Below are 72,089 nucleotides of genomic sequence, written 5' to 3' on the forward strand. Positions count from 1 at the left end.
GCAGAGAACCTGTTGTTAAATTATTTGAATCCCACCACTGATCCAGGCTCAAAGCACCAGTTCATATTCTTCCTTAGTAAGAAGCTAAGCCGGCTTCCATTTTCTGTAAAATTCCTTTTTTCCTTTTCAACTTCTCAAACACTCAGTGCTCACCTCTACAGGTTCCTTAAAATCTAGCCCCTTTTATGTTTTTTTTCCCCTTTTCATGGAGTTTGCTTGTGCTGGTGCTTTCAGTATCTTGTTTTTCAGAATTTTTTCACCCTCTTCATCACAGGTAGTCCTCGACTCAAAGCGGTTCGTTTAGTGATCAAAGTTACCACGGCACTGAAAAAAAGTGACTTATGCCCATTTTCCTACTTATGACCGTTGGAGCATTCCCATGGTCATGTGATCAAGATTCAGACGCTTGGCAACGGATGCTGATGGTTGCAGCATCCCAGGGTCCTGGAATCGCCTTTAGTGAGTTTCTGATGAGCAAGGTCAATGAGGAAGCCAGATTCACTTAACAACCATGTTTAGAACAGAATGGAATGGAGTCGAGTGGAATGGAATAGAACAGAACAGAATGGAACAGAATGAAGTGGAGTGGAATAGAATAGAATAGAATAGAATGGAACGGAGTGGAATGGAATAGAATAGAACGGAACAGAACGGAATGGAGTGGAATGGAACAGAACAGAACGGAATGGAGTGGAATAGAACGGAACAGAACAGAACGGGAGTGGAATGGAATAGAATAGAACAGAATGGAACAGAACAGAACGGAATGAAGTGGAATGGAATAGAATAGAACGGAAGGGAACAGAACGGAACGGAGTGGAATAGAATGGAACGGAACAGAATGGAATGGAGTGGAATAGAATAGAATGGAACGGAGTGGAATGGAATGGAACGGAACAGAATGGAATGGAGTGGAATAGAATAGAATGGAACGGAGTGGAATGGAATAGAACGGAATGGAACAGAACGGAATGGAGTGGAATGGAATAGAACGGAACAGAACGGAAGGGGAGTGGAATGGAATAGAATAGAATAGAATGGAATGGAACAGAACAAAACAGAGTGGAGTGAAATGGAACAGAATAGCATAGCAGGAGAACTGTCCTATTCCATTTCAGATAAGTGACTGTGTAGTCCAGTGATGGCTAAACCTTTTGTTGTTGGGTGCCAATCTTGTGAGCATGTGTGTGTGATAGCACGTGACGGCACCCGTAATGCAAAGCATTCTCCCACATGTGCATGAACACACCACCACCCCACGCTCCCTCCCCCATGCGCACCACACTGCTCACCTCCAAGCTGAGCTTGGTATTTCTTCCGGTGGGGGCAGAGGAGCCTGTTTTCGCCCTCCCCAGGCTCCAGAAAAGCCTCTGGAGTTTGGGGAGGGCAAAAAAGCCTGGTAGGCCCATTTTTTGCCCTCCCGGGGCTCTGGTGGCTTTCCTGGGGAGGGAGAAATTGGCCTCCCCCAGCCCTCTGCAGAGGCCGAAAATCACCTGGCCAGCACACGCATGCGCGTGCTGGAGCTGACACCAGGTAATGGCTTGTGTGCCAGCAGAGATGGTCCATGTGCCACCTGTGGCACATGTGCTATATGTTCACCATCACGGGTCTTGTCTCTTCTTAAAAATCTCCAGGGATGGAGTGCCCATGATTTCTGAAGGAAAGTTTTCCCCCTGCAACGGCAGTGATTCATGTAACTTAACTAGGGCGAGCAAGGCTGTAGAATGGGCCAAAATTCACTTAAGAACGGTCTCATTTAGAAACAGAAATTTTGGGCTCCATTGTGGCTGTAAGTCAAAGAGTACCTGTACTATTTAAAAGATTTATAGCCACAATAGTGGCCCACCTTTTGCTTGAGTTGATTAATATCTACCTTCCTAAAATCCCAAGGATAGAACTGATTACTTCCACCTTTGCTGCCCCCCCTAAATGTTCCTCATTCCCAAACAATGAAAAAAGGATTGAAATGAGGTCAAGGTGTAGAGCTATCAGGCAAGGAAAACCAGACACTAATCCAATCAAGGCATGAGATATTTTAGCATCTTTCAGAGTAAGATGTGAAGGCTGAAACTGCCAAGGCTGTTTCGTCTGGTATCAGAAATATTTATGGTTACAGCTTCTTCACTTCTTCTTTTTTTTATTGGATTTCAAGATAGAACACATGTGCGTTGCCTCTTGTTTTATCCACAAAATGACTCACAATTGTGAATTATTTGGGGCTGAGAGATACTGAAAGGCCTAAAGTCGTCAGCCAGTCAGCTTCATAGACATGCACATATTTGAACTTAGGAAACTTCTCATAGAAAAAGAACTGGAGAAAGAAATTGGAACTTTGGTACTATATATGTTGACAGCAGCAAGAGTATTGTAGGCACAAAAATAGGAGGACACTTAGATTCCTAGTATGGAAGAATGGTTGCAGAAGTTGGTGGGGTTGGCGAAAACGGCAAAACTGATTACCTTGATTAAAGAAAAGAACATAAGTACTTTTGTTTCCATGTGGAAACCACTTCTGAACTTCGTGCTTGATGTGGAAAAGAATGTAACTCTGACATTGGGTTTTACAGATTAGATTGATAGATCAGTGATGGCTAACCTTTTTGTCCTCGCGTGCCAAAACCATGCACGTACGCCTGACAGCGGATGTGAGTGCCCGCACCCACAATGCACTGTGCCTCACCCCACTGCACATGCGTGCACAACCCTCCATGCTCCCTCCACCTCCCAACGCATGCGGGCGACTTCCCCGTGCTCCCCCCGTGCATGCGTGTGACCCCCCCCCACTAGTGCCACGTTTTGGGCCTCCCTGGTCTCTCTGAAGCCTCTTGGAACCAAAAACAGGTTGGGGGGATGCACACGCACCCCCACGGGCTTGTCCCCACACATGCACCGCAGAGATCCAAAAATCAGCTGGCTGGTGGGAGGGGCACGCACATGCACAGTGGAGCTGAGCTGGGCATCAGCTCATGTGCCTGCAGAGAGGGCTCATAGGTTCGCCATCATGGTGATAGATCTTTATAGAAATGACTTGTTCCTATTATTATGGAAAAGCAAAAAGCTGGGATTTTATGTTAATGCCTTATGTAAGAGAGAGTTGGAAGTCAATGCTTCGTTCCCCCCCCCATCTTTCCTCACTTCACTTCTCCCTTCCCCCTCCTCTCCTCCATTGCTCTTTACTTTTGTATTTTATAATACTCTATAATTTAATTAAAAAATTTGTTTAGGCCTGCTTAGTTCCAGTCCAACTGTCTGTTATGCCATGATAGTTTCAATTAAACTGATTTACTACTAAAAGCCTATGCACAGGAATATTCTCAACTAATTGTTGGCACCTGCGTAGAGTTAGATAAGGGTCAATGGCATTCAAGGGGGTAGGGGCAATTGGCTTTGTCCCCTTGTGGCTATGTAGGGATTCTAGGCAGATCCCTCTTTTTACTTCACCCCCAGGTTCTACCATTCCTTCTCCTACACCAACTTCCTAGCCCAGTGATGGCGAACCTATGATACGCGTGTCAGTGTGCGTGTCACCTATGACACGCACAGGATTTCATGCGATTCATCCTCGGCTCCTGCACGGCCACCGAGGATGAAAGAATCTGTGCTGGAGGAACGGGGGGGGGGACGTGTGATCTCCCCCGCCCACACTCACTTACTGTATCGCCGCCGCCCCTTTCTGAGCGCAGGGGCTGCTGGTAAGGCGTGCGTGCCGTGCGCACACACGTCATCAGCGCGGCGAGGGAGGACCCGCAGGAGAGGAGCGCGGGAACAGTGCGCGCCTCTCTCCAGTCAGGCCGGCACAGAGAGTCTACTCCTGGGACTGTCGGTTACAACCGCACCACAGCAGGGAACAGCGGAGTGCCAACGGGAACTGTGAGCGCCATTAGCAGCAACTATTGGGGTGCCATGGACTTGTAATTATACCCGCCCCCGCTATGAATATTCATATTCTTCGCCCTCGCGTCACTAGGAATATTCATAGCAGGGGCGGGCTGGAGCGGCATGTTGATGAGGACGTGGAGCTGGAAGCAGCCGATTCCACAGCCCTGGTTCACGGCACCCCAAACAAGTTCAATAATATCAAGGGCAACATACGAAATCGACTGATGAACAAAGAAGTTACTAAGCAGGTATGTTAAATAATTTGTTTTTGGTTTATTAAATACAATTATATATTGCAATTATACATTTTTGTAGTTTAAACTATAAATTGCGCAAAATTATGTTTTTGTCGAAGTGACACACAACGCGAGTTATGCTCGATTTTTTGCCGATTTTTGACACACCACGCCAAAAAGGTTGCCCATCACTGTCCTAGCCCCTAGGCTACCCTGGCTCTCTCACTACTCTTGGTATTTATTAAATTTATATGCTACCAATCTCACTATCGAAGCAACTCTGGGCAGCTTACAACACAATAAAATAGAATAGCCTGAGGCAAACTATTCAGGTGTTCTCCACATCCAGGGCCAAGACAGAAAGCAGAAGTCTGAATTCTTCTGAATTGGTTTTGGGTCGTCTTTGAGCAGTCTTTTAAAGTTTAGCTTAGTCCAGTGGTTAGTTTATATAGGAAAGGGCAAGGGTAGACTGCTATTGTAAGATAGAATATGCAAAAGTGGCCTAGGAAGAAATAATGCACTTTTCTAAATAAGAAACAAAAGCATAATAATTATATATGCCTAAATACAGCTGCATGGCGACAAGATCAAATGTGCAACTCTAAAGGGAACTCACTGATTCTGGTAAAGATAAGAGATATAAGATTTCCATCCAAGACCTGATGTATTTTAACAAGCCGGGTTGCTGTATCTTATAGCAGCCGATCTTCATTATTAGGACTTTGATTCATCCTTGATTCTTCCGCCATCTCTACAACTGGCTGACAGTTGTAGAGAGAGAGATTTATTGTCTTGCTCTGGGGCAAATCTTTGAATGCAGGCTGGGTCGTCCCCAGAGCTAAAGGTTCTACTTTGATATGCCCCAGCCTTCCTCTTTCAAGGACTAAGGGCACCTGCTTTGTGAGAATAGAATGAATTGAGTTGGACGGGACCTTGGAGGTCTTCCAGTCCAAGCAGGAAAACCTATACTATTTCAGATAATTGACTGTCTAGACTCTTCTTAAAAACATCCAGTGATGGAGTGCCCGATATTTCTGGAGGCAAGCTGTTCCACTCGTTAATTGTCCTTAATGTTAGGAAGTTTCTCCTTAATTTCAGGTTGCTTCTCTCTTTGATTAGTTTCCAATCATTGTTTCATGTCCTGCCCTCCGGGGATTTGGAGAATAATTTGACCCCGTCCTTTGTGGAATAGTGCTATTATGTCACCCCACCCCCAATTCTTCTTTTCTTTAGACTAGCTAAACCCAAATCCCACAACCGTTCTTTCATTCAAACAATCAAATTCAAATCATTCAAAATGATTGCCAAACAAACATTTGGCAAGAATGCAAGACACCCAGTATCCAAGATCTTCAAGCATTCCAGGTGAATTTAAAAATACTTTTTCTGCAGAAGTAATAACAGGACACAAGCTTTTGCTTGCAAGTTTGGTTTCAAAACCAGAATTTTGGTTTTCTAAAGCAAGACAGTAAAAAAAAAAGAGTCTGGCAGCTATGTTTTTAAGTCCTTTTGATATTTATTTATAGATGCTTTTTAATGTTATAATAATGAGATCTTTACCAGCAAAATGCACCACAGGTAAAAAGTAGTGTTCCCTATTTCTAGATATGCACATTAAGAATTGCTCAAGAATTACCTAAAAATTAAGGTTTATGAGTGAAATAGCCTGTTCTGCAGGGCATCACTAATGAAATAAATTATTCTACACAGCATGGATACTGTATCTCAAATTTGGCACACACCCATGGTTTTCAAAGTTTATAATTCAATAGGAAAGGCTTTATATCTGTCATGAATTAATCTTGTGCTCAAATCCATCTTCCATTTTTCTGGGAAGTGTGTTCCTTTGAAGAGAATTTTTTTTAAAGGAAAGAAACCTCTCATTCTCAGGGTTCTCTTGAATCTTTTTGTTTGATTACACTACAAGCTCCATCATCCATAAAAAGGTGTCTGAGGATGTCCCATGCACACAAACCAGGGATATAAATAGAGATAATAAATAAGGAGCACATGTGGAGGGCTTTTAGTGAGAGCAGAATGAACTATAGAGCTATCTGTAAGTATCAAAAATAGACCTCTTATGAAAACATGGAACATAAACAATGCATTATTCTTTAAAAAGGATGGATGAGAACTAAATAATTGATTCCTAGGATAGGCATACACGATTGCACATTCTACATCCTGTTAGTGTCAAAATCCTTGAAGTTGGGTCATTCCAGCTGGAGACTTCATCTGAGTTCATTCGAGTTAAGCAAGACACCATCAGTAGCAAATTGCAAGCATCGCCATGATACCAAGTGCCCAGGATACAGTTATTGGCATCTGATGCTTGTTAGCATTGTTTATTCTTAGATGCAGAAGGGGATCCTAGCTCAGATTGCTAATTATATGCTGTATTTCTTCAAGCATCTCTGCCTCTGACAATGACAAATGTGCAAGCTTTAGCAGGGCCCAGTTTCCCAGGTACATCAGACAGGTTGAGCAGATCACGGTTAAACTTATATTCATGTTATATTTATACCTGCCTGTCCTATCTATCATCTATCTATCTATCTATCTATCTATCTATCTATCTATCTATCTATCTATCTATCTATCTATCTATCTATCTATCTATCTATCATCTATCTATCTATCTATCTATCTATCTATCTATCTCTATCTATCTATCATCTATCTATCATCTATCTATCTATCTATCTATCTATCTATCTATCTATCTATCATCTATCTAAACATGTATCTTCTATTTTCTATAAACTATTTGTCTCTCTGTCTATATATCATCTATGTCTCTTTCAATCATCTATCACTCTATCAGTCTATATTATCTAATCTATCAGTTTATCTCTCTATTTATTTTATTTTAATGATCCCATAATCTGTTGCATCTGGGTAGAGTCAGGGCAACTGAATAGAGCTGAGTGTTTGCTGGCCGGATGCCCTTCCTGTCATCAATGCGGAGTTATACTTGATTAATTATTTATCAGATATATTCTCATTACGCTCAGAGAGAGAAATATCTACTTTTACCTAGGCTCGAACTCACAGCCTCTTGATTGTGAAGTGAAAGCTCCATCTCTAGGCCACCACACCACTCAAGAGTCAGTCAGTCAGTCAGTCTGTCTCTGTCTCTCTCTCTGTCTCTCTCTCTCTCTGTCTCTCTCTCTCCCTCTCCCCCTCTCCCTCTCTCTCTGTCCACCAAAACAATAGTACTGGGGAACAAAGAGAGTCTCTGGAGCACTGCCTGTTTATTGAATATCTAGCCATTGGTCATATATATGCTTCCAAGTATTTCAATCTGGACTTAATTTTAATTGAACTGTGCATGCATGTGCAGTGCGCATCCAATGCACACGAGCGAACCAGCAGTAAAGTCGTGCAGAACCCACCCCTGGAGGCAAACTGTCCTGAACAAATTGAAGAACCACCTGGATCACATCTCTGACTTGGCACATGCCAGATGTATTGAACTTCATCACCACAGGCCAACATCACGTGCATTCAAACAGAGTTTTTAAAAAAGTCATTTCACGATTCCTATTGCGGAACACAATGAATATATTAAACATAATTCCTGTATTCAAGCTTAGAATATAGCACATAGAATAATAGAGCTGTAAGGGACCTCGGAGGTCTCCTAACCCACCCACCCACCTACCCATCCTGCTCGAGCAGGAGACCCTAAATCATTTCATACACATGGTTGTCCAGTCTCTTTTTGAAAGCCTTCAGTAATGGAGCACCCACAACTGCCCGAGGCAAGCTAATCCTTTGATTATTTTGTATTTTGCTTCACAGAAGGCAAGGCAATACTGTATATTCCCCATCTGAACCAACTCAAGGAATATACATTCTTCAAATCATTTTCTTCCCGTCCTGAGTATATTTTTAAAACTATGGTATCTCTTCAACTAAATGGATCCAGTTCACCTCCTATCCAGAAACTTTTCTGCATCTCATTCAGTGTATGGCCATCACTGTCAGGAGTTTGATTCCTTTGAGCCTCATGGGCTCAAGGTTGACTCATATCTTCCAAGGTCAGTAAAATGAGTACCCAGATTGTTGGGGGCAATATGCTGACTCTGAAAACTGCTTATAGAGGGCTGTAAAACACTATGAAGTGGAATATAAGTCTTGAGTTCTATTGCTATTTCTCAAGTCTGCTTTAAGATGGGTGGAGTTCAACTATTTAAATTGGTTTTGTATGTGTTTAATCCATGCATAAGCCAGAAAAAATTGGCATTGAACTTCCCCAAATATCTAACTAGTACTGGGTTAGCAAAGCTGGGTCTTAGCATTATTAACGTAGTAGTATGTTACATAGGAAAAGATCTTTATATACAAAAGCAAATCGAAGATAAGGCTTATTCCCCAAGCTGGTTTGGGAATTCTGGAAGTTGAAGTCCACCCATCTCAAAGCAGCCAAATTTAAGCAGCACTGAATTAAAGGCAACAGAATTAAACCTGCTGAGTCGTCGCCTCCCCCCCCCCCAATTCTTCAGCTTCTAACCCAGCCTCTACAACAAAAAAGCTGCATTTTGCGTACAAGCTATAGAACAAAACTAAAAAAAAAAAATAAACGTATTTTTTCCTCTTGATTTTGCGCTGTTCTTCGCCATGGAGGGAGAACCGGCAGCAAAGGAGAAACGGTGGGGAGTCCCTGTACGGATGGGGGGGGGGGAATGGCCACGCCCTGCCGATGCACAAAAAGCGTCCATCGCCACAAGTCCGTACCGCGTGACGTCATCACGTCCCGCCGTTCGACGTCCGCCGCACGGTTTGCGCGCCGGGAGGAGGGGCGACGCCGGCCACGGGGAGAGTCGACTACATCAAAAGGTGGTTGTTACTCGGACAACGACGGCTAGGTATCCGCGTGTCTATCGTCCTCTTTCCCTCCCGGGGACCTCCGGAGATAGTTGGACTACATCCTTTACCAGTCCAGTGGCTGGGCATGATGGACCCTGTAGTCGAGGGCGAAGGAAGGAAGGAAGGAAGGCTGAGATTATAAATGTTATGAACGTTGTAAAGACCTGTTTCTGTGCCTGAGACTGGGGACGTTTGGCAGGCTGCCCCAGTAGATGGCTGGTTTCATTTCTGGGAGTTTTGGGTTGGTTTGATTTTTGTAAAGGAAAATCTGGACTTGATGGGCAGAGATATTTCAGGGTTCTGTCCCTTTGGAGCTGAGAGCAAATCAAGGGCCCTGGGTGCCTGTCTTAAGTCTTTCTTTATTTGGTTTTTGGGATGCCACATGAAGTTGTGGATGCTCAACCGGGAAAGTTATTTATCCAGAATGGAAGATTCCTGCCCTGTCGGAGGTGGAGTTGGGGGGTGGGGTGGACTAGAAGTCCACTCCAAATCTTTATCCTTAAACTGTCTACCGTGGACCTCACCCCATTCCTAAGAGGTCTGTAAGGGGCTTGCATAAGTGCACCAGCGTGCCTACCGTCCCTGTCCTACTGTCCCCATTTATTTGTACTCATTTCTTAAGTATATACGTATATCTGCTTATACTTACATGTTTTTATGTTATATTCATACTTGTTTTCTCATACATGCTTGACAAACCAAAATAAATAAGTCCTTCAGGATCCCTTTCAACCCTGGCTTTAGGGGAACGTAAAGAAAGCAGATCCAAGAATAGGTTACCAACAAAGCAGAGGTTTTAGGAAGCAAGGATGTTTTGGAAAGTCAGCTCCCAACACCTTCAAGACTAAGGTGTTGGTTCTTCTGAATTGGTCGTGGGTCGTCTTTGAGCAGTCTTTTAAAGTTTGGCTGAGTCCAGTGGTTAGTTTATATAGGAAAGGGCAAGGGTAGACTGCTGTTGTAAGATAGAATATGCAAAAGTGGCCTAGGGAGAAAGAAACAAAAGCATAATAATTATATATGGCTAAATATAGCTGCATGGCGACATGATCAAATGTGCAACTCTAAAGGGAACTCACTATGTTTAAGCAGAAATTGGACATGCTGTCTTTGTTTCTTCAAGGACTTCTGCACTGATCAGTTATATGCCCAAAATGAACTCTTCTGCCTCTGTAGTCTTACAAATCTGTGAAATGTAAGGTTTTGAGCGTGATAATTAATTTGTAGGTGGGGGACCTCAATGTAATTTAACTTTAATATGTCAATAGAAAACCATTAATATATTAAACATCTGTATCCAACAGATTTGTGTCCTCTTTGACACCCATTTTCCTTTTTCTACCTTAATAGTTTCATTCTCTTGCACTTCAGGATGTCTACACCGCCTTTAGCAGGGCCAGGATTGCCTCCTGGTTCATTTTCTGGGCCTCAGGGTCAGGCTGCACGAGAAGTGAACACAGCTTCATTGTGTCGCATTGGCCAAGAGACTGTGCAGGACATTGTATTCCGCACAATGGAAATCTTCCAGCTGTTAAGAAATATGCAGGTAAGTAATCACCTGTCCGAATAATGTTATTCTATTTTCTTCTCTTGTAGAAAACCTGAATTAAATTGAAAAAAAGTGCACAGTGAAAAACATCAGCAAAACAACTTTGGTATTCAGAAAAGGAAGTCTTTGCCTCCTACATATTTTCATTTAAAATATGGGTACTTGAGAGACCGCCTCCTGCCAATTACCTCCTCACGACCGATTAGATCACACAGATTAGGCCTCCTCCGAGTGCCATCTGCCAGCCAGTGCCGACTGGCAACTACGCGGAGGAGAGCCTTTTCAGTAGTAGCTCCGACCCTTTGGAACGACCTCCCCGTGGAGATTCGTACCCTCACCACCCTCCAGACCTTCCGCACAGCCCTTAAGATCTGGCTATCCCGCCAGGCCTGGGGTTAAAGATTAGGATCCGTCCCCACCCGAATGATGAATGAATGTTGCTTCTATTTTTTAATTATGTACTGTCTGTATATGTCATTACGTGTATCCCCTCCCTATAGGTTGTAAGCCGCCCTGAGTCCCCTCAGGGAAAAGGGCGGCCTATAAATAAAAGCAATCTAAATCTAAATTTAAAAAAACGGCTTTTAACGATTTATCTGCCTTTCTCCCCAGATAATTTACTTTTAAAATTGGAGAATCTTAGCTTCACTAAGAATGTAGTAAAGGAGGCAGATAATTCTTTTCTAATTAATCTGCTTTTGGAGAGAATTCATTTTGAGTTCAAGATTTTTTTTAGACAAAATAGGCTGCTGAAAACAGACCAATTACGTATTCTAGTTAAAATATAGGTAAATGATTTATAAATTGATAACAGCAGGTATGTAAGTTTTCTCTGTTTTTTTTTTACTTAATGTAGTATATAACCTTCTTGCTTCTACTTATTTGCATGTACCTTAATTGTAGCTTTACCAGATGGTAAATGTCACTTTATTATTTTATAGAAACATAGAATAACAGAGTTGGAAGGGACCTTGGAGGTCTTCTAGTCCAACCCCCTGCTTAGGCAGGAAACCCTACACCACTTCAGTCAAATGGTTATCCAACATCTTAAAAATTTCCAGTGTTGGACATTCACAACTTCTGGAAGCAAGTTGTTCTATTGATTAATTGTTCTAACTGTCAGGAAATTTCTCCTTAGTTCTAAGTTGCTTCTCTCCTTGATTAGTTTGCACCCATTGCTTCTTGTCCTACCCTCATGTGCTTTGGAGAATAGTTTGACTTCCTCTTCTTTGTGGCAGTATTCCAAGTGCAGTATTCCAAGTGTGGCCTTATCAAGGCATTATAAAGTGTTAATAGCACTTCATGTGATGTTGAGTCTATCCCTTTGTTTATGCAGCTTAGAACAGTGTTGGCTTTTTTGGCAGCTGATGCACACTGCTAGCTATAGTTGGTAGATTTTTAGGATTTTCCCCATATTCACTTTTATTTCTAAGAATAATTCTGCCCCAGTTTTTAATCTTTAAATTCTAAAATAATTATCCTAACTTTTCTTGTTTTGTTTTGATTACCTAGGATTATTTTTAATATAATTCATATTTCCACTGAATTTGTTGAGAATGTCTATGTATTCAGCCAGTATTCTTTTAGCAATCTAGAGATTTTATATGGACTGTTTTAAAAACATAGTTTACAGTTCTCCAGTTGCAGAATAATATTCTTTATTCAAAATTTAAGAAAAAAAATATCAAAGAAAATTGTTTTGATGTGCCCCTTGAATTTAACACACACACACACACACACACACACACATATATGTTCAACTGATCGCTATCAGATTCTCTTAATGCAGAAATTTTGAAGATGAAGTCTATGATCCCCTTCTGCTTTTCAGGACTTTGCGAGCAAACCTAAGGGGAATCACAAATCTGGTGGTGCCTTTGCATAAAAACATAACATTGGTGTCAGAACTTGCTCATAATATGCTTGGACAAGCTAACGACAAGATCAGAATTTTCTTTAACTTCTGTTATAAGGCAGAAATATTGATCCAGAATAAATATGAAAAGTGGCAGTGGTCATTTTAAAAATAGAATCCCAGAGTTTAGGAATAATGCAGAATTTTGCAGTCCCACATATCCCATTAAAATCTGTTTTAAATGTTCTTGTTTTATTATTACACTGTTTCAGTAACAAAACTGCCTTCCTAGGATATTACATAATAACTTTGGCATTACAGCAACCGATCCCTATCGATTTCCAAGGATCAATGGGACTACCCATAATTGTTATTTATTTGTTTGTTTGTTTATTTATTCATTTTCTATGGCTACGCATCTCAGTCAAGAGATGCTACATAATTCTTAATTCTATTAGCTAAAATAGTATTTATTAAATTATTTTCATAAAATAACTTTGGGTGTCAAGGAACACTGAAGTTTCATGAAGGCATCAATGAGCTGAAGAGCTTCAAAAGTTGTATGTTGCCTTCAAAAGTTGTGGGTGCTTCATCACTAGAGGTTTTTAAAAAGAAACTAGAGAGCCACTTGTCTCAAAATGCATAGGATTTCCTTCTTGATGAGGGGGTTAAACTAGAAGACCTCCAAGATCCCTTCCAGCTCTATTCTGACTACGACTAGATTGTGGACCTCTGTATTAGAGGCTTCTGGAACTATTTTTAGAAAATAGGAGTGGGAACATGCTAATAATCAAAGTGCTACTTGCAGACTTACTATCAGCCTATATGATATGATATATAATATGATATATGGTATATTAATTTGATTTGATTTTGATTTTATTGACATTTGTAGGCCGCCCTTTTCCCTGAGGGGACTCAGGGCGGCTCACATAAAATCAGGGAGGGGGAGATGCAAACAATAACATAGACACATGTAATAAAAACAATAGGCAACATGCATTCATCATTCGGGAGGGGCAACTATCTCTGTCCCCAGGCCTGACGGGCTAGCCAGTTCTTCAAGGCTGTGCGGAAGGCCTGGACGGTGGAGAGGGTACGAATCTCCACGGGGAGTTCGTTCCAAAGGGTCGGGGCTACTACTGAGTAGGCCCTCCTCCTTGTGGTTGCCAGCCGACACTGGCTGGCCGATGGAATACGGAGGAGGCCCAATCTGTGTGATCTAATTGGTCGCAGGGAGGTAATTGGCAGAAGGCGGTCTCTCAAGTATCCAGATCCACTACCATGCAGGGCTTTATGGGTGACTAATAGCACCTTGAAGCGCATCCGGAAATCGACAGGTAGCCAGCGCAGCTCGCGGAGGATAGGTGTTATGTGGGTGAACCGCGGTGCACCCACAATCGCTCGCGCGGCCGCATTCTGTACCAGCTGAAGACGCCGTATGCTCTTCAAGGGCAGCCCCATGTAGAGCACATTGCAGTATTCCAGCCTAGAGGTCACAAGGGCCCGAGTGACTGTTGTGAGTGCCTCCCGATTCAGGTAGGGTCGCAACTGGCGCACCAGGCGAACCTGGGCGAATGCCCCCCTAGCCACAGCCGTTAGGTGGTGGTCAAACGATAGCTGTGGATCTAGGAGGACTCCCAAGTTGCGAACCCTCTCTGAGGGGTATAGAATTTGACCCCCCAGCCTGAGAGATGGAATATTGGTGGAATCTTTGGGAGGGAAACACAGCAGCCACTCGGTCTTTTCTGGGTTGAGCACAAGCTTGTTAGCCCGCATCCAGTCCATAACAGCCTCAAGGCCTCGGTTCATCACGTCTGCCGCTTCATTGAGTTGGCACGGGGCGGACAGATACAGTTGAGTATCGTCTGCATATTGATGGTATCTAATCCCGTGCCTGCGGATGATCTCTCCCAGCGGTTTCATGTAGATGTTGAATAGTAGGGGGGATAAGACCGAGCCCTGAGGCACCCCATATGTTAGGGGCCTAGGGGACGATCTCTGCCCCCCCACTAACACCGACTGCGACCTGTCCGAGAGGTAGGAAGAGAACCACCGCAGTACGGTGCCTCCCACTCCCACCTCCCGCAGTCGTCGCAGAAGGATACCATGGTCGATGGTATCGAAAGCCGCTGAGAGGTCAAGGAGAACCAGGATGGAGGAAAATCCTCCATCTCTGGCTCTCCAAAGATCATCGGTCAATGCGACCAAAGCGGTTTCTGTGCTGTAACCGGGTCTGAAGCCTGACTGGAAGGGGTCAAGATAGTTTGCTTCCTCCAAGGACCGCTGGAGCTGAAAGGCCACCACCTTCTCAACAACCTTCCCGAGGAAGGGAAGGTTGGAGACTGGACGATAGTTATTAAGGACAGCTGGATCCAAAGATGGCTTCTTTAGGAGGGGTCTCACCACCGCCGCTTTCAGTGCGGCGGGGAAGTTCCCCTCCCGGAGAGAGGCGGTCACGACCGCCTGGATCCAGCCTCGTGTCACCTCACTGCTGCTGGTAACCAGCCATGAGGGACACGGGTCCAGTACGCAAGTGGAGGCACTCACAGCCCTCATGGCCTTGTCCACATCCCCGGGGGTAACATCCTGAAACTCAACCCAGAGATGTTCCGTCTGATCCTCTTGTGCCTCGGCTGGAACTGCAGGGATGGAGTCCAAGTCCGACCGAAACCGAGCAATTTTGTCCGCTAAGAATTGGGCATAATCCTCAGCTCTGCCCTGCAAGGGTTCCCCCGCTTCCCTTTTATTTAATAGGGAGCGGGTTATCTTAAACAGGGCGGCTGGGCGGGACTCAGCGGACGCAACCAAGGTGGCTATATGGGATCTTTTCGCTGCCCTAAGTGCTCTGGTGTATTCCTTGGTGCAGGTGGTTACCATTGCTCGGTTGGATTCGGACTTATTGGACCTCCATCGGTGCTCTTGGCATCTCCTCCGGCGCTTCATCTCCCGGAGTTCCTCGGTGAACCAAGGAGGTCTCCGGGATCCGCTGCCTCGGAGGGGCCGTAGTGGCGCAATCCGGTCGAGGGCCTCTGATGCTGCCGAATGCCAAGCAGCAACCAAAGTCTCTACCGGATTGTGGGCGAAAGTATCAGGAATGACCCCAAGCTCCGTCTGGAACCTTAATGGTTCCATGAGTCGCCTGGGGCGGAACCACCTGGTCGGTTCCTCCTCCCTACAGTGGGGGTTTGGTCTCTGGAAGTCGAGCCTCAGTAGGCAGTGGTCTGACCACGACAGGGGTATGATGTCATTACCCCTCAGACCAAGATCACAAATCCACTGCTCCGAGAGAAATACGAGGTCGAGCATGTGACCCGCCGAATGGGTTGGGCCCCGAATTACTTGGGTCAAGCCCATGGCTGTCATGGATGCCATGAACTCCTGCGCCCCATCAGAGTTTTCACCAAGCGAAGGCAGATTGAAGTCCCCCAGGACCATCAACCTAGGGAACTCAATTGCCAGCTCGGCTACCGACTCGAGGAGCGAGGGGAGGGCTGCTGCAACGCTGTTGGGAGGCAGGTACGTTAACAGCAAACCCACTTGACCCTTGAGGTCCAACTTTATCAGCAGAGACTCACACCCGACAAGCTCCGGAGCAGGGACCCTACGAGGAACTAACGACTCCCGGATAACAACGGCCACACCCCCACCCCTTCCCTGGGCTCTCGGCTGGTGCAGCACCTGAAATCCTTCTGGGCACAGTTCTACAAGGGGGACTCCTCCCTCTGGGCCCAGCCAGGTTTCAGTAATACATGCCAGGTCTGCCCTCTCGTCTAAAATTAAGTCCCGGACGAGAGGAGCTTTATGTACCACAGACCTGGCATTTAGCGACAGCAGCCTGAGTCCAGGGTCCTGATTACTTGCGCCATCTGGTCTCGGAGTGGGACTCACAGGGCCGGAAGGAGGGATCTCTGTGATGTAGCGAACCCTCCTTCCCCGGTAATGGCCTGCCCTGCAGTCCCCGCCGTATCTGCCCCTCCCTGTTATGACCGTAATACCCCGACCCTCTCCCGTGTCTCTGGTTCCCTCAACCACCCCCATGGCCCCCGCTTCTCCCGTCAGGTCCTCCGAATCAGACATACTCATTCACTCACCCAAGCAGTCCCCACAGAAAGTTAAAACACATAAAAATACAATGATAATGAATAATAAAAGTGGGATCATTCACTCAAGCACATACAATCCCATGCACTCATCATACCAGATAAAAATTGCGCGGTTAAACGGTTGTGCGAATTGGTGAAGGCAGGATCTTAGAATTGGCCTTCTCGTTAATAAAGTCTAGTGGGAGTCCAATAGAAAGCTGTATATGGTCCAGGAAAGTATTATTCTACTTCTAAATTGCCATTGATGATTCAGGCTTCTCTGATCTATCATAATATATGCAAAAATGTTCTTAAAATAAGAGGAAAATGCTTCTAGTAGGATCTTCTCAAAAGTAGCTCTGGCTATGGAATTCTTTTCCAGAAAAAATTCAACCAATATTCAAAAACATATTTTGTAGGCAAGTCAGATAATTTGATGGTGATGTTTTAATTTTTGATTATTATTTTCTATTTTGTTACATGCTTCAATGAAAGGAAGGAAGGAAGTATAGACTCAGGTAGCTTTGGAAACTAACGAAGTTTTTGTCAAAAACTTTTCATGCTTGTGGAAGAAATGAGTGAGGTTTTCTTTTGTCATTGTATATTCTCAAGGATGGCTAAAATTTGATTTCTTGCTATTAAATGTTCAAATATTCCAGCTTCCAAATGGTGTCACCTACCATACGGGCACATATCAAGATAGATTGGGAAAGTTGCAAGAACATCTGCGTCAACTCTCAATACTGTTTCGGAAACTGAGATTGGTGTACGATAAGTGCAATGAGAATTGTGCAGGACTTGAACCCATTCCAATAGAAGTAAGTGAAATGGAGAGGGGAGACAGACACAAATATCTGGTATTCAAATATTTTTACTACTGATTCTGTGGGCGTGGCTTGGTGGGCGTGGTGTGGCTTGGTGGGCGTGGCAGGGGAAGGATACTGTAAAATCTCCATTCCCTATCCCCACTCCAGGGGAAGGTTACTACAAAATCCCTATTTCCTCCCAATCAGGTGGGACTAGGGAGGCAGAGAATAGATGGGGGTGGGGCCAGTCAGAGGTGGCTACCCATCCAAACTACCCAAAATTTTCACTACTGGTTCTCCAGAACTGGTCAGAACCTGCTGAATACCACCTCTCATCCAGAACTGAAGAAGAGGGAAGCTGATTTGTTTCCAAATCTCATTTATTCTAAAATCCCAAAATTCTCCATGTGAAACCTGGATTAAAATGGATACACCCAAATGCTAGTAATAAGGACTGAAAAAATCTTGACTTAATGGCTCATTGGGAAAGGAGGGTTCCATTAAATACAAATGTCTGTAAAGTTCAAATTTATCTTGTTTATATCCATTTATATTGTTTGCATAATTACCTAACTGATGCAAATAGCACCATTAGCACTAAAACTTCAATTTAGTAGACAAATCTTCAATTTAATAGACATTTGTCTGCTAAATGGGATGAAGCCCAAATGAAATCTTTGTCCACTATATCTGAAGTCCACTCAGCTGAGGTCCATTAAACCAAGAGTTTAGAAATAATTCTCTCTGCAAAAATACTCTCCTGCTTTACCTCAATTCTCACAACAAAGAGAGGGGAAATGATTGTATTGCTCTTACTGTAACACTACTGAGAGCTAATGTACTGAAGATAACTGAAGGATCTGCCAGAAGATCCAGATCAGCTTACATACAGTATCCATCATGATTTCCAGATGGTGAAATTTAATGTATTTTCTGCTTATGGCTTTGATCGTGGTTGAAAAAAAGTTTTAAGGCGTTTGCAAGTTGGTAAAAGGCAAAATATATATTTATTGCTTGGAGACATCTTACATCCAAAAAACAGATCGTATAATATAAATACTGTTAGGAAAAAAAACATTTTTGTAATTTCATATTTACCATAATTAACATTGTTATGACATAGCTTCTCACACCAGATTCCTTCAGATAATCTCTGTCTTAATATACGGTTTCCCCCCACATTTATAGCAGCTCATTCCTTACGTGGAAGAGGATGGATTTAAACATGATGACCGAGGAGCCACCAACCAGCTACTCTTTGCTAGTGAAGAAAGACGGGAAATCATGGAAGTTATCAAGGTACACCATATTCTATTTTTGGATACTTTTTTGTGTAATTGTAAGCTAAATATGAAAGGGATGCGGTGGTTCAGTGACACTGAGCTTGTCGATCAGAAAGGTCCTCAGTTCGGCAGTTCGAATCCCTAGCACAAGTGAGCTCCCGTTACTTGTCCCAGCTTCTGCTAACCTAGCAGTTTGAAAGCATGTAAAAATGCAAGTAGAAAAATAGGAACCACCTTTGGTGAGAAGGTAACACTGTTCCATGCACCTTCGGCATTTAGTCATGCCGACCACATGACCACAAAGACATCTTCAGACAGCGCTGGCTCTTTGGCTTTGAAATGGAGATGAGCACCGGCCCCAAGAGTCAGGAACGACTAGCCCATATATGCGAGGGGAACCTTTACCTTAAGCCAAATATATATTTTTGACTCATTGAAAACAGAGATTAGTAAGAAGAGCCCAGGGCACAAATGTTGGTTTATAGTCATGAAAAAGAAATAGAACAGAATATAGAACAGAATATTCTTTATTGGCCAAGTGTGATTGGACACACAAGGGATTTGTCTCTGGTGCATAAGCTCTACGTATACAAATAAGCAACAAAGCGATAAATCATAGTATACAATCATAAATCATAAGATGCAACCAATGAAGTATAGTCATAAAATACCAGTAGGAGTAGGTAATAGGAAAGATGGGAAGTATAATAGTAATACAGTCCTGCTACATAGTTAGATATCCTTAGGCATAGACAGTGCTGTGGGAATTAGGTGTTTAGCAGAGTGATGGCATGGGGAAGGAAACTGTCTTTGTGTCTAATTGTTTTGGCATGCAATGTCCTATAGCGGTATTCTGAGGGGAGAAATTGAAACAGTTTATGTCCAGTTTATGGGAGGGGTCTGTAGATCTCTCTCTCTCTCTCTCTCTCTCTCTCTCTCTCTCTCTCTCTCTCTCTCTCTCTCTCTTTATTTATATCTCTCCATTCCATCCATCCATCCATCCATCCATCCATCCATCTATCTATCTATCTATCTATCTATCTATCTATCTATCTATCTATCATCTATTATCCATCCATCCATCCATCTATCTATCTATCTATCTCTTTTTTGAACAACTGTCATTGAAGGTGCTTATACAGAGATTCTGTAGCAAACATTTCAGAACATTCCAGAACTTTTAATTTTTCATTCAATTGTTTTAATTTGCAAAGTAGCCAAGTTGGCTTATCAAGCATATTGATAAACAAATTAAAACAATTTAAAAATAAATTTAGAATCGTAGAATGGTCTGAAATGTTTGCTACACAGTCTCAGCCAGTTTGGTCTAATGATTAAGGCACCAGGCTAGAAAGCAGGAGACTTTGAGTTCAAGTCACAACACAGCCATGAAATCCAGCTGGATGAGTTTGGACCAGTCACCATCTCTTAGCCCAACCCACCTCACATAATCGTTAATTGTGAGGAAAATAGAAGGAAGAAGTATGTTGGATACATTTGCTGCCTCAAGTTATTTCTAAAAATAATAAAGGCAAGATACAAAGAAATTTCATTTTTCTCTTTCAGTTATATATTAATTATCCAGGATATTACATTACACTTTTATTTATTTAAAGGTTACATTAGAAAAATATATTCCTTCTTCTAGGGCCATATATGGCAATTCTGTATTTTTACATTTTGAGATGATGATATTCTGGATATCCTTAACTGATCATGAATTAATATTTGTTGCCAATTTTTATTAAACGCTAATTCTTGTAGGACACTATCATTTTATGTTTTGAAAATTAATTATGTGGCTGGGGAAATCAATCAAACTTTAGAAATTCTACTTAAGTCCCAAATGCTCCTCTTGTAAGTCTTTCGGGTTCTGTGCCCTCATTGTACATGTTCAGTCCTTGTAGCCATTTCATTCAATCGCCATGGTCTGGATTTGTATTAATTAAAAATATTAAAATTACCCTCTTTTTTCTGTTTAAGTTGATTTGTTGGGACTCCTGGCTTATAATGGTTTGATAAATTTTGTTAGGTGCTTTATTCGTAAATTTACTGTGTGATAACCATTCAGTCATTTGCTTGGTCTTTCTATTTGTATGAGGATGGGGCTGTTTATTCATTCATGGAACACTAATTGAAAAAAAAGAGTGGATTCTTCTAAAAAGACCCATTTTCTTTCTTCAACTGGACTCTTCTATCAAATGTCCTACATTATTCTCCCTTGAATTCCTATTGTCCATTGATAGTTACTTTTTATTAGAGTAAACTATGCAGTTCTTGGTACTCTCCAAGCTTGATTGTTTGCTTGCAGACATTTTATTACCCAACCAGGCAACATCATCAATGCAAGCGGGTGTAGAGTTTTGCTGCCTGTTTACATGCAGTAGCTTATAAGAATTTCTATTTGGAACTTCAAATATCCGTATTTGTTAAGTACATATAATCTGCTAATGAGGTGGCTGGATGGATTCACTGAAGCAGTAGGGGTGAGCTTAAATGGACTCCGGGGGGTGGTAGAGGACAGGAAGGCCTGGAAGAACGTTGTCCATGGGGTTGCAATGGGTCGGACACGATTTCGCAACTAACAACAAATCTGCTAATTTGAAGAAAGATTCATTTTGGGCAGAAAGTCTACAGCTTCCTCCAAAATTAACATCTGACCCTGAGGTTCGACCATCCATAAATACGTCTATTCCTGACATTTAAAGAAGGTCATGGCTGTGCTCAATCATTTAACAACATAGATCAATTTAGAGCATTCTATTTTTTTCCCAGACACTATTTGTTTCCTTCAAAGGATTATCAGTTTTTACTTTTTGGAGAGAAATTGCATGTCATTTTTTTTTAAAAAAAACAGTAACAGTTGATGGGATCAAATATCTGTAGGTAAATATTTGTCCGGGGAGAGCAAGTGATTGTTAGCTTTGCATTGGTGTGTTTTGCTGTAAAAGGAGGCTGTAGAGGAGAGATAAGTAGAAAGATAGGGATAGAGAGAGATATTTTCCACTTGGTATTTAAAAGATGAAAAAGAGCTTGTATGTTTCTTTAAAATAATAAGCCACGCTGAGCTGTATTCAACTGGTACCCTTGAATAAAATTCTTTATCCCCTGAAGGGAAAGCTTTTATCTCAGGAACAATTTTTTTTTATCTCCCTGTCACCTCTCTAACTTACTTAGTTTCCCCCAGTGTTTGTTCTAAAGGACCTGAATAATTGGGTGTTGTTGCATGGAGAAGAGAAGGATAATCATTTAGGCACATCCCAATATTTATTTCCATCTCTGCTACCGTCAGAAGCTGCCATAAGATCAAAAAGCCATTGTCAGCAGAAGGAAGCCAGCTGTTTATAATCCAGTATATATTCAGTTTAACCTACATAGGCCTAAAATTAATTGTCGCAGTGGGCAGAGTTTTCCTTGGCTCACTGATTTAACTCGCAGAACAAAGTTTGTAGGCATAAGCATACATAAATGTTAGGCTTGCAGGGAACAGTCATTTATGGCAGGCTTGTGCAGTGGCATGATGAACCTATAATAGAAGTAAGAAAAGCTTCAGGAACCAAGGATGATAGAAAGCCAGACAGAATAGAGTAAGAGCCCTGTTTCCCTCTTCTTGTCCATCTCTGGATAAGGTTTTGATTTCAGAGACCTTGGGGGTTGGTTGTTGAATGGTGAGGATACAGGAAAGACGATAGGAATGAAAAACTCTGTCTCTGCCCCTGAACTATTTTCTGCAAAGTGACGTGCAGTTTTGCACGGAGGGGGATTGTGTGAGTCTTTGTCATAATTTCTTCATGGCAGGAGGGAGGGGGACACACGCTTTTTATGCTAAAGATGGAATCAAATTTTCAGCTTTGGTGTTAAAATCTACAGTTGCAAATTAACTTCCAAGTTAATGCAGCTGTCAAATTAGCATTTATGATTAAGGTACTTGAAGTGTGATGTCTTTTAGCCATTTGTCTGCAAAACTGATCCTTGAGTTGACAAAGATAAATGCACAAATAAGATGAGGTAAGGTCTTGTGATACAAAAAACATTGAATGAAAAATGGGAAATTGGGGTCCAGAGGATTTTGGCTGCAATCCGTCAAGGCAGAGCAGTAGTTTTCAGCCTTGGCAACTTTTAAGATGTGTGGGCTTCATCTCCCAGAATGCCCATCCAACATCCTAAGGTAGCCAAGGTTGAAAAATATTGGGATAGAGCAGGGTTCGGCAATCTTAAACATTCAAAGAGCCATTTGGACCTGTTTCCCATAGAAAAGAAAACACAGGGAACCACAAAATCCTTCCCATGCCTGACTATTTCCTGAGCAGCCACAAAACTAGCATATGTAGTTGAATTAAAAGTTCTGTCTTCTTCTGAAACTTTTCTTTTGTTGGATTTATCCATGGTTGGCCTTCCGGGGTCAAAGAGCTCAATAAATCATGTTCTGGCGGGTGTCGCACATTGGCAGTTGTGACGCATATTTTGAACGACAAGGAGCCACAGCAGAGGGATGAAAGAGCCACATGCGGCTCCAGAGCCGCAATTTGCTCACCCCAGGATAGAGCAAAGATATGGATCCTTTTATGTGATTCTGTCAGCCATAATCCAGAATGGTTAACATGGATAGGTACCCTGTGGGTGATGGCCAGGGACAAAACATTCATTTACTTGCAGAGAAAAAGGGACAGATTAGCTGTGTCATTTATCTCTGATGCCTTAAATATTCTCACTCAGTGCTCTGGGTAAGCATACATATATAAAAATGAACGGTAAATAGGAAGTCTAAAAAGCTCTGAGCTCCAGCAGTCTTATTTTCAACATCCCTGTGCAAAACTAATTTGAGTGTTCATATGGAAATGCCAGACTACAGCCCTAATTCAAGTTTGATTAGAAATGCATAGAATAAAAGGTGACTGCATTGGCTAGTTCAGCCTTGCTTTCTGCCATTTGGCCTTCCATGTAGTAATATAGACAGACACCCTGCGTGATTAAGAACCCTGATTGCATTGAATTCTAAATTGCATTGGAAACCTTCAAATTTATGGAGAATAATGGGCCAGGCAACCCAGGTATAGCATAGTCAATGAAGCCCAAAGCCACATCCCTATTCTGTACTCATGCATTTCTAACCCTGAGGAAATTTAATGCTTGAATACATCTTGGGCTGTCGGCATTTTTGTTGTTGTTGTTCATTGTTTCCTTTCTTCCAGCATAAAGATATAATTCATGCATTATATATAGTCGTCTTTTGACTGCAGACTTTTTTTTTTTTGGCCACAATAAAGCTACAAATCCCCGTGCTTTTTTTTTAAAAAAAATAATAATATTTCAGTCATTAAAATATCTCGGAAAGGTGAAAAATTGCTTTCAAAAGAACCAGTCTGACATTTCAGTTTCTGTCATTGCCAATTAGTGAGAAAAAGGATGCGAGGAAGCATTGGATTTCAATATAAAGGAGTGTCTAAAAAAAGCAAAAAAAAAAAAAAAAAAAAAAAAAGCCAAATAGCACAGTGTGGATTTGGAAAAGCAAAGTATTAGACTAAACTAATAATCTAACATTACATAGGATTTTACTGTAATATAAATTTATGCGAGTGCTTTGCGTTCCTTAACTGTTAATATATTTTACAATCTCTTTTGGGGAGGTTATACATTTTGCCCTTGTAGACAAATGCTGATTTGTTTATCATCCTCCTTGGAGTGATCTTGTATGAGGAATTTCATAAATGTTTATGATATAATTTAATCGCTTCTTTAAAAAGTACAGTGGTATCACTGCATTATGATTTTTGCCTTGAAACCTTACCAGCAAACCTCTTTTTGCCCTTCAAAAAAAAATTGCAATATATTCTCCTGGTTTTAAAAATATATATTTTGGAAGGGCACTTTTTCAAAATAATGGGATAAATATTTATTAGTTTCTACAGAGCAACCCTGCTTAAAATAAACACCCTAACTGATACCACATGAAAACCACATAAACGAGCAAAACATTTCAGAGCTCATATGTGCACTACTGCTTTGGCTTCGGCTTTACAGTTCTATGGCTCAGTCAGTTGCATTGAGCTTAGCAGAACCTAAAACTGAATAGACATGCAAGGGCCCGTATCATCAAGCCTAAAGCAGCTTCGTATTACCTTAGGGTCCCCAACTGTTGTGGACCCGCGCTGGGCCGCAGCATGCCAGAAACCGGGCCACTCACACAAGTGAAGTATGCAGTGGGATGCAGACCGCTTGAGAAATCACACCCCCTCCACTCCACGGAAAAACCTCTTTTCATGTAACCTGTCCTCGGCATCCAAAATGTGTTATATGTTGCCACTCTTTGTAATATTTTCCAGCATAAAACCAAAGGGAAAGAAGAAAGTTGCTGCCCTGTTCTCAGAGCAGTGCTCTACCATCCTGCTCCCTCAGATAGCAATAGCATTTAGACTTATATACCGCTTCGCACTGCTTTCCAGCTCTCTCTATGCGGTTTACAGAGTCAGCCTATTGCCCCCAACAATCCGGGTCCTCATTTTACCCACCTCAAAAGGATGGAAGGCTGAGTCAACCTTGAGCCTGGTGAGATTCGAACTGCCAAATTGCAGACAGCTGGCAGTCAGCAGAAGTAGCCTGCAGTACTGCACTTTAACCACTGCGCTACCATGGCTCTGACATTGCTGGCCTTGAAGAACCAGCTCAAGGTAGAACTTTTCTGGAACACTTTTTAAAATTAATTGGATAACATCATAGGAATTCCTATAGATTGCTCCGCTTGTAAGTTAATATTGATTTGATTGGTCCTGTTCTTTTCCATTATATTAATTATACCGTGATTATTTGTATAGCGCCAAGAGTCACACGATTGTAGTAACATAAAAATCCAATAAATAAATAGCAACTGTCAGATAAGGAACAGCTTCCCCATTGACTTTGCTGGGAAGACGGCAAATTAGAATCACAGAAATCTGCAACCACAATAAATGCCAGCTGGCTGCCATGTGCCTGAATTGCAATCATGTGACTGTGAGGGTAGTGCGATGGTCATAATTTTGAGGATGGTCCGCAGGTCACTTTTTTCAGTGCTGTTGTAACTTTTCATTGTAACCTGGGAAGATATCAAACAATTTTGGCTCTCTCCAGAGAAAATAGGGCTACTCTGGGGTACCATTCCCTCCTTTGGCACCAATTATTTATTAACTTTCAATAATCCTCAAATTCCAGCCACAATTGGCACCGGAAACATTATCTTTAGGCAGTACTGTCATAAAGTGAAGCATCATGTAACCATACCCAACCTATTTTGCTGCGGTTATTAAGGGAATTACTGCAGTCACTGAGTGAAATATCTGAATTTCAGGACTATTGAAAGCTAATAAATAATTGGTGCCAGAGGAAGGAATGGTACCCCACAGTAGCCATATTTTCTAGGGAGAGAGCCAAGATTGTTTGACATCCTCCCAGGTTACAATGAAAATTAGGAATAGCTTTCTTACGCTTAGTTTATTTTGGATAAGTGTAACGGGCAGATGGATTCAGCACATCACACACATGACTTTTGCATCGCTTTGAAGAAAATGCAGTGCTTAAACTTGTGAATGGCATAAATTCTTAACAGATGTAAATCACCCCCATTGTTCCTTATCTGACAGTCGCTATTTATTTATTGGATTTTTATGCTACCACAATCGTGTGACTCTTGGCGCTATACAAATAATCACGGTATAATTAATATAATGGAAAAGAACAGGGCCAATCAAATCAATATTAACTTACAAGCAGAGCAATCTATAGGAATTCCTATGAAGTTATCCAATTAATTTTAAAAAGTGTTCCAGAAAAGCTCTACTTTGAGCTGGTTCTTCAAGGCCAGCAATGTCAGAGCAAAATTTTATTCCCAGGGAAAGGCTGCTCCATGATGAAGGAGCACATCTTCTTGTGAGTCATCTGAGCACCCTCCATTTCCCAGTTCTGGTCATAAATTGCTGTATTCCAGGATATTAGTATCAGACAGGATGCCGTGATGGCTCACGTGGTAAGAATCGCTGGGCCTACGCACTGCTGAGGTTGGCAGCTCGATTCCTGTGAGCAAATGAACCACGTAGGGATAAGAAAGGAGCCCCCCCCACCCCCCGATTGCCTAACACCATTCAGGCACTGCGTGGGTAAAGATAACACCGCCTGAAAAAATTCCTTCCACAGGCAGCCAGCCACCTCTGTGATCCCTGGCTAACACATGCCATACGCTAAAAAAAATTATATATCAGACAAATGTAATTGAAATAGAAGGTTATGAAAGTCCTATACAGCAGGGGTCACCAACCTCGTGGCATGCCAGAAACTGGGCTGCACAAACAAGCGAAACCCCTTCCGCAGGATGCACGCAGCACAGGAAACTATACCCCCCCCCCCCCGACCATGAAAAAACTTCCCCTGGAACTGGTCTCTGGTGCCCAAAAGGTTGGGTGGGGGGAGCTACTATACAGGTAGTTCTCGTTTGGCATCTGCTCTGTTTAGTGACTTCAAAATCATGTTGGTGCTGAATAAGCAACTTTACAACCAGTCCTCGTGCTTGCAACCATGGTGGCATCCCCAAGTCACATGATAGTTATCTGGACATTTCACAGCCAGCTTCTGACAAGTGAATCTGACTCTGAAATTTCATGTCTTACTTAACAACTGCAAGTGGTTTGCTTGATGACTGCAATGGAAGCAAGGGCATAAGTCTATCACAATCACATGACATCTTGCTTAATACCTTGGCGATGAAATTGCCAATCCCAGTTGTGGTCTTTAAGCAAGGACTACCTGTAAAGGATTTCATTGAGTAAAACCGAAGAGCCAGCGCTGTCTGAAGACATCTGCAAGGTCATGTGGCCGGCATGACTAAACGCTAAAGGCGCACGAAACACTGTTACTATCCCACCAAAGGTGTTTCCTATTTTTTTACTTGCATTTTTACATGCTTTCAAACTGCTAGGTTGGCAGAAGCTGGGACAAGTAACGGGCGCTCCCTCCGTTACGCGACACTAGGGATTTGAACTGCCAACCTTTCTGATCAACAAGCTATTTCCTGAAAAAGATGTCATGGTCCCATTTCTATCAAGTCCAGTCTAAATCCGACATTCTTCTCAAGTTATGCCAGGAAAACTTTGGGGAACAATGAATGAAACCGGGTAACTTTCCCTGATTGTCTTCAAACATTCTTCAAAAAAATGGTTTTTGAACCTGTGAAGTACAACACCTAAGGGATCTGTCACTAGCAATAGTGAACACCTTTTTCCCAGTCACCTGTAACTTGCTCACTGGGATTGAAGTGTTGAATGGATAGAGCGCTTTCCCTTGATTCTTGAATGATAATTAAAACTTCCAAAGCTGCTTTGTTGTTCTCCACAGACAGAATTTCATTTCTTCCTTAGTATTAGCTTGCACTATTATCTCTTTTGACAACCTTTTAAACTGGGATTGCTAACTTGAGCTTTGGTTGAACTAAGGCTCACCTTAGCCACAATCTGAATGGAAACTTTTCTGGGTCAGCATTTGATTCTTTGAAGGGCACTGAGGCTCTCTCTGTTCGTTGCCCTCTATGGAGGGCCAGCCGAAGTAGGCGGCATGAACCGTGTGTACCATTTCTGAATCAATATTTAATTTGCACTTCCCTGTCAATGATGCAGACATATATTGAAGTGAATTAAATTGGCTGGAAGTCAAGGCTGCTTTTCACTGTAACCTACGCAGTCCGAAGCTGACATTTTATCAGCCTTTTAGTATTTGTGCTACATTTCAAGCCAGGTCACCTTAAACCAGCTTCCTCAACCTGTGGCAATCTAGATGGTTGGATCTGAACTCCCATCAAATCTCAGCCAGCTTTTGGGCAGAGGTGGCCGAGTGTGATGCGAATTGAACCTCAGGACATTTGGTAGGTGCCAACCTGGGAAAAGCTGCACAATTAGTTGCATAATCATAGCAAATTTCATACATCAGAATTCTGTGTAAGACTATCTTTTCTTCTCCTTCCCTTTCCTCCTTTTTTGTTCAATGGCTTAGGGAAGGTCACCTTGATTCCAAGAACATTATGCACTTGTGCTAGCACTTTTCACGGGTTGTTACTGATGAGTAGGCTGTTGTTTTTGTTTCGTTGCGGGGGAAAAAAAGCAAACTTACTTCGCAATACCAAATATTCATGAGCAAATCTCTTCCCTCTCCACACCCCATTTATAATCCGAAAAGAAATCTGGAAGCCACTGAGATATTCTTGCCATCTGAATAATTTAAAATGTGTCAAGTTTCTTTTGCCGAAAGGACTTACTATTTAAATTAAAGAGCCAGATTCAGGGGAGCTGAATGGTTTTTTGGTGGTGTTGTTCTTTTTGTACAAATTACATTCTGGATGCATTTCCCTCTTACGCATATGATATTTCTGGAATTCCAATCTATGGCATTTTTAAAAATATGTGTATGTACTTGTGCTTAAGGCGTCTCTTTTATACTACGCTGCTTGCCTTTTGCTGCAGCTCCTAAGATTTATTTTGTCCTTTCCTCCTTTCACTTTTTAGAGAACCAAGGCCAAGTTGTAGAGGTGATCTTTCATTGTATAGAAATGGGTTCGACACAGTATATAATGTTGTCAGTGACCTGGCTTTTCTCTTTGGCTAGCCTGTTGTTGATGACTGAGTAGCACTGATGACAGCCTATATACTTAGCCAGAACTAGCTGCAGGATCTTCCACACTGCTCTTCACCTGTCTTTTTTCCTGACTGCATGGGCCCTGGATTTTAACTTACTTTTACATACCAACTGTATGCAAAAGCATTTTGAATTCAGAGTATCTTGAGTTCTGAATGAGCTGGTCCAATCTTGGGTCCCTTCAAGATTGGACCAGCTCATTCAGAACTGTTTTAAGCTCTAAATGATCCTCAACTTGAAACATGGTTGATCTGAAATCAATATACTTCTGATATTTTGAACATCCTGTACCCATTTCATACCAACTAGGTCTTACACATTTACACAGAAATTTCCTACGGATTATATTTCTTGTGGGTCTAAGCACAATTTTTAATTCTGTGTCATCAAAGTCTGGCTCAGCTGGTGATGACTACATATCACTTAGACTTAGATACTGCTTCACAGTACTTTACAGCTCTCTCTAAGCGGTTTATAGAGTCAGCGTATTGCCCCCAACAATCTGGGTCCTCAGTTGACCGACCTTGGAAGGCTGAGTCAACCTTGAGCCTGGTGAGATTTGAACTGCCAAATTGCAGGCAGCCGATAGGCAGCAGAAGTAGCATGCAGTTCTGCACTCTAACCACTGTGCTATCATGGCTCATGGGGAAGGGATTGTCATCTTGAACTATCTCCAGCAATTAGATTTTTAAGGGTAGTGTTGTAATCTTCTTTGGCTCAGTCACTATCAATTGTGAATCGCTCCACGTTTTGTAATCCAGTTATTACAGTAGGTTCTTGTTAATCAAATGCTTTAATTATATATAATATAATATAATATAATAATCTATTATATATTATATTATATATATAATTATATATATATTATATTATAATATATATATTATATATTATATATTATATATAATCTATTATATATTATATATTATAAATAATATAATAATCTATTATACAGATATTCTTTTAACTTAGCCAAAAGATCTGATATTTCTCTACATAATGCAAAGCTAGATACCTAGAGGTAAGGTAAAAGGTGTGTCTAACTTGCATACTTGCATTCAGTGTCAGAAAGCAGGTACAAAACGGCAGTTGTTTTTTCATGCCACACTTTTGTCATTGTTGTGATTTGTTGTGAATCCCTGTAGTTTAATGTGTTAAAATGCATTATATATTTGGATAGGGTCTAAACCAAAGCTTTGCTGTAGGTAATTATAGGAAGGTAAACTTCTTTCTCATATTCGCTATCCTGTCCATTACACATTTTTATATAATGTTAATTTTCATACTCTTTTTAATTTCATTTCCATTTCTTGGTACAAGTATGTGTATTAATCTTTCCAATCTAGGCTACACATTTTTTTCCATATTTGTGGCAATAGAGCTATTAGTACTTTTACTGATCTCCTATTGTCCAGGTTGCTTTCCTGTTTAATTCTAGATGTTTCTATATGTATTCATTCTCTGCAGTGGTTTCTGTTCTATTTTAAAAACGATCTTCCTACAGTCTTTCCGTCTTTCTTCAGCTTTATTTGCCCCCATTAAGTCTCTTCCACAGTTACTTTTCATTACTTTCATCTAAAAATTGTCTTATTTTTCCTTTCTTGTTGTTTTATTTGTTAGCGTCCTTCATTAGTTTCCTCATGTTTTCTTCTTTGTGTCCATACTCAATCATCAATCCCTTCTTTGTTTTTTAAGGTTTTCATATTCCTTTTTTTTCTTTTTGGTTATCATGTTAACTTGTTTTAAAAACAACTTGGATATTTTTCCCTTTGAAATTTTCCACTTCCCTTCACGGATCTTGTCTCTTCAGTAGCTCTCTCTTTTTTCCACATAAATTAAGCACCCCGAATCTGTTCTCTACTTTGATTTTGTATTCTGGAGAAGTATGCCCTGCAAGTCAAATCTTACTGGTACATTTACTTTTTTATTTTTGTTTTAATTTAACCTGTACATTTCTCTCTCTACAGAATTATACATGGCCTCAAACTTGTTAGCATTTCATAAGCAGACCATTACTCTAATTTGCATTTGACTTCCCATGCCTCTGTTTGGGCCAATTTTATATTACAGTTGCCTATTGTATTGCAATATATTTTCTTGCATTTAACATCTCTTAAATGTTGATAGAATTTTTCAGTTCTTCTACAATGATATCTGCAGCAAGCACGTATTCTTTCTAACATTGATGTTCATTGGGTGTTCGCCAATTCTAATGGATACTATCTCATTGGATTGTAAAGAGCATGGTGGCTCACATGGTTAGGATGCTGGTTTGACAAGCAGCAAGCCTGCGTTTGAGACCCAAGTTCTGCCATGGAGCAGCATGAGCTCTCATCCTTTGCTCCAGCTGCTAATAGGGACATGAAAGGAGGCTGCAACTGGGCATGTCCTGGGCAATGGTGACATCACCGGCTAATCCCTTCCACCCAGAAACACTTTGGTGCTTCTGACACGAGTGCAATGCAGTTGGCTTGTAACCAAGCACATATTCAGCTATTATGGCTTTTCAGATGTTATTTCCCCAAAGGTGCTTTGGAGTTCAGAAGAGTTCAAACATTAGCAATTGTCTATAAAGCAGCTGGGTCTTTTCCTGGGATTGCATGGCTGCCTGCCATAGCTATTCTGAAATGCCAAGAAAAGATGCATCTGCTTCAAAAGATTGCAGACACTTTGCAACTTGTACTCTCTGAAATCAACTCAGAATTACTCGTACAGTCAAATTAGTAACGCCCTTTGGAACATCATTCTTTTGGCAGTGGCCTTAATGCTTTGCACAACCACCTGATTTAAAAGGCTTCCACTTCTCCGAGTTTCCCTTACTTCTAAAACATCCACTGCGCTTTGCATCAGCTATTACAATTTATCTTTGCTTCGGTCTTTTTTACATCCCCTGTTCTCTGTCCTTTTGAGATGTAAAAACTCCTCTGGCATAATCACTACTGGTAGCTATTAAAGTTGGCAATATCGCCTCCAAACCTACTTGTGAAAAATTCAGCATTCCTCTCTGGTAATTAGAGAAGTCCTTTCAGCTTTCGTCACCTACTTGTGTAGATATTTCCGCCATGCCCATAGTGGATATTTCTTTGTCTGCAACCAGTTATTGTCTGGGTTCCAAATAGCATCCAAAAATAAATCAGAGTCCGAGGCAAAGGATTCTTCAAAGTTCCAATTTATTAAGAGAGCCATGTTGGTCATCTGGGAAACTCCAAATCTGAAAGCTTCCAGGTTTTCCCACCCAGTTGAAAGTTCAAGATCCTGCCCCAACATCCGCAAGTCTATCACATGGTCCAATCTTCCACTGCCACGCTGGCACCTTCCACCCATCCAGTTCCGGCCAGGTGCAGAGACAAAGGATGACCTTGGATTTCTAGAAATAATTTTTTTATGGCTACATATCACCCAACTCTGTATAATCCTCCCTCCTATTTTCCCACAATAGAAACTGCATAGTAGAATAATAGAAAGTGTGGCAGGCCTGAAGTCCAAAAAAGAAAAGATGGCTTGCAGGCCTGACAGTTATATGAGTTGCAGTTGCCTTCTCCTAGGTTTGGTTTTGAAGTTTCTGGTGTATTGGTTTCTTTCATCCCTGCAAAGACCTCTTCTCCTCTCCCTTCTTGAACTATACTTCACTTCGACCCTCTCCTTTTTACCTTATTGTCAGTGATGACCTCAGGTTTAAATCTACCTTGCTCTCAAGAAGCTGCTGGAGTTACTGAGCCCTTCCACTATATAAAGTCCTGATCTTCTGGGAGAGCACACGCCCTTCTAAAATGTCTTGAGCTACTAACACTCTTTAAAGTGAGAGAACATTTAATGGTATGTTAATCAACTAGCAAAGTTAGCACTTGAGGTTGAGAAATTATACATTTGATCAGTGGAGCTTTAAAAAACATTCTTTTCAGGTCCCAGCAAGAGGGGAAGGAATGTTTGGGCATCGAAACCTGGTATCGATCCCTCCCTCTTTCTGAATCCAAATCTTTGGATTTTTTTTTTAAAGGCCTGCTATTTGAAACAAGAGGAACACAAGATGGTGTCAGGGTTAGGGTTAAGGTTCCCCCACTTTCCCACTTTGCATTTTCCCACAGTAGAAAGTGTGGCAGGCCTGAAATCCAAAAAGAAAAGATGACAGATGGATGAGTTCCTGTTTATCTGGACTGGACCTTAATGACTGCTTTGCTTATTTTTTTGTTTGTTTATTACTTCTCCCCTCAAAAAGATGCTATAGGGCTGTGATGGCAAACCTATGGCCCGCGTGCCAGGGGTAGCACACAGAGCTCTCTCTGAGGGCACGGGTGCTGCCGCCAGCTGCTCTTTCGGGTTCCGGTGCGCGCATGCTGTCATCTTTCCTATTACCTATCTCCATTTCTACTTATGACTATAACTTTGTTGTTTGTATCTTTACGTTTTATATTGTTTTATTTAGTTTCCTAGTATGATTTGTGTTGATTCTATCACTAAGTGTTGTATCTTATGATTTATGATGAATGTATTTTTATGATGATTATGATCATGATTTATCACTTATAGCTTTTATGCACCAAAGACAAATTCCTTGTGTGTCCAACCACTCTTGGCCAATAAAGAATATTCTATTCTATTTCTATTCTATTCTATTCTGCCATTTGTTTATTATTCATTTATTTTAGGAACTGCCCATCTCCTTCACAAAGAAACACACAGAGGCAGTGTGGAAGTAAAATGTAAAAGTGTGTGTGTGTGTGTGTGTGTGTGTGTGTGTGTGTATGTATGTATGTGTATATGTATGTAGGTATATGTGTGTGTGTGTGTGTGTATGTATGTATATGTGTGTATGTATGTATGTATGTATGTATGTATGTGTATATATATATGTGTATATATATATGTGTATGTATGTATGTATGTATATATATATATATATATATATATATTATAATATATTATATATATATAATATATATATATATATATATATATATATATATATATATATAGATTTTTATTAGATTTTAACAACCCCTGGTAAGCCCCAATTATGGGAGGAAGCTAACTGCTTCCATCATCTGTCAATCGGCTCGTCACAAGAGTCCATCACGACAGAAACCCAATATTTTACTGTTGCCTTTGTATATTGTGTTGTTTTTTTTATTTGTGCTGATAAATCTATACTAGTCTCCCTTTATTTATTTATCAGCCAAATAAACACACACACACACACACACACACACACACACACACATATATATATTATATATATATATATATATATATATATATATATATATATATATATATATATATATATATATATATATAATTTATTAGGAGGCCAAGAGAGTTATAATTCCAAGTTAGAAGGTGAGGGAGGGGGAGATTTCAAGGCGCCTGCATGAACCCCAAGCAAGGCAGCAGATCCAGTTCTTCAGGCATTTCTGAAAGGTTGGGAGAGTGAGGAACCACTTCACTTTAGGGTGTTTGGGTAGAATGTGCCAAAGGCTGAAGGCAACGGCACAGAAGGTCCTCTTCCTGGATCCTGCCAGTCAAAATCCTTTAATTTCAGCATCCTTCCCTTTCTGACCAGTGGGCCGGGATGAGGTAATGAGGCAAGGATGATTATGGAGTTGATCACCTCAGTGAAGACTGATTGTGCTAGTAAAACGTAGAAACGCACTTTTTGCGAAGGAGGAGTTAACAAAGCTGGCAATACAGCAGCTGTAATAAAATGATTGGATTTATGTAGCCAAATGTTGCTTCCAATTTTTCTGTGTGTATGGTCCTAAAACTAGAAGCAGAGGGAAAAGTTTCCATGCCTCTACCAGAAAAAAAGGACATATAAAATCATTAACTTTAAAATTAGTTTATATAGAAACACACCTTTCTTCTCCATTTGAAGTTCTGAAATCCTTCTCTTACTGGGGCTGTGTATTAATGTGTGTTTTCTAGATTACTTCATCGTCTTCTTGATTTTCTGTTCAAGTTTTTACCTGTTATTATTTGACATGTTTAAAAAGCATCTCTCCAGACAGCTGTCCCTGTGACAAATGGCTGGCAAAAGAAGAGCTAGTAAACTTTATAGGATTTCATTCTTTAGAGCGCTTCTAAAATACGAAAGAAAAAGGTTGGCTAGATAATTTGAATTTATTTTCCACCAGCCATAATATGCAATTTTTTTTTCTCTGCTGTAAAAATAAAGTATGTTTCTCATTGTAACTTTATTGCAGAGGTTTTATTACAGCTACAGCAGCTGAAAAGTAATTAAGTTTAGCAGTTGGAAATGGACTTTTCGCCAGATATGAAAGAAATTCAACAATTTCTCACATTTAACTCATTGAAAGGAGTGGGGTGGGGGACGGGACAGGGAGAGAGCCTCTACTAAATATTTTAAGTTTCCTCAACAAAATGTATCTTGAGTTTGATCTATAACAGTGTTTTTAAAACCTGGGAACTTTAAGATGTGTGGGCTTCAGCTCCCAGAATTCCCCAACTAGCTTTGAGCTAAAAAGTTGAAGTTCCATGTTAAAGTTGCCAAGTCAAGATCATGTGACGTATTACCACTATACAAACCATAGTAAGACCACATCTGGAGTACTGCATCCAGTTTTGGTTCCCACATTATAAAAAAGACGTTGAGACTTTGGAAAAAGTGCAGAAAAAAGCAACTAAGGTGATTAAGGGCCTAGAGACTAAAACACATGAAGAACGGTTGGAAGAATTGGGTATAGCTGGTCTAGGGAAAAGAAGGATGGGGGGACATGATAGCAGTGTTCCAATATTTCCAAGAAGAGGGGGTCAACCTATTTTCCAAAGCAGCAGAAGGCAAAACCAGAAACAACGGATGGAAACTACTCAAGGAGAGAAGCAGTTAGATACCTAAGGGGAAACTTCCGAACAGGGAGAAAAATTAACAAGTAGAATGGTTTGCTTTCAGAAGTTGTGAGTGCCCCACCACTGGAGTCTTTTAAGAAGAGACTGGACAACCATTTGTCTGAAATGGTATAGGGTCTTCTGCTTGAAGGCTTGAAGACCTCAAAGGTGTCTTCCAACTCTGTTATTCTGTAACTTTGAAAAGCACTGATCTATAATATGAAATGGGCTTTAGAAAGGTTTAGTACAGCCCTGTTAACTTAATATAGACATGAAATACATTGCAGTATTTGTAGGTATTCAACTATGTCAAGAGTTCCTCAAAGAAACTAAACAACACAAAGCAAAATCCATTGAGCACTATCTAGTTTAAAAGTCACAGCATGGTATGGCATTCCTGTTGCAGTCTGGAGAGAACCCCATGGGGCAGTTGAGAAGGAAAGCCACACAGTGTGTAGCACTAAAATCTAAAGAGCTGAACCCCAGGAAAAACATTCATCCGATAAAATATGCCTGAGTAGGCATGGCTCCTATCTTTAACTGCAAATTCAGATTGAGCTTGCTAACCTAGGAGGCAAAATGCTATGCAGCCGAACCAAATTGAACATTATTACTTTGGGACTGAATGTAAAATGGATTTGGGTGGAGGGGAAAATGAGTATTACATTCTTTATGCAGAGAGATCTAAGTGACATCACACTGTGAGACCGAAATTGCAAATGCCTCAGTTCTCAGTCATAGAGAAAGCACAGACTAAGCTATAATTTTTGGCCTTGGCAAAAATCAAACTGCTTCAATACCACATTTGACAGAACTTTGTAGTAACTTAATTCATCTCTACGCCAGTCATTAATACAACCTATTTGAACAATGCTTTGCGGAGGCAGTCCGGTTTTGTGGCGTTAAACAGATGGTTTTAAATTGGGAAAAGAAGGGGCTGCCTTCAGTTTTTCTAAGCTTTGTCTTCACTTACTATGGTTTTCATTTCCTTTGTTCCTTAAATATTGAGGGTAAAATTCAAGCCCTTGTGGCCTGAGATGAAGTGCTGCTCAACTCTGGGTTTTAATTTCTGAGTAGATATGGCAAACCTACTTAGAGTAATAAATAAATATAAATGCATGCTAGGTTCATAAATTAGTCACCATCTTTTAAAACAACAGGCAAATGTAGGTAAAAGTTGTCTTTGTTACTAAAACCCCTGCTGAGCAGAATGGTGCCTTAGATTTCTATTTCTAGTTCCAACGAGTTATTGGTAGATCTTTCAAACCTAATAGAATTCTGCTTGATTATTCATTTTCATGCAACAGGATTAGTCTCAGCTGGAAATCAAGTTTATATTGGCAAAGTTATCTGCAGAGCTGGTAGGGCCCCCCCCCCCCATGGCTCCATCTACCAGTTGTTAATCCTTCCAAGATGTAAGCGTCATTCTACTGTAAAGTAGAATCTTCCAGTGAGTTTCTCCTTCAAAGAGGCAGCGTGGGTATTGCAAAGCTTTGCTCCCATGTTTAAAACCAGTTCCTGCAGTAGGGATCATTCTGTAATCCCTCTGTACATTCTCTGCGTGGTTTAAGAACCCTGGAAAATGAAGGGCTGAACTTCTGCATGGACCCTTCAGGGGTAAATAAAGAACTTCCCAGGTACTTACCATGTTTCCCCAATAATAAGGCAGGGTCTTATTTTCTTTTGATCCCCGAAATAAGTATTTGGCCTTATTTTGAGGGAGGTCTTTTTATTTTTGAGGTGCAGGAGGCAGTGAGCCTGGCCTCCTCATGGTTGCTGCTGTGTTGCAATATTATCAGGGAAGGCTTATTTTAGCGCATGCGCTCAAAAGCCCAATTGGGCTTATTATCCGGGGAGGTTTTATTTTCGGGAAAACAAGGTATTTATTCCACAATATCGAAAGGTGCCTGCTAGGGGCTAAATCGGTGTGTGGAATTTGTTGCTTTCCAGATACTACTGAATGTCAGTTTTTAGCATGCATGGCTAGCAGCGAGGCAACCTGGTTAAATCAGTAGGATTTAAATGGCAAAGGGTTTTCTATCTCTGACATAAATATAGTCTTATAATATCCTTTTTCTTTTCTTTTTTTTTCCTTTTCCTCTTTTCTATTCTTTTCTGCCATTGTTGACTCCTGGCCTGGACTAATCCCTACAATTTTCTTGGCAAGGCTGCAGAAGTGGTTTGTCATTACCTACTTCCTGGGGTTAAGAGAGCACAACTACTAGATCGTCCAAGGTCACCCAGCTGGCTTCATCTCTTAAGGCGGGACTAGAACTCACAGTCTCCTGGTTTCTTAACCACAATCCCAAACTGCCTCTCCTATCATCTTCATATTGCCTCTTTATCAGAGCCCGTGTTTTCCTTATTTTCAGTGCTCTTATTCCTGTAGCCCCTATATTGACATAAGCTTGCTAATGGGGAAATATCTCTTTAAGAAAGGAGATATGTGCTGTTTTATTTCAAATAGGCATAGAAGTTGCAGCCTACAGTTGGGAAATCAAGATAGGCCAAACGATGCTCTTCTTTGACTGCCTCTTAACTCATTCTCTTTCCAGACAATGGCTATCGGCTATTAATCTTGAGCTTTCTACCTCGATTTGGCACTGAGCAATAGACTTTTTTTTTTTTTTTGCTGTCCTGCATACTGCCATTGCCTCAATTAAAATTCACAGTGTGTAGCCCAAACAAGCCGCGCTGTTGACAATTTATTCCCCCCGCCCCCAATCTCTTTTCACAGAAACTGAAACAGAAGAATCAACAGCTGAAGCAAATCATGGATCAATTGCGGAATCTCATTTGGGACATAAATGCCATGTTGGCAATGAGGAACTGAATACGTTTTCTTTCTACCACATTGTGATATTTGATATTATTTGTTAACAGAAGAGTAACTTTTTAAAGAAGACCACGGGTATTTGATGGTACTGTAAATAATAATGTATATATTTGTTATACTTTAGTTATGCATATTTAAGCCTTGAAATTCAATGTAAGTTTTCATTTTCAGATCCAGGATGGACAACTTTTATTTCTGAGGTTTGGGCAATAGTTTCTTTTATATGAAAACAGTATAAAGGTTTTTTCATGAAGAAATCCAAAGAATACTTTGTCCTAGAGCAGTGTTGGCGATCATTTTTGGCACTGAGTGCCGAAATGGGAGCACGCGCACAGGGGAGCACCAGAAACCGGAAGAGCAGCTTCCCAGCATGCATGTGAAAAACAGTTCCCCAGTGCATGTGCGCGCTGGGAAGCTGAGCTTCCAGTTTCCTGCAAGCGCATTCACTCCAGTCACCTGGTCTTCCGGTTTCTGTTACTCATGCACATGTGAAGACCAGCTAGCCGGCGCACATGTGCACACTGGAAACCTCAGCTGGCACACATGCACGTGCGAAAGCTCAGCTTCCCGGCGCTCCCATGGAGACCAGTTAGCCGGAGCATATGTGTGCGCTGGAACCCGGAAGAGCAACGGGTGATGGCTGGCATGTCCAGAGAAATGGCACTGTGTGCCTTTTCTGGCAGCCGTGTCATAGGTTCACCATCATGGTCCTAGAAAATGCATGCTTGTTCTCAACAAGAAGTGAGCTGGAACAAATAATATAATTCTGATTTCATCTTCGTACACTGCCTGGAATGTACCAATCTGCACGACCAACTTACTGCTGATGATTGGAAGCCTAGCACTCAAACAGGAAAGAGGAAATTGTCAAAGAAAACTTTAGCAGGCTGGAGAATGTTTTGTTTTTAGTAATGGTGGATATGATTTGAATTTTCTTTTCTTTTTTTAAACAAAAATAGATTTTTTTTCTAAATTTAAAATAATTTCCAGTGCTGTTGCCTCCTTTGTTTGTTGCAACTAAAATGGAGAAATGAATGTGAGAGCACAATTTACTTAAAGACTTCAGATTTGTAGAGGCCAACCATGTTGCATCACAAATGGGATCCTAACAGGACAGCAGAGGCTACCCCTCCTCGCTTCCCCCAGATGTTCAGAAATATTTCAAAACAAATTGCTAGCCTCCATTGACCCACCACCTTAACATCGTAAAAATGATTTTTTTGTTGATAGATGACATCCGGCCTGTATTGTATTAATACATGTATTAATAAATACATTCAAGATTGCCTTCTTAATCGGATGCCTTTTAAAGTGCCTAATACTATTTTGATAGGACTTCTTGGAAATGGAATGTTTTTGATATATTTTTAAATGCATTAAGCCCTTTTCACCGAAGGGGAAAAATATTGCTATATATCTTTTACTGTGATTCTGTTGGTTTTTTCTTCTTCTTTTTAGTCCTTTCTGAGATGGTATCAACTTACTTTCAGGAGTTTAAACCAGCTAGAACAGGGGTATCAAACTCGAGGCCCGGGGGCTGGATTTGAACCGCAGGGTGCTTAAATCTGACCCAAGGGGCCACCCTGGAAACAGCAAAGGACCAGCCTGCAGTGCCTCTGCCAGTGAAAACGGAGCTCGGAAGGGCTTCATGGAGCCCTGCTGAGCTCCATTTTCGCTGGCAGAAGGTTGCAAGTGGCCGTCGCAGCCGAAAATGGAGCTCAGGAGCCCGTTTTCATTGGCAGAACACTTGGGCCACCACAGATGCTCCCGACACGAATGACATTGCGCCCCCCCCCAAGGTCAAACATAACCCTGATGCATCCCTCAATGAAAATGAGTTGGACATCCCTGAGCTAGAATGCTTCCTTTTTAAGTATGGTTAGATCAGAAGCTGTTGAGTCTGCCGAAACCTCCTTCTGGCTGGTGAGATACAGAGATTGAAAAATAGTTGGACAGTACAAGTATGGAATGAAGACCATCTTGAAGTTGTCCCATGTTACCCAACCCCAAGTTTATTGATTTATGGAATGTAGGAATTCCAGTCGGGTGTCATCCATTTCTTGGAGCTTCATGGAGATGTGTTCTGCATGTGTTGGGGTCCAATCACTGCCATCCCTAAGTAGCTGTCAAGGGTGGTGGAAAATATAGGCCCGTCCCCTTCGGATGCACCATGTTGAAGCAAACGAGAAAGCCAGCCATTGTTTAGCAGGCACTGTGATTTGTATTGATGTTTTCACAGCCTAAGAAGGCAAACAGTTAATTTGCCAAGACAACCTTTTATCTTCTTTGTGGGGGTGAAACTGGCAGCTGATATATTTCTTGAGTTGTTTAAAAAAAAAAGATGGTGTGATCAGGGAAAAAATTCCCTCTATTTGCAACTAAAGTATATACAAATCAAGCTGTCTCGATGCTATGCCTGGGAGTGCTGTGGGAATTTGCAAACAAACCCTCTGACAACTAATTTTATGGAATCAGAAACAGCTAAGGAAGTAATGAAACAGCAGACAAAAATAAATGATTCTTTTAAAATTGCCATTAGGTAACTTGCTATTTAAACCAACAATTATTTACTCAGAACTAAGCCTCCCTGACTCCGGTGGGATTGCACCTAGAGAAGGTGTGCTGGATTGGGACGCCTTTCATATTTATTCACTCTAATAGGATGTAGAAAGAAAGAATCACCCAGGGCAGAACTCAAAATGTTAATAAAGCAGTAGCTCCATTGCACTCAATTGCAAGGTTTTGGATTTATAGCCGCATAACTGGGAGCAGATTTTGACTTCATTTGTTTATTCATAAGGCACAGATCTTACTAGACAAAGAGCTATGCATTTCCACCTAGTCATTTTATGTTTCAAATGCTAACGGGATAAGCTTGCACAAAGAGCATAATATATCTGGAACAAGTGCACCCATTTATTTGTTTGTTTCATTTATACTCTTCCTTTCCCTCTGGGAGCTCCACGCAACGTGTTGTTGTGGTCCTCTAGCGGAGCTGGCAGCAGATTCAGACAGTGAGGAGATTGGGGAGGAACATGGCCCAGTCCTGGAGTCTGGGGAAGGCTCTGAAGAGGGCTCTGTGTCGGAGGCAGAGAGGGGGCCAGGGTCATCTGACAGTTATCAGCTGCCTTCTGAGTCAGACATCAGTGAGGCAGACGAACAGCTGGAGCCTGTTCCCAATGTGCTCATGTGTAGAGTAGCCAGCCGAAGGGAACCGCTAAAGAACAGGTTGATGAGAGTAAGTCCACAGGTGGATGATGAATGGCCCCTCCCAGAGGAAATAAAACGGAGTGGAGTTTTCAGGGTTCTCCAAGTCAGACAAGGTCTGTGATTATAAATCCTCCCTTGAAAGACTTTGCTGGGTGTGAATGAGCAGAATTCACAGTAAAGTAATAAAAGGGGTTTTTGCCGGGACCAAGAGTTTGCTTCACGCTCTTGGGAAGCCTCGGTCAGAACATCTGTATTCATTTTCTCGTAGTTTTCCCTATGACACCGATTCTATGAGTTCTGCTAGCCAAGACTGAGTGACTAGTTCATTTCACCCAGGGAACTTTCATAGCCCAAAGTGGATTTGATTCTGGTTTCTTTCAGACTATGTACAACACCTCCATCCCTATCTCACACTGACTCTCAACACCCCTTCCTATACATCGAAAGAGTTCATTACTGCAGAATTTTAGGCCTTGTGATTTGAATCAAGGCAATGATTACGAATAATGAAATGTTTCATTGGGATGTGAAATCAAGATTTTTATAGCTCTGTGAGCTTGATTGTTTGCTTTCCGATGTATCATTGCCCATCTAGGTAACTTCTTCAGCACTTATGATGTTGCCTACCTTGTTTCCCCAAAAATAAGACATCCCCGGATAATAAGCCCAATTGGGCTTTTGAGTGCATGCGCTAAAATAAGCCCTCCCTGAAAATATTGCAACACAGCAGCAGCCGTGAGGTGACCACGCTCACCGCCTCCTTCACCTCAAAAATGATAAGACCACCCCAAAAATAAGGCCAAGTGCTTATTCGGGGATCAAAAGAAAGTAAGGCCCTGTCTTATTTTGGGGAAAACACGGTAGTCCTGGTAATGACCTGTCTGTAAGTAAACACCCAAACTCAGAGAGCACCAAGGACTCCACAATTCAACCCCGAGCAACAGATCATCTCTTCTATTTTTGTAGTTTGCTGATAGGGCTTAATGAATTCAGCGTTTCACTACTTGCCTTGAAAAGTCTGGCCTCAAACATTTTTTTCAGCCTGCTTCTACTCAACAAATCAAACTAAAGATACAAGTGTCCTGTATTTTGTATTAATTTTACCTATGGATACCTAAAAACAATACTCTGAACCAGTTGTAAACAACTGCAAAGGAATGGATCATTTATGCACTCATGACCTTTATTAAATCCGTCTTTTATGCCAAATGTGCAATAATGAAATCTGAGGAATGCCTCTTTAGTTATTAAACTCCGTGAGTCTTGCTTTCAGGTAAGTCTTATAAGTCTACATCCTTAAGCTGTGGTTTCGTAGTAAGATGAGAGGTGTGCTATGGTCAGAATGCCCCAGCTGGAGACGCCTGGCTTTAGATTTCCACTGACCCTTAATGTGCACTGATCCATTGGATCAATCACTGCCTCAGAAAAATGGAATGGATTGCTTTGAAGTTGCTTGCTTGAAGGGCAAAATCTAAATGGAATAAAGAGAGCTAGAGCCAGTTATTCTGGTTTTTGAGAGGTGGCTTTTAAGAGATTCCATCATAATAGCAGAGAATTGCCCTCATGCTGTGGTGATAAGTTAGGTTACTTTCTATAGGAGGAATGTTCAACCTTGGCAATTTTTGAGACTTGTGGACTTCAACTCCCAGAATTCCCAGGCCAGCCATGAGAAATTCTGTAAGTGGGGGTTCACAAGTCTTTAAAATGTTGCCAAGGTTGGATGCCTCCATTCTATAGAGAGGCTTTAGTTGCATTCCCGTGAAAAGGTTGGTATGTGGCAACCATCTGCATGTAATGCGGCTAATGGAATGTTGACTTACTGTATGTTCCTCCTCTGGACATTTTTCTCTCCAGAAACTTTTTCTGCTTAATGTATGAGGTATGAGCTGTGGTGGTGCAGTGGTAGAGTGCAGTACTGCAGGCTACTTCTGCTGATCACCGGCTGCCAGCAGTTTGGCAGATCGAATCTTCCCAGGCTCAAGGTTGACTCAGCCTTCCATCCTTCCAAGGTGGGTAAAATGAGGACCCAGATTGTTTGGGGGGCAATAGGCTGACTCTGTAAACCACTTAGAGAGGGCTGTAAAGCAGTATATAAGTCTACAAGTGCTACTGCTAGTTTTGTTGCAATAGGGATACAACATCTCACTGATAGCACTAGCCTCTATTCCTCTTCATAGAACTTGAAACCTATTGGAAATTCCTCTTGATTGGTTCTAAGCCCTTTTGGTGCTGCCATCAAATCAATCTCCCCTAGCCTTTCACACAGTGGCAGTCTGCTTTAAGGAGAAGAAATATAATTTCTGAAGACAATTACTCACACCGCCAAGCTACTTATGCACTAGCAGCTGCAACTGATGCTGCAGAGTTTCATACTCATGTTGAAGTAGCCAATGCAGGGCCATTGTCTTCTTCAGAACTAACAGAGCACTGTTGTCAAAACCCAAATGTAGCAAAGTGAATCTATTTCCAAACTCAGAATATTAGAGATCACAAAGGGCATGGTATATAGGGGCAGTATAGCTAACCTTTTTTGTCATGTGCCAAAAGCCATAATGCAATAGGCACACGCCCCCGCACATGCACGCATGACCCCCTGTACATGCATGTGTGACACCCCCATGCTCCCTCACCCCATGCATATGCATCCCCCGTCACCCATTTTGACTTCCAGGTTGGTGCAGGAGGTCTTCCAGGCTCAAAACTGGGCGCAGGGGGGGTGGGGTGGCGCACCCCACACCCCATTTTGGGCCTAAAAGGCACAAATGGGTGCTGTGCGCAGTCCGAAAATGCAATGTGTGTGCCCACACATACAACCACCCTCTCCCCCCCAAACACATTTGCAGCACAGAACTGCAGACTAGCTGGCTGGTGGGAGGCACGTGTACATGCGCGGTGGAGCTGGGCTGGGGCGACAGGTGGTGTGCCCGCAGAAAGGGCAGTGGGACCTTGGAGGTCTTCTAGTCCAACCCCTGCCTAAGCAGGAACCCTATACCATTTCAGACAGATGGCTATCCAATGTCTTCTTAAAGACTTCCAGTGTTGGGGCATTCACAACTTCTGGAGGCAAGCTGCTCCACTGATAATTGTTCTAACTGTCTGGAAATTTCTCCATGTGCTATAGGTTCACCATTACAGGTATAGGGTTTCCTGCTTAAGCAGGGCTTGGGTTAGAAGACCTCCAAAGTCTCTTCCAACTCTGTTATTCTGTATTCGGGCATAAGAAAACCCTGGACAATCCATACTAAGGACATTCTTGTCTAGGCTTTGTTTCCACCATGGCCAATTAACTGCTTATGGAAAGCCCAAGAGCAGGATCTGACAGAAAGCTCTGTGTTCCCTAGCAACTGGTTATCAAGGGCCTTCCCTCTTTGATGCTGGACGTAACATATAGCCATTTTGAGAAGCAGTTATTGAAAGTTTTTCTTCCTTCCAAGAAATATATAAAGCTGCTTCGCACAGAGCCGCTTCATGATTTTCCACGGAATGGCCCAGTTTTCTACGATTTTAGACTAGTTAGATCTGAAACTCACATGAAGCTCCCTTCTGTACCTTGAGCTATATCTAGAAAAGGATAGGGGGGGGGGGACCAAGAGGAATCATGTAATTCAGAAGCTACAGAGCAGAGTAGAATCAGAAATGTTCCTAGATCTGAAAAGGTTGGAAATGACTGTCTATACCAGGGATGTCAAACTCAAGGGCTGGGGACCGGATCCGGCCTGCGGGGTGCTTAGAACTGGCCCACAGGGTTGCCCTGGAAACAGTGAAGGACCAGCCCGCAGTGCATCTGCCATCAAAAATGGAGCTCAGAAGGGCCATGTTTTCAACTACGACGGCCTCCTGCAAGCCTCTGCCAGCGAAAACCGAGCTTGGGAGGGCCGCGAGCACTCGGGTCACCACAAGGGCCCCTGACACGAGTGATGTTGAGTTGGTCAAGCCCACCATGGCCATGTCCTCCCCCTCAAGGTCAAACATAACCCTGATGCGGCCTTCAATGAAATCGAGTTTGACACCCCTGGTCTATTCTGTTGAAAAGGAAGAGATGAAAATTCAAAATAATTAACAGCACTTCCAGAGGATTTTGCAATGCGCATCATTGTCTAGTCAGATCTACAAAGTCATTACAAGACTTACAAGGTACAAATTAGCTCCTGTGCTGGTCACTAGGATGCTGTCAGAACCATTCAGTTTAATTTAAAGCCTAAAATAGATTTTGCTGCTTGTCTCTTAGCCTATTAACTGTCATCGCAACAAAGCTGTCCATCTCTCGCTATGTCCCAATGCATTTCTTCCGCAGAAATGGACGTTCTCTCTTGATGCATCTAGATTTAGATGCTCCAGTCCCTTTGGACTAGAGAGCGGGAAGGTGACAGGCTCAACTGATGACAATTTCAAAAAGCAATGTTGTCTTTTCCTCCAGCGGATGCTTTTTTGTTGTATCACACGAACTCCCCACGTACTGGGTTAATGGGATATGACAGAAATGACAGAAAGCTGTTAGGAATTATTAGGAAAAAGAGCCTAGCCCTGTATCTTCATTTTTTATCTTTGGCGCCTCTATCTCTTTTCCCATTATATAAAATATAAAAATAATATAAAAATATAAAAATAAATATAAAAATATAATAATCTAAAATATAATAATATAAAAATATAATGATATAATAATATAAAAATATAAAAATACAAAAATAATATAAAATAATATAAAAATATAAAAATATAAAAATAATATAAAAATATAAAAATAATATAAAATATATAATATAAATAATATAAAATAATAAAAATAATATAAATAATATAAATAATATAAAATAATATACAAATAATATACAAATAATCATAATAAAATAATATAACAATAATATATAAAATAATATAAAATAATAATATAAATAAGATAAAAATATAAAAATATATAAAATATAAAAATTAGATATGACCTAGTTCGGTCTAGATATTTAAAGGATCCTGGTGCCATATACATCACTTATCGTCACCCCTTCATGCCCTGACACAACCCTATAGTGTGCTAGGCTGAAAAGATACCTACCTGCCTGATGGATACCTACCTGCCACAGGTGGCATGCAGAGCTCTCCCTATGGGCACACAAGCTGTCGGCCAGCTCAGTTCCACCGCGCATTGCAGGCGTGCCTCCCACCAGTCAGCTGATTTTCTGGTTTCTGCCACGCATGCAAGAGACATGTGCATGTGTGGGTGAGGTTGCTCACACATGTGCAGGGTGCGGTGCACACCCACGCCCCATTTTTGGTCCCAGGAGGAGCTTCAGGGAGGCCTGCTAGGCCCAAACGGGGCATGGGGGGTGTGGCGCGCTTCCCACCTCCATTTTTGGTCCCAGGAGGCTTCAGAAAGGCCTGCTAGGCCCAAAATGAGGCACATATGGGGCTGCGCCCACCCCCACCACCCATGATCCATTTTTAGTTCCAGGAGGATTTAGGGAGGTCTGCTAGGCCCAAAATGGGGTTGGGGGGGGCCACCCAGGCATGCGCAGGGCGGCACACAGATGTCACACGCACATTGCATTATGGGTTTGGGCACATGCACTGTTGCACATGCGCGCATGCTTTTGGCATGCGAGGACAAAAAGATTAGCCATCAGTGCCTACATGGCTTTCTTGTCTGATCTTCCTTCAATGCCCTGGTTGGACTTTACACTCCTTGTAAATGTTTGAGGGAAAAAATACTGCCAAGGAGAGGAGGTTCTCTCCAGAAGCCAAAAATAACAAGAGCCTCAGTGAGAACGATGGCACAACTCTACCTTTTGTTGACACACCTGGGGTGCTTGGGGCTTTGCCTTGAAAATCCAGAGTCTGCATTGCCAGTTTGTCTACAAAGCCTTCATTCACTTGATGTGTCTTCATTCTACTCTGTCAGGAACTTGGAGGAAAAAAATAGAAATGAAAGCAATGGATAATATGACCTGGATAGGCAGTCTGAGCACAGCCTCAGCTGGATGCTTCTCTGTTTAGCATTTTGCAAGCCATGCTACGATGAGATTTTACAAACACACGTTTCAGAACTGAAACGATTCTGGTTGGCTTCAGACTTTGGACCATGTGGATGCCCAGCAGGAGAGCACAAGCTGCCCAGTTCATCATAGAAATCAAAGAAGGCTTTTGACTTGAAAACAATGGCCATGTGAACAGAATTCTTTGTTTAGAGGGGCATTGGACTTTTGACCTTAGCTTAAGAATTCATACCTAGCTGAATACTCTGAAGGGTCCTTCATGTCTGGGCTAGATAATTATTTGACCTAGCTTAAGTTGGTAACGATGGGGGAAACTCTACTGCTGAACCCATTGACTCAGCTACTGAATGCCACGTCCAGCAACAAAACAAGATTTTGCCAGTAATTGATACAAAAGTTAAGGACTGATATCTTCACCTCTGATTCTTTCAGTACAAGATATTCTGGGTGGATTCTTTCCAATATATATCCTGACCATGCCCATTTAAATGTAAAGGAAAGGGATGTATTCATTTCAACATTAAAACTTATCTAAGATTCTTCTAAGAAACTCATATAAAGTCTCTGTATGTGAAGTATTGGAGCATGGAGTTCACATCCACTTAACTAATCCTAAGCTATTGTTTGCTGAATAACATGTTCATTCATAATTCATACATCATGATATAACTAGGGGTGACATCCAGCAGGTTCTGACAGGTTCTGGAGAACTGGTAGTGGAAATTTTGAGTAGTTCAGAGAACTGGCAAATACCACCTCTGCCTGGCCCCAAAGTGAGGTGGGAATGGAGACTTTGCAGTATCCTTCCTCTGCCATGCCATCATGCCATGGCTGCCACGCCATACCCACAGAACTGGTAGTAAAAAAAATGAATTTCATCCCTGGATATAACCATTAGTATAAACTTGAACTACTAGAAATTGTCAGAGTTTGTTGCAAAATCAATCCAGAAAGCACACATACAGAGATAACTGATTCAGCAGGATTCATTAACTTCTTTGCATACATAATAAAACATGAATAAATGTACAATACCAACAGCAGATTCTTCCAATGTGGTAGAGAGTTACAAGCAAAACACAGGCAAAGGAGAGATTGGTTTCCAGTTTCAATTCAGAGAGCTGATAGATTAGTTCTCTTGCACAGACTCAGAGCTACATAGGTAAGCCACGCCCAGGCTCCAAGCCGTTGACATGGCTCTCAGTCACCAAATAGTCTCATTGGCTGACCCAGTTGCCATGCTATACATGCCCTATTCCAGCCAGTCCCAATGGCTGACCTGTTGCTATGTTCTATTCCGGTTTCATCAATATTCCTGACAGAAATGAGTTGGTTAATATGCTAAAACAAAAGTTTTATACTTTTTGGTCTATACTCCATCAGTATAGGGAACCTACTCAATAATTTAATTTTAAGCTCACTATTCCACTTCTTCGCAATCTTATAGAGTGTTTTGAATTTTTCTAGAAGGCTAAGATACATTTGGGAGGGAAATGTCTTCTTTTGTTCCCTGCATTTAATAAATTTAATTGCAAAATCCAATTGGGATTGTCTTTGCAAGCCATTGCAATGGGGTCCAATAATATAGCAGATCCTACAAGGATTGCTATAAATCAAAGGGCTTCAAGCTGATCTCGAACCTTATCCTTTATACTTTTCTTCTAACCACATCAGGGATTAGAAAGCTTGTTAAAAGGCTCCCCCTCCCTAAGAAATAAAGGTATAAAAGAAGCATCTCTTCCTGTGTTAGATTGCCTTTCCACTGTCTCTCCCAAAATAAACTCAAAGTTGTTGAAATCCAGAGAGCCCACTCATTCCACCATATTTAAAGAGCTGCCGCTAGATTTAGAAGGGAGTATTTATTTTATTGGGCTATTCAGAATTTGGGATTGTCAGAATCAAGAAATATAGTCTATTGATCTATTAGATCCAATAAGTCCTATGGATGATAAAAGGCCCCAGAAGAAAGAGATATGAATCAAAGTTTTCAGCTAGGATGATTTCAAAATTTACCAGAAATATTTGTAATCCTGTTGAGCCATTGCTAACTGTGAAAAGTGTTTTTGCAAAGCATACACTTGTATGGATACGTTTAAAATAGGAAGAATGAAATTGTTGGAAATGAGGAACTCAAAGTAATGTACACAGGTGTTTACGAAAAGTGATAGTGAAGTTGTGAAATGTTTATGTGGTTCAGTGGTGGGTTCTTACCAGTTCAGATTAATTTCGGCCAAACTGGTAGTGGTTTCGCTGGAACCAACAATGACCAAGGCCTGCCACGCCCCCGAACCGATTCTCCTTTGGCGGCGTCATCTTGTTTTTCAGTTATGTGCATGCGCAGAACAATTTTCATTGCACAAATTTATTTAGTTTCATTTTTTAACGTTCTGCGCATGCACAGACCTATTTAAGTGCAAATGCACATATGCGCAGAGCGTGCATCAGGCGTGTGCACAAAATTGCATGTGCACCGAATCAGCAGTAATGCTGGCAGCCACCCGCCCCTGATGTGGTTAGAAAAAAAGTATATAAAGGATAGGGTTCAAGATCAGCTTGAAGCCCTTTGATTTATAGCAGTCCTTGTAGGATCTGCTATATATCATTGGACCCCATTGCAATGGCTTGTTAATGCAACTATATTACTGCTATTATATCTTTTATATCTGTTCATTTCTAACATTCCAAATTATTAGAAACAATAAACCTCTGATCGGAAAGTAAGAATTATTGCTTGTGTTGTTGTCTTTGTTTCCTATTGGAATATTTTTAGGGCAGGATGTACATAAATCAAAGATCTCACTCAACATGGAACTATCACAATGCTTGCAGAACTCCTGTTATTCATGGCTGTCATGACTTCAGGTTGACTCTGGGTGATCTGAAGCAGCTTCTCATTGGCAGGACGTGCATGCTGCATGTCTCTCTTTGATTTGATAAAACCCTCACTGGGCTGTTGGAACTGCTTTGTGCAACATGAAGCAGACTTTCTGCCTTTCTCCACAGCGGTCCTTTATCTATTCCATTAAAGGAAACGGTTTCTCTTGTTCCGCCTTCCCAAATGTCAGTGCAATGTGGGATTGTCAGTGCTGTCAGTCACATGCCATGACTGCTTGGCATTCGGCACAGTGCTATTTGCATGGAGGCAAAAAATAGCTGGAACAGATCTGCCCACCGCAGCCTTCTAATTTACATCAGTCTGCCAACCTTTCCAACAGAAGGAAAGCTACACATTAGTCACTTCTCTTGGCTTAAAGTGGGTGGAAGACTTGGCAGCCTGTTGGCACGGAAGATGGAGAGCTGGAAGTTCTTACTTCGGACACATATTTCCCTTTCTGAATGGCAGGGTTTGGTTGCCAACCTGGGCCACAGCCTAGAGCTTCAGAAGAAGCTGACAAAAACAGAGATTGTAGCTATAACAATTGATGAAATCTCAAGGCAAGCTGAAAGCTACCCATTTTAATTTAAATTGTGAGGCAGCTTAGGGTTGCTCTGTTTTCAGGTGGTTGGTGAGGACCAATTTTGGACCTCTTCTTGAAGAAAGTGAGTTTGAGCATGGGACAACAAATCATTGTGTTATTTGGTTGGAAGTCATGTAAATTGTCATACATGGGGGATGATATTATGTAAATCTATCTCTGTCAGGGGAAGGATACTGTAAAACCTCCATTCCCTACCCACTCCAAGGGAAAGTGACTCCAAAATCCCCATTTCCTCCAGATCAGCTGGGACTCTGGAGACAGAGAATAGATGTGGGCGGAGCCAGTCAGAGGTGGTATTTACCGGTTCTCCAGAACTGGTCAGAGCCTGATAAATACCACCTCTGATCACTGTGATGTGACCTTCGATGGCATCCAAAGGATTTTGATGTTGCTTAGAGCTTCTTATAAACATTTTGCTTCTGCCTTATTTTATTGTGAATTAATTGTATTGTGGGATTTTAGTTGGTTTTCTTACAATTGTATCTCAACTTTCACACCAGATTAGTTACTTCTAAACAGTTTAATCCATAACTGAATATTTTAGATCCATCTGGAAGAATGAAAACTCTAATAGCTTCCAGAATTAAATGTAACTAATACTAGCAGGATACTTTAGAGATGAATAAAAAACCAATAATAATACAATCATGTAATTCTCAAAATTCCAACATATTTTCAACAAACAAAACAATAGCCTTTAGAGCTTTTTTAAAATCCTGCAATGTTCTTTTTTGGTCCCTGGCTGATATTTTTCTCCCAAATTGAACCCAACAAATCTCAGATTAAAAAAGTGAGAAGTATTTCCATTATAGTCCTTAAAACATGTAGATGGACTGATATGAATAAAGGCAGTTCTCCAAGTTTTTAACTTTGAAATTTAATAACATTTATAACTTAAAAGTAGCATTTTAATTGGACTCAGACTCAGAAATCCAATGAATACTGGAGAAAGGGAAGACTATTTAAGGCATATTGGACTGAAAAATTTGGGATGGGCCACAAGATGGCACCAACAAAACATCACAAAGCACTAACTTTTTGCTGCCATCTAATGTTTTCCCCAAATTTTGTAGCCCCAGCTAGATTTTACAGGAAAAGCTTAAAAAGCTTTAGAATAATTATCCAAATTTATCAGCATCTTGGGCCAGACTTTTAATTAGGTTTAAGGTTGGATTAGACAGATTGTAAATCACAGGTCACCTCTGAATGATTTTTGGAGCCCATTAAAAAAATCATGCTACTGAGGGAAAAAATCCACAAATATCTCAGCTTTCAGACACACAAACACACAAAAAACCTGTAAATACTGACACCCACAAATGTGATTCATCTCAGCCAAAACTGGGATGCAGAACTGCTGAAAATATAGACCCACCTCTTCACTGGGTCTCATGTTCATTGTTGTGTCTGCGTTGCAAAGAAAGAAAGGGACAAAAAAATCAGTAGTCCTAATTTAAATAACCGGCAATCAATTGCAAAGTTTTGGGTGTCTTAAAAATTGACTGCAGTTGATCAGTAGTTCTTAAGTGATTTCATTTAAGGCCAACAGCCTCACGAACTGTAAGCAGCACGCATCATCTTTCTCTTCTCACTACAGCTGAGACAAGCTCTTCTTAAAGCCAGACTAGATGTGACTTTAAATCTATATTTGCATTTAATTTGCCCTTATTACAAAACAGAAAAACAAAAAAACAAAAAACACAAAAGCTAGCTGGATGGTAGGAGGAGTGAGGAGAACTGGAATTTCCTCCCCTTCTGGAGCCATTTCTCCCTTCTCATCTCCTTGCCGTTTTCATTTGGGGGGTGAAGGAGGAGTTTTCCAGTGACTATAACACCAGCAGAATAGATCAAATGTCTTTTTCTTAATGCAAATTGTAGCATTGTATTCAGGGTTGGGATTCTACCGGTTCGGCCCAGTTTGGGTGAACCGGTAGCTCCAAAGATCAGCTGAGAGAGACCCAGTTTGCTCCGACCTTCAGGTTGGTCCGCCTGCCAGCCCCTGGGTTCTACGCATCTATATTTCTTTGTTGTTTAGCCCAGCTGATCGGCGCAGCAGAGTGGATTGCTGCGCCTCAGCTGTTTTTCTGTGAAGTGCGCATGCGCGCAAAACGTGCTCTCAGAGAACTGGTTGTTTTTAACCCGTGGGATCTCGCCACTGATTGTATTGCTTTAAAGAATAATCTTTAGAAGATCATGTGGTATTTGCAACATTCCCAGCCGATGCAAAATATAAGTGATTAGAGATCCGTGGGGTTGCAACCCATCTTATTAGCAACGTAGCTTAGAACATTCAGGAGATTTATACCTAATCACAATTTCTCTTCTGTAAGGCTGAAAAGATATTGGTTTATTGGTTTGCTTATTTGTATCACAAGCATCACAATTAAAATAAGGCATACTGCATGACACAAAATTTAAAATATTAAATACAAGACTAAAATGTATACAAATTAAACCAGAAACTAGCAATATTGAGGTCCATTAAATGTCCTTTGAAACATTTAAATTAGCAACATTGATGTTCACTGAGGTCCTTAAATGTACCCTGATCTGGGCACAAAGAGCAGATATACATATGTGTTGTTAGCTGCATGTCACCACAATCACAAAGAGCAGAAGCCACTGAATTTGTTCAGTGTATCTGGATCTTGTTGTACCTATGCTCAATCTATTCAATGATTTACATACTTCCAAGCTTTCCAGCTTTCCATATGCCCACCCAGAGAAAAGTAAAGCTGATAGATCCTGATAACAGAAATGAGGCTTAGGGATCAGTGGGAAGCAAAACCTGTGATTCTCTCTGTTAGTCAGTAGATGTCACAGAGCACCAATTTTCCAGGATCTCTGCTTGAATGGAAAATATCTTCCAAATAGCACAGGGATCTCTAAAAGAATGTTCTGAGGTACACTAATAAGGGATTTGAAAAAAGGAAGGCCTACGGTATACAAAAGACCATCCGTCAATGGGGGATTCGAAGAGAGAACTAGCCTAATTAAATATCAATGTCTTCTAATAAGAGTATTTAAAATGTTTCCTTCTTTGAGACTTCTCCTTCATGAATTGATTCTGTGGTATCCACATAGTATGGACAAAGACGTCAAAATGGAAACTGCAATAGTGCATTCCGAGCTCCTAAAAAAAAAAAAAAAAGTATAACGCTCATACCATAGTAGCTGCCATTTTGACTTCTTTGTCTATGCCTGAGATATCCAACCCTGGCAACTTTAAGACCTGAGGACTTCAACTCCCAGAATTCCCCAGCCAATTCTTAAAGTTGGCAAGGTTGAACATCCCTTACCTATGCTTTATGGACAACCTTGGTTGGTACATATAATTGGTGAAGGGGGAAAGAAAGGACCTAGATTAGAAAATTGTCAATTTCTTTCAAATCTTCTAAATGCTCAAATCCTTCAGCTAAAGTATACCTGAAAAGTCTCTTCTTCTGCTGATTAATTGTCACTGCCTTAATCCTCACTGTCTCAAGTCTATTTTCATGTCAAATAACCAGTTAATCCTCTACACACACACACACACACACACACACACACACACACACACACAAACAAACAACTAAAAAGATTCTTCCAGTTTCTGGCAAGAAATGTTCCCTAGCAAACAATGGGTTTGTTTCACAACTGTGGCACCCACTTAATGACCGCACTGTTCACTTTATGACTGCCATGTTCGTTCACTTAACAAACCACACAGAAAGGTAAAATTGGGTGCAGTCACGTGGTGATTTGGTTAATGACTCTCATGATTTATGGCAAAATTTTGACCATGACCATGGGGATGTTGCAACAGCTGGAAGTGTGAAAAATGGTCATACATTACTTTTTTCAGTGCTTTTGTGCTAAACAACACACTGAACAAATGGTCCACTAAACAAATGGTTGTGGATAGAGGGCTCCTGTGACCTGGTTTTAGCCTCAAAACCAGATCACAGGTAGCATCTATTGGCATCTATTTATACTGTAGAGATTAGAATTAGAATAACAGAGTTGGAAGGGACCTTGAAGGTCTTCTAGTCCAACCCACTGCTTAGGCAGGAAACCCTACACATATTTACTCTAAACATCTCACCTACTGTTCCCTTTCCTGGGTAGTTGATTATTAGAAAGCAGGGACATGCAGTCACTAGAGGCAGGGGAGGCGTGGCCTCACCAGTCATGAGGAAAAGGAAAGAATTTTAAAGAATTTTTTTTAAATAATTAAAGCCAAGGTAGTTGCTGCCAGATTCCAAGTCACAGTGACTTGGAGTCTGCTTAGTGTTAACTATAGGAGGAGGCAAGAGAACTATGGACTTCCTGTGCATAAGGAATTTTTCGCCTTTTAAGAGTTAAGCAAGGGTTAAAAAGCGAAAAATTTCGTATACAAAGGAGGCATGTGATTCTCCTGCCTCCTGATCTGGGAGCAGCGAATCATGCCTTGCACTTGAGCGACTGCGCAATCTAGCAGCAGGAGCCTTGCTTGTAAAACGTGCCTGTGTGAGCAAGTTCAACTCTCCACTTTGCATCGCGGGAGCCGCCAAGAGCAGAACCATCAGAAGACTTAGAAGTCTCTTATTTCAAAAACTCTCCCTTAAGAATGATAAGTCTGCATTAAGACATTATTGTTAATTATCATCCCCGACATGGGAAATTAAAGCAATCTGCATATGGAAACCACTTGGGAATTTATGGCCAACAAACATGGTAAGCGAATATGGGGGACTGCTGAGAAGTAAAGCCCACAGACTTAACTGCTGGCTGGCTGCAGGCCGGGCAGCAGGCGGGTGGCGGCATCAGTGGCGGCATGAATGTCGGCCTCGGCGGCGGTGGGTACTTTGCATTGCAGTAGCCGCCAAGCGTCTTTGCTGCAGACCCGGGTATGGTGCTGGGCTGGCCTGGGTCTGCAGCAAAGGCGCTTGGCGGCTCCCGCGATGCAAAGTGCCCCACCGCCGCCGAGGCCAACATTCATGCCGCCGCCAATGCCGCCACCCGCCTGCTGCCAGCCCAGCACCGTGCCTCACGGCTGAGTCCCCTCAGGGAAAAGGGCGGCATATAAATCCCAATAAAACTCTAAAAAACTCTAAAACTCACCAGCCATAAGCTTCACTGCATGTGAAGAAAGTAAGTACTAGAGAGGAATCTTTGTACCCTGAACAATTGTTTTCTCTAGGTTATCCAGGTGGCACTCATCTTTATTCATGCTGGTGCCAGATTATAGATATTTAATAGAAATCAGCTTTTGAATGGCAGCTGCAGTGAGGTCTTTCAGCTGCTGTTAGTTTCCTATTGCTGCTGTTTTCAGTTGCATTTAATGGTTTTCTTGGGGTTTTTTCCATGGTTTTTTTTTCTCACTCTGCAAATTCCAAGTATAAATGGTGAGCTGAATTGGTCATCTCTATCTTAACTTTCTTTAGGAAGGGGAAGGAAGAAAGGAAGGAAGGAAGGAAGGAAGGAACAGAAGGAAGGAGAGAAAGAGAAAAGGGAGGGAGATAAGAAAGAAAGAGAAAGAAGAGAAAGGAAGAAAGGGGAGAGAGAGAAGAAAGAAAAAGAAAGAAAAGAAAGAAGGAAAGAATGAATGAATGAATGAATGAATGAATGAATGAATAGAGGGAGGCAGGCAGGTAGGCAAGAAGGGGTCACCTCTGCCTTAAATTTGTCAAGGAAGGGAGGGAGGGAGGAAGGAAAAGGATGGAAGGAAGTCTGGCTCTCTTCAAAGCTGTCATTGCAACTCAATAATGCTATGTTACGTGAATCTGTCTGCTCAGTCCCCCTGCTTGATCCAATGAATGGAACTTGTGCCAATTTCAGAAGATGAGCAGCGCCCACAAACAAGCCAATCTGCTGTTGATCAGACCTTGAGTGGCTGCGAGGGGGTTCCATTATGTTTAGAGCTGCTTTTTTAAAAAAAAATCCTTCTGTGGTTGGTTGGTGGGTGGGGTTTGTTTTTGCAACTTGTTTGTACATGCTTGTAGCCAACAGATGTCCAGGAGCATTCCTGGGGAACTGAAAAGGGGGAAGGCTATGTACACACACTGTGTTTCCCTCTCTGAATAAGGAAGGACACAATCTGTCCTTAACTCTCTCACACCCGATTTTGGTCAAAGTGTTTCTAATCACAAACTGGGTTGAGAGATTTCCCCAATTTATTACTTCCACTTGCATTTCAAACATAGGGCTCCCTAACGCAATGCAAAACCTTTATTTCAGACATTACTCTTTGGGAATTTCTGTCTGTGTGTTTGTGTGTGCGCGCGCACGCTCACACACACATCTTTTTCTTTTCATATGAAATTGGCAGCTTTAGAGATATGGGTGTTTTGCCAGACTTCTGGCTCTCTTTATTGGCTCCTCTGAAAGTCCTGGACTGTAATCTGCAAATGGTTTTAGGTATTGCCATGCCAGCATTCTTTTTAAAAATAATAAGGAGAAGAGGAAGAAAAAGATAAAGAGGAGAAGAGAAGGATGTTGGGAAAACTGCAGTGAGAAAGAATGAATTATTTAACCTGAATGGATTAGAAATTTCACAACATTCTTTATTTTCCCCTGTGAAGCAAACATCTTATATTTCCAACCACTAAAAAAACAAACCTTTTATTCGTCAATTTCTCTGGAAACTTGGCCGGCATTATTTTGCAACCTGTTCTCCCAATCATAAGGGCTAGAAACTTGCTTTCCAAAATTGAAAGCTGAAGTGCTCAGGAAACTGCCTTTCTTCCTGCATTCTGGAATTTTCCTAAATATCCCATAAAATTGTGGGAGAGCATGCCTTGAGTGCAATGCTAACTTCCCCCTCCACCCAAGAAGTCATTATTCAGGGAATAAGGGAGGAAACTTGGCAAAAAAAGAAAAGCAACAGAATTGTCTGTTGTCCAAAACAAAAATCTGTTGGAATTTTCCTGTTTAAATTGTTTTTATATTTGCTGGGGTTAAGAGCTGTTGAGAACTGAGCCTGCGAGACATTTTTTAACATTGCTAGGACTCTGTAATGTGCATTATGCACTGTTAAGGAGGTCAGCATTGCTGACATGCTCATTTCTCTCTGAGCCGTGTTTTGGGTGGGAGAAAGCATCAATCAATGGTTCTGTTTAGACTCACACACTCGGAAGGGGTCTCTGGGGTCATTATGACTATGCTGTAATTCCAGGGTGTGGGAGAGTGGGTGTGCATGAGCATGCACACACATACATTTATACAGACACACAGGGAATTCCTTCTTGAAAGCAATTATGTCTTTCGGAGGTTCACGTCTATTTTGCAAACATTTAAGTCGCCCTGCCTGACCAAAGTGTCAAAATGCAGCAGAGCAGAGAACGTTTCAGATAAAGCCCACTGTTTGTTTGTTTATGTACTTTATTTAGTTTGTCAATCATGTACAAGATACTGGTGAACATGAAACATGAATAAGAACACAGAAATGGGTACAAATAAATGGGGATAGTAGGGACAGGGACGTTAGGGCACGCTGGTGCGCTTATGCACCCCCCTACACAAAGCAGCCCCCCAATTGCAAACGGTCTAAGGTTCAAGATCCTGAAAACCCAGAATGAAATCCTTAGAGATTCATAGTTAGTTTATTTTTTGCATCTCTGATGTGTCAATGGTCCATCTAAATCAAAAGATACAAAGATAAATTCGCATCTGATTGGCCTGACAATTTTATGGATCATAGTTCCCCAAGATCAGATTTCTGGTCATCTATAAAAACCCATTGGGTGACTTAAGCTTTTTCATAGTTTAACATACATTTGCAATTATTCTGGACTTGACAATCTTTTGGAGATAGGAAATGTGACTTATTAGTATAACGTACATTTTGAATGCAGACATATTTACAATACAGTACAATACAATACAATACAATACAATACAATACAATACAATACATACAATACAATACATACAGTAGCAGAGTTGGAAGGGACCTCGGAGGGTCTTCTAGTCCAACCCCCTGCCTAGGCAGAAAAACCCTATTCCCTTCCAGACAAATGGCTATCCAACATCTTCTTAAAGACTTCCAGTGTTGGGGCCATTCACAACTTCTGGAGGCAAGTTCTTCCACTGATTAAGTGTTCTAACTGTCAGGAAATTCCTCCTCAGTTCTAAGTTGCTTCTCCTCCTTGATTAGTTTCCACCCATTGCTTCTTGTTCTACCTTCAGCTGCCTTGGAAAATAGTTTGACCCCTCTTCTTATAGGCAACCCCTGAATGTCCCAAGCATGTTTGGTCAAATTTCTGGATAGCTCCACACAGGGGTTTCCAAACCTCATGAAGTTTGGAAAAGGGCCTCTTTAGATGACAAGACCAGATGGACAGATTCAGCTCCTGGTCATTGTGTCCAATGTGTCCTGACTCTGCATCATTAGTCTACCTGGAATCCACACTGTATATCGGACAATAATACAATTGAGCGTGTCCCAGAGATATTTCAGGAGAAAAGTACTCCGCTCCTCTGCTCACAATAGAATCCCTTATGCCACCAGGCTCAAAATTCTGGACAACCTGGAACTATGCCACCTATGGTCCGATAAGCATAGTACACAAAATTGTCTGCTGCAACATCTTGCCTGTCAATGACTACTTCAGCTTCAACCTCAATATACATAGGTAAACAATAGATACAAACTCAAGGAATCCGCTCCAAACCCGATTGCAGAAAATATGACTTCAGCAACAGAGTGGTCAATGCCTGGAATGCTCCATTTGACTCCTTTGTAACATCCTCAAACCCCACAGCTTCAACCTCAAACTACTGTGGACCTCACCCCATTCCTAAGAGGTCGTAAAAGGGGGGGGGTGCGTAAGCGCATCAGCCGTGCCTACCATCCCTGTCTTACTGTCCCCATTTATTTGTACCAAGTTCCTTTGTTCATGTCCACGTTTATACTTATATCTGTTATCTTGTACATGTTTGACAAACTAAATAAATAAATAAGTTAGAAGGCTTTAAATGGATGAGGAGGGAGGGGGGATATGATGATACAACTTGAAGCTAATGCAGCTTCATGAAAATTGGAAGTAATACATTTGGTGGAATACTGAATCAATAGACATTATGTGATTGAGAAGTTCCAATAAAGATCCCCAGAGTGCCGTTGTCAGTCTCTGTTTCTCAATACAAACAGAGTTGCGATCCTACTGGCATGAGTTGTAAGAAGGAGGAATATAGATAAATAATATAAATATCATAGAACTAATTAGACCCATGAAACCCTCCATTACTGCATCTCTGTGCCTGGAAAGTATGGTTTTCATGCCAGGAAAATGTTGATTTTGGCCAGTTGCGCAGCTGTTAAAAAACCTCTTTGAGTTGTAAATCCCTTGATTAGAGGCCAAGATGATGAATAGCTGTCTTTGTAAAGTAGAGCCTTTTGTTAGAACAACTTGAATATCTTCAAATACATTTTCACTATCATGAGGCCTATATTGATTTTAAAAAAAGAATGAAAGCAGAGTGATTTGGGATTCCAGATTCTGTGCCATGGACATAATTCAACGTGCCTGGAATGAGATATGAGATAACCTGACAAAATCCAACCCGTTTCTATGAAAAGCAAATAGAATAGAATAGAATAGAATTGAATTGAATTGAATTGAATTGAATTGAATTCTTTATTGGCCAAGTGTGATTGGATACACAGGAATTTGTCTTTGTTGCTTATGCTCTCAGTGTACATAAAGAAAAATAAAATAAAATGAATTCATCAAGAATCATAAGGTACAACATTTAGTGATAGTCATAGGTTACTAATAAGCAATCAAATCATACTAGGAAACAAATAAAACAATATAAATTGTAAAGATACAAGCAACATGGTTATAGTCATAAGGGGAGAGATAGGTACTAGGAAGGATGAGAAGAATAATAGTAATACAGTCTTAGTAAATTATTTGACAGCGTTGTGGGAATTATTTGTTTAGCAGAGTGATGGCATTTGGGGAAAAAAACTGTCCTTGTGTCTTGTTGTTCTGGTATGCAGTGCCCTACAGTGTCGTTTTGAGGGTAGAAGTTGAAACAATTTATGTCCAGGATGTGAGGGGTTTGTACATATTTTCACAGCCTACTTTTTGACTCGTGCAGTGTACAGGTCCTCAATGGAAGGCAGGTTGGTAGCAATTATTTTTTCTGTAATCAGTGAGCTATATGTTATTTTACAATGAACAGGGATGATGAGAATAGTAAAAGTTGAAAATAAATCAGTGAGAATCAGTAACCCTTATCACAATGAACATTCAGACAGAGCCTGCTGTTATCAAAATATTAACTGGGTGTATTTTATACAGTAAAACAATTTCTATTATAATATGGTTCTATGTGATGTTTTTATATAAACATGGAAAGGGCAAAGATCACACCTTATTGGAGTGTTCGTATCCCTGATTTATTACACCAAGTGTGTTATCTCATCTGCTATTTACTTACAGCACAAATAAAAATGCTGCTCTCTGATCGTAAAAATCCAGATGCTGCATTTGATACGTTCTCCAGGGAGTAGGTGCGTCCGCACATACATTTGCTCATTTATTTCTGGCTGCAAAATTGGAAACAGCTTAGAAAATAAAAGAAAAAAAACCTCACTGATTGAACTGAGAAATGGGAGGTAAGAAGAGTTGCTATGTTGGGAACAAAGCATCAATAGGCATGGTTAGAACTGCCCCATATAACTGTTGTTTTTTAGACCTGCTTTTAATTGAATAGTTTTAAAGGCATTTATTCCCATTGTTTTATTGCTTTCTATGGAAGTTCGTATTTATTAGGTATTGCTTTTATTCACTGATGAATGGATATATTCTGAAGAGGGTATGGTGACAGTGAGGACAATGCAGTGCAGGGAGTAAAGGGTTGATCTGGACTTAGATTCCCATCCAAGGAAATTTATCAAGTAGTTTTTGGCCAATCATTTTCTCAACCCAACCTACTTTGTAGAATTGCTATTGCGGGAATAAAATGAAGGCAATTCTCATGTAAGCGCCCTTGAACTCTTGGAAGATATAAATTTAAGTAACAGTGGGTTACTTAGCAGTAAGTAAATGGGGCAAATTCACTTAACACCTGTCCTGCTTAACAATAGAAATTTTGGACTCAATTGTGGCCCTACCTGTAGTGTGTTCTGGTTTTTGATTCCAGGACTCTGGTCATCTTCCTTTGTGCCATTTTGCTTCTCTTGTCAGAGACTTCAACAAACAGATTTCTTGTAACGCAAGGAGAGATGATCTCATGTCCCTTCTCTTAGAAGAATGCTCATGCAAATGGAATGTTGTGTGTAGATATCTGGAATGTTTAACCTACTATGTCAGCAATTCTGGTGCTGTCTTAGGCAGCGACGTCTGGCACATATTAATGCCTCCCTGTTGCACCACTCATACATCAACTCAATCACAACAGGAGCCCTCACAGCGTGAATCATCTCTCCGAGGCATGGATGATTTGACCACAAGCTACAAGCAAGTTGGGTTTGAGAATGAGATGGATCACTGCTGCTAATTACTAGTTGGGATCCACGGGCATTCAAATCAATGTTTGCTATAGTGTGCAATATTCATAAGCCAAAAACTGTGTGAGGAAGCACAGATGAAACACCGGCAATTCATACTCTCCCCTCCCATTGTGCTTTCTCATTGTCCTGTAGATACCACCCAGTTTATCCTGTGATCAGCTAGATCAGGGGTGTCAAACTCAATTTCATTGAGGGTTCGCATCAGGGTTGTGTTTAACCTTGGGGGCCAGGGGGCATGGCCAACTTGAAATCACTCATGTCAGGGGCACCTGTGGCAGTTCTCTGCCAGCGAAAGCGAGCTCCCAATCTCCGTTTTCAGCTGGGAAGGCCTCTTGCAATCCTCTGCCAGCGTAAACGCATGCAGCCCTTCCGAGCTCCATTTTCGCTGGCAGAGGTTTACTGGAGGCCATCCCAGCCAAAAACGGAAATTGGGAGTTCACTTTCACTGGCAGAGGCACCACAGGCCAGTCCTTCGCCGTTTTCCAGGACAGCCCCACAGGCCAGATCTAAGCACCCCATGGGTGGGATCTGGCCCAAGGGCCTTGAGTTTGATACCCCCTGAACTAGATCCTGAATGATTGAGAAATAGACCGTATTTTTCAGAGTATAAGATGCACTGGCGTATAAGACGCACCAAGGTTTTGAAGAGGGCAAATAAAAAAAAAGTTTTTGCACTCTGCAAAACTCCCCAAAATGGTCCATTTTCTGTAAAAATGGGCCCATTTCCCCCCCAAAAAAGGCATGAATAGCATTTAGGGGGCTTACAGAGTGCTCCTGTGGTATGGGGCCCTCAAATGAGCCAAAAACGGCCCACTTTTCACGAAAACAGGCCCCGCATTTCATTAAAAAAAGGGGCATGGATTAGCATATAGGAACCTTATAGAGTGCTTCCTGGGGGTTGTGGGGGTAAAATTGAGCAAAAAATGGGCTATTTTTTGTTCATTTCTGCCCTCCCCAGCCCCAAGGAGCTCTATAAAAGCTTCCTAGATGCTCTGCACAAGCTATTTTGGTGAAAGGGGTGGGGTTTCGGGAGGCAAAAAATGCCATATTTAGTGAATTAGACACACCCAGATTTTCAGCCTCTTTTTTGAGGGAAAAAGGCGCGTCTTATATTCTGAAAAATACGGTAGTCTTCGTACACAAGGTAGAGAGGAGAAGGAAGGTAGAGTTAGCAAACTGTCTTTGAGAAATCTAAGAACAGATTTTCTGTGGTATCACCTCCCTGAAAAGCATGTTGATGAAATCACAGCAAACTTTTTTCCTGAAATCACAGATCATTGTATTACACACCAATCAGGTTACAATGTGTCCCTTGATTAGAAGAAATGACTGCTGGTTTGTTTATTGAAAATGTGCAATCAGTGTATTACACTTGTAGTAAAACTAGGGTTTTTTTTTTCTTGCTTGCTAGGATAATAAAAGTAAACAACATAAATAAATGCAACAAATAAAAATGAAACTAGAATAATAATTAAAAGGAAGCATTAAATTCATCACAAAATAAATTATGTTTTATAATTTAACAACAGCACCATTGCGCTTGAACATCTGAAAGTTCATTTATAGTAGAATCATCTAAAAAATATCCCTAAGACTTAAGACCAAATTCCTCTACATCATTTTTTCTCTTTAACTTTCTCCTCTCTTCTTCTTCTTCTTCTTCTTCTTCTTCTTCTTCTTCTTCTTCTTCTTCTTCTTCTTCTTCTTCTTTCTTCTTCTTCTTCTTCTCCTCCTCCTCCTCCTCCTCCTCCTCCTCCTCCTCCTCCTCCTCCTCCTCCTCCTCCTTTACAAATAGAAACTATATGCAAATAATTTAGTAGAATGGAATAGAATGATGGAGTTGGGCGATGTCATAAATCATAGCAGTGTATGCAGACGAGAGGGTCGACCTATTCTGCAAAGCACCTGAGTGGAGGACAAGAAGTAACAGATGGAAGATCATTAAAGAGAGATCCAAAACTACAACTGAGGAGAAATATCCTGACAGTGAAAACAATTGGTCAGTAGAATGGCTTGCCTTCAGAGGTTGTGGGTGCTCTACCACTGAAAATTTCAAGAAGAGAGTAGACAATCATTTGTCTGGAATGATATAGGGCTGTGATGGCGAACCTATGGCATGCAAGCCACAGGTGGCACGCATAGCCATTTCTGAGGGCACAGTAGGCATTGTCCTGTCATCGTCAGTCTGTCCTCTTCAGGAGGGTTCTCTGAAGCTTCCATAGAGCAAAATATCGCCCAACGTGCAAACCGGAAGTTCAGGAACAGACTTCCGGTTTTCTCATTGGGCTGTTTTTCACCCCCCCAAAGGGAGAAAAACACCCCAATGGGCAACCCGGAAGACTGTTCCCAAACTTCCAAGGCTTCAGGGCAGCTTCCTGAAGCCTTTGAAGGGAGAAAAACAGCCCAACAGGCAATCCGGAAGATGGAAAATTGGCTGTTTCCCACCTCCAGAGGGTCTCTTGGTGCGGGGCAGCTATTTTCACCCTCCCCAGGCTCCAAGATATCCATGTATGCATGTGCGGGGCAGTGGGGGAATCACATGTGCATGCCCAGGGGTGACAGCACGGGGGGCATTAAATTATGGGGTGGGCATACACTTGATAGCACAGGTGCATAATTTTGCCACCCGAGGCGAAAAAGGTTCGCCATCACTGGTTGAGGGTCTCCTGCTTTGGCAGGGGGATGGACTAGGAGACCTTCAAGGCCCCTCCCAATCCTATTATTCCATATTCTACATTAAAAGAGCACCAGGTTGGGAAAAGCTGCAGCAGATGGATTCAAATACAAGAAGAGCTCTTTGTCATCTCATAAGAAGTAATACAGTTGTTGTTTTTTTATACATTGTGGGTGACAAGTTCTCTTTGTAGCTGTTTTTTTTTTTTTTTTACTCTCTGCGTTAAGCTGTGTGCAACTGGGATTTATTATTTGACAAGTTCAGTTTATTATTAATCGGTCTGTATTTGCAAGACACTTTGGGATTTTTGTCTGGTCACTTAGTTGAAGGAGAAAGGAATGTAATACGTGACTGTTTATTTTCCCATCAGAAATGAGTGAAGAATTCCCTTTACCTCCACTTTTCTTCATCTCTGGTCAATCTGCCCAAAGTCTCCTGTAGAAAAAAAAATGATCTACAAATAAACGATTGGGTAAGAATCATATTCATTGCCAATTCCACAAACTTAGAATTCTTCCCACTATGATCAACAATATGCTTCTTCAGCCTTACTGAGACGTCCGACGCGCCCTAAAAAGTTGCCTTTTCCAGCAAGCCAGCCTGGCCTGAACAAAACAAATCAAAGTATTGATTATTGTTAATTTTAATTTGAATTCTTTTAAAAAAAATGTGTCATTGTTAATTTTAATTGGGTTTGGGGATATCCTATTTAATTTCTTTTTAACTTTTGTAGTATGTGTTTCTTTTAATGAGTCCTTGGGAGAAGGGCGGCATATAAATCGAATAAACCTCAACTTCAAACCTCAACATCCTTTTTTCCCCAAAAGCAGCATTTTGGCACATATTGAGATCCAAGGAGAAAAAAATAGAGGAGGATAAATGAGCATACAGCAGGTTCCAAGGTGTAGGAGTTTTTTTTTTTGGGGGGGGGGAGATTCAACCATTAGTGCTCCTGTTCCCCTTTCGCTCATTTTGCCATCATAGATTAAGCCTTGTGAAAAACAGAAATTTCCAACCTGAGCACCCTCCAGCTAGATAGATTGTCAGAAATCTCAGCAGTGGCCACACTGGCAGGGGAGTTGTGGGAAATGAAGTCCACATATCTGGAAGGCATGTAGGGCAGGTAAAGTTGGTGAAGATTGATGTCTCCATCTAGAAAGAGTTTTTTTCGGTCTCACACACATACAAACACAGACACAGACACACACACCCCAAAAATCAGGAAGAATGCAAGCATTTGACTCTTGAGGAAAAGGATTTAGAGGTTAGCAGATGAATCATTCAGTTCAGATTTATATAGCTTTCCTGAAGCAAGCTACCTCCAGATCAGGAGAGATCAAGCAAGCATAGCATCACTCAAGCAAGACTCACAATACTTTTTTTTCCCCCATCCTCCCCACACGTGACTTTCCGATGTCCAAGCTGGATATACTGACTTTTATTTTATTTCCTAAACAGAAGTTAGTGTGTGCTTTCTTCTCTTCTTCTTGTAGAGAAAAGAAAGAATGGCCTTGATGGACAGGAGGAAGAGCTACTATCAAGGCAACAATCAGTTAAAAGAGAACTGGATCTAGGGCAGGAGTGTATTGGCCTACATGATTTTTGGTTTCCTATCTCCCTTGAAGAATCTCTCTTCTCCTCTCCTCTCTTAAAAAAAAAAACATAACTGTTGCTGAAGTCATAGGGTTGAAGGTGACCCCTGCTCACCGAGAAATCAACTCTGACAGATGACCATCCAGCTTCTAGCTGATGATCTTCAACAAAAGAGAACTCCTTACTTGTTGTGGTAGGATGCTCCACTATCTGGTAGCTCATACACTCAGAAAGTCCTTTCTGAAATCCAGCTAGAGCCTCCTTCCTTATAGTTTTAACACAGTGTTCATGGTCCTGCCCGCTAAGGCAATATAGGATACTGTAAGTCTACCCCTGCTTCTGTCTGACAGCCCTTCATAAACAGTCTATGAAGATATGCTATTATAGTTCTCTTCAGTTTTCTCTTCTGTCAGTTAAACATATCCAGGTCCTTTAGCTATTCCTTGTGGGAGTAGATTTCCAGACACCTCAACATCTTGGTAAGCCTCCTCTGAATGTTTCCAATTTGTCACTGTTTTTGCTTGCTTGTTTGTTTTTGACTTGTGCACAGGCATTTTTCTTCAAATGCACTTAGTAGAGTAGAATGTCACCCATGATCTGGACTCTGTAAATGCATCCAACTCAAGAGTGGGTTGCTGCCGGGATTACTGCTAGTTCGGGGCATGCACAATTTTGTGCGCGCTCTCTTGTTTCACTTGCGTGTGCTCCAGACACGAGCTCTGTGTGCGTGTGCAGTTGCCCAAAAATAGATCTGCACATGCACAGAACCTTAAAAAAAGGGGGGGGGCGGCATGCCACCCCGACTGGAGAACCGGTTCGGAGGCATGGTAGGCCTAGGTCGCTGCCAGTTCCGGCGACCCAGGCCAGAAAACCATTACTGGTTCAGCCGAACCGGTCTGAACCAGTAGGAACCCACCTCTGATCCAACTTAAATTAAATTTTCTCATTTGGGATTTTAGGTTTAGGTTTATTAGATTTATAAGCCGCCCTTCTCCCAAGGACTCAGGGCGGTGTACAATATTAAAAGAAACACATAATACAAAAGTTAAAAAAAATTAAATAGAATATCCCAAACCCAATTAAAATATGACAATGACATTTTTTTAAAAAAATTCAAATTCAAATTAACAGTGATCAATAATTTGTTTTGTTTTGTTCAGGCCAGGCTGGCTTGCTGGAAAAGCCAACTTTTTAGGGCGTGTCAGAAGGACCAGAGGTCGGGGATTATCCGAAGCTCCGGGGGCAGCTCATTCCAGAGGGAAGGCGCTCCCACAGAGAAGGTTCTCCCCCTGGGGGTCACTAGCCGACACTGTCTGGCCGATGGCACCCTGAGGAGGCCAACTCTGTGGGATCACATTGGACGATGGGAGGCTACCGGTGGCAGTAGGTGGTCTCGCAGGTACCCTGGGCCTAAGCCATGGAGCGCTTTAAAGGTCATAATTAGTACCTTGAATCGCACCCGGAAGACAACCGGCAACCAGTGCCGGCCACCTAAAAGGGGTGTAATATGGGAGCACCTAGGTGCCCCCATGATAACCCGCGCAGCCGCATTCTGGACCAGTTGAAGCTTCCGGGTGCTCTTCAAGGGCAGCCCCATGGACTGGTTTAATCAACCTAGAGCTTCCAAAGGTCCCGGTACTGACTTTCTGTCCTTTCCCTAATACCATTCCTACTCTATCCCAATTCCTAATTTATGTTCACGTGATTTTCTAAATTTTGAATCACCTTCTTGCTTGATTTTCTCGGAGTGACTTGAGTTGCCTTTCAGTCCTAGAGAAAAAAACTTGACTGTCTATTAGATATCAGTTAAGACCAAAAACAGTTCCCTGTTTGATGATGCAGTCAGGTGTGACTCATGGATGGGTTGCTGCCGGCGTTACTGCCAGTTCGCTTCCCGCATGCACAGTTGCTTGTAAAATATTCTGTGCATGCGTAGAACATTTAAAAAGGACAAAAAAAACCTTGCCGGCAATGCCAGCAGCGACCAGGTTCAGAGGCATGACCAGCTTGGGCCAGTGCCAGTTCTGCGACCCAGGCCAACAAACCACTACCGGTTCATGCGAACCAGTACAAACTGGTAGCAACCCACCTCTTGCTTTCCTTTCCCCTGCCTAAAGTCCATCCGTTTGGTCTGACTCTTTGCTGCATTGATCAAGAAGATTCTAAGGTTTCTATTTGTGTACAAACTCATAAGCATGAAGCCTGCTTTATCTTGGTCCATGGACAGTAGGAACATTCTGCACGTTCTTAATTTTCATTTGCAGACTCTGCTACTTAATATAGCCAAGGCTCAAATTGAGAGTTTTAATATAGCAGAGTCTCAAAAGCAAAATTGTCTCTGTCGCCCTATCCTTTCCTTAAATCTTCGTTTGTTCAGACATCTTCCAGAGAAAGCTAAGGTTTCCTCCATATGAATTATTGGTCCTACATAGGGGTTGACTCAAGTGCAGACATTTTAGTGACGTGCTTAATTTTGAAAGCAACTTCTTGGTTAGTTCCTCTTTCTTGCCACCATTCCCTTCTGTTTGATGTTATATTTTTTTCTGTACATCAAAGTTTTAAATAAAAGACCCATTTGTGAATGTTCCATTTAAATTTGCAACTAAATGGCCATACAGTTAAAATCGAGGAAGTTATAAGTACCCCAAACAGTTGAAGCCATCATTCAGTTTTGATGGCCAGCCAAAAATTGGGAGATCTAAGAGTGATATGATGTGAGTCCATTGTCCTTTTCCTGTGATCGGCAAGGAAGAACAACTATGGAACAAGGTAATTATAACCAAAGGTGGTATTCATCCAGTTCTGACCGATTCCTGCGAACTGGTAGTGGAAATTTTGAGTAGTTTGGAGAACCGTCAAATACCACCTCTGGCTGGCCCAGCCCCTATCTATTCTCTGCCCCCCGAGTCCCAGCTGATCGGAGTCCCAGCTGATCGGTTGGGTTGTCTTCTGTTGCTCTGCATAGGAGAACAGAACTGGAAAGCAGGTTAGTGGTATGGAGAGGGGATGGGGATTTTACAGTATCCTTTCCCCAGGAATGGGGAAGGAATGAGGATTTTGCAGTATCCTGCACTGCCACGCCCACCAAGCCATGCCCACCCACAAAGACAAGCCAGTCCACCAAGCCACACCCACAGGACCAGTAGCAAAAAATTTTTGAATCCCACCACTGATTATAACCTGTGATGTTCCTTTTCTTAATCAAAATATATAGCTTTTTGATGACCAGGAGATGTAGCTTGTTTTATGTATTTTTTTAAGGAAATCTTTTTTCCCCCTCCAAAGGCTCTCGGGTGTTAAGATCTCACTTTTAAGGAAAGTTTAAAGGCCTTTTGAGACGTTAGGAAGCCAAATGGGTGCCTTAATCTTTACAGCAGATTAATATTCTCAATTTGGCTCTAAATCACTGCCTCCCCCCCAAAGGAAAAAGTGATTCTAATTTTTGGGGAGATGTTGAGGGTTAAAGAAATGAAATAATGTGCTTTAAATGTCTACAGGCATTTCAAACTTGTCCCAAGTACCAGAAGAATTCCAAAAATATTGGTGTTGCCCATTCCAGCAATCTATTTGGGGCTATAGAAAGGCACTGGGGTCTACTGGTTGCCTAGGCCAATGCCAACTCTATTTATTCTCCTGACACCCTCATTTCAACCAATATCCTATATTTCAGACATAATTCAGAAGCATTTATTTCCCTTTCGATTTGATGTAGATGGATTGTCTCCCTGCAACTCCCAAATGCTCTTCCTCATTCGAGGTTATTTGCTATATTAAGTACAGTAAGCCATCTCTCTCTCTCTCCCTCCCTCCCTCTCCCTCTCCCTCTTCTTCTCCCTTTCTCTCTCTCTCCCCCCCTTTTCCCTCTCTTTGTCCTTCTCTTTCTTCCTCCCTCCTTCCCTCTCCCTGCCTCTTCCTCCCTCTCCTTCTCTTCCCCCCTCTGTCTTTTGCTCTGTTTTTGAAAAACACATGTTAAAATAACCATACTTGTTGATTTGAATGGTTGAATGAGCTATTTTTCTCCTACTGTCGACAGCAATTCCTAACACTGTGACTCAGTTCACATCAAGCCATAATTTGGCCGGTTGGTTTTCGACTTAATATGTTGCAAACATATTAGCAATCAAGCCCAATTATGGCTCGTTCAACAAACCGTGTCTTTAAAGTCTTCCTTTTGGATCTTGCTAGCAAGTGAATCTCTCTATGGGTATGTGCCACTGCTCTGATAATGTATGTATAGGTGTGTCTGAGTCTGCCTGTAAACATGGAATGGAGAAAGAGCAAATTCCTTTTCTCCCACACCACAATCCTAATCAAATACCTCCCACAACCCAGTTACTTTTAGGAATTTTTTTTAAAAAAAATGTGGGAACATCCAATTCTGGATGCCTTTTAGCACATTTAGTTTGGGTGCTTAATGTTCACAGCACATGATCTCTTTCACGTTGACAAAGGATCCATAAAAGGAAAGTCTATAATATTATCCCCATGTGGCAGATGTGTGTGGAGGAATGAGAAAATCACCTACAGTAATCACAGAAGAAGCTACTGTGTGATTTTCTATCAGTCTTAAGTCATAAGCACACATACACAAAAAAATCTTGCAAAAAAGAGGACTAGCATGTAGACTTATATACTGCTTCACAGGGCTTTACAGCCCTCTCTAAGCAGTTTACACAGTCAGTCTATTGCCCCCAACAATCTGGGTCCTCATTTTACTGACCTCAAAAGGAGGGAAGGCTGAGTCACGGCTTGAGCCAGTCAGGATCG

The 72,089-nt window shown here is 41.5% G+C and overlaps 1 protein-coding gene across 4 annotated transcripts; it reads left to right on the forward strand.

The window, feature by feature from the left end:
* Positions 1–8,900: 8,900 nt before the first annotated feature.
* On the forward strand, positions 8,901–39,259 carry MED30 (mediator complex subunit 30). Of its 4 annotated transcripts, none has more exons than XM_032223504.1 (5): positions 8,901–8,986; positions 10,335–10,530; positions 17,133–17,291; positions 18,468–18,578; positions 38,793–39,259. In XM_032223504.1, exons 2-5 carry the CDS (start codon positions 10,357–10,359, stop codon positions 38,886–38,888), a joined length of 540 nt encoding a protein of 179 aa, XP_032079395.1. In that variant the 5' UTR covers positions 8,901–8,986; positions 10,335–10,356; the 3' UTR covers positions 38,889–39,259. The 4 variants fall into 4 exon arrangements, with proteins under 4 accessions (XP_032079395.1, XP_032079393.1, XP_032079394.1 ...); XM_032223502.1 differs by having other exon boundaries at positions 10,356–10,530; XM_032223503.1 differs by having other exon boundaries at positions 8,901–8,957; positions 10,356–10,530.
* The last annotated feature ends 32,830 nt before the right edge of the window (positions 39,260–72,089 follow it).

This window comes from Thamnophis elegans, chromosome 8 (genome assembly GCF_009769535.1).
Source record: "Thamnophis elegans isolate rThaEle1 chromosome 8, rThaEle1.pri, whole genome shotgun sequence".
Lineage (NCBI taxonomy): Eukaryota > Metazoa > Chordata > Lepidosauria > Squamata > Colubridae > Thamnophis > Thamnophis elegans.

What these genes read in the sequence shown, in the direction of transcription:
- MED30 (XM_032223504.1), top strand. Translation starts at nt 10,357, where the DNA reads ATGTCTACACCGCCTTTAGCAGGGCCAGGATTGCCTCCTGGTTCATTT. An exon ending in TTGAACCCATTCCAATAGAA is followed by an intron (nt 17,292 to 18,467) that starts GTAAGTGAAATG and finishes CCACATTTATAG; the next exon opens with CAGCTCATTCCTTACGTGGA. An exon ending in AAATCATGGAAGTTATCAAG is followed by an intron (nt 18,579 to 38,792) that starts GTACACCATATT and finishes CTCTTTTCACAG; the next exon opens with AAACTGAAACAGAAGAATCA.